Consider the following 72089-nt stretch of genomic DNA (forward strand, 5'->3'; position numbering starts at 1 on the left):
GAGATATTCTAGCCAAGCCTCACATCCCTATCTAACTTTAGCCTTGTAAACTACTAGGTTGTCGGTATATTTTTCTAAAAATATATTTCGTGTTTGTTGATAGATAAAATTAGTATTACATACCCATCAAACACAAAAAGAGTACGACCTACGAAATATATTTTAATTAAAAAGGATTTGAAAAAAAAGTGAGTATTATATCCATTAAATTTATCAGTTTTAAATGATTCACACAGAGAGAATGAAATTATACATAACATACAGAATAGGTAAAGAAAATATAAAAAATGAACAACGCACAAAAATTGATTTTTACTCTCTCTTCTATATCTCTATACATTTATGTTAATATATATATATAACAATAAACACCTTTTTGAATAGATTATGCTCAGCAACTTATCTTTGCTTTTCTCTTGCAATAAATAACAGAATTTCACTTATAATCAAGTTCTATTTTAATAAGAAACAAACACATTTATGACTAATTTATTAGTTGTCCGTTTTCTAGCCAAAAGGCTCTCAGCGTTTGTACATCCTTTATACCAGGGTTAACCATGTTAATTGTAAACTAAAATAAGCTATTAAACTCGATCACAAGTCTAAATTATATATTAGAAGGCAAAAAATATATTAAAAATAAATTAAATAATACATATAAATACATAATGAATTAACTTAGATATACACAATATAGTTGTATGATCGTAATATTTTTAGATAAAAACACATACAATATTTTTATTATGTAAAGTTGTTAGTTAAAAATATTTAGATGCCAATTAATTACATACATCAAATTATCAAATAGTTTTCAATTATCAATTTTGATGAGTTTGAAAACTCTAATTTAAAATTGATGATGAACAAACATTATTGAAATAATTAATTACAAAATTATTAATTTGATTTTTATTTAATATATGTTAAATAATAATTTTGTGATGCAGGTTTACTATTGGGCCAGTCTGAATTATTATTGCAAGCCCAAATGTGAATTTTTGTTTAGCATTGGTTCAAAAATAATCAATGAAAGGTGACTGGATTGTTTTGTTAATTAGGCAAGCAAATTATGATACAAGCCCAAATGGAAAGTCTTGGTACAAGACCAAAACATGCTTGGTCCGAAAAATAAAAGAAAAGAAAGCAAAGGTTGCATTGCTTGCAACGGATACCTACTTTCATCACATGCTAGATTTGAAGATGAATTCAAATTGTATTAATTGTCTTGGAAACATGAAAGAGAAAAAACAAGTGATTTGATGGCATTGATGGAAGTCTACACGTTGTCACACAAAGTATGGATTGCACCTAATTAATTTATTTTTGATAACACTCATAACTTTGCTTTTCTTTTTCTCTTTCTCTACTCTTTCTTCTCTCTCTCGGTCATTTCCATCAGGAAACATGGAAGCATTAGCAAGCTACCAATAAGAAGAAGAAGGAGCTAGTAAAAAGACCATCACAATGATGGCAAGAAAACATAAAAAATGTAGTGGCTAAGATCTGTAACCATGAAAGGAAAGATATTGTCATGAGATCTTGGCTTCTCCATACCAAAAATGGTTGAAGGAGATTCGGCCAGCAGGAAAGAAGATCTTGGAGAAGATGGCTTGTCTTTGCTTTTGGGTTCACTCATCATAGAAGGTAGCTAGGGTGGCTACGTGAGGGAGGAAGCAAAAGTGGAGCAGATGAAGCTATCATCATCATGAAGCATCAAGGGCCAGAAATCCATCTTGGAGAGCAAGCCAAGGATGGAGCGCTCGGATTGATGAAAATTGATGACCAAGGAAGGACTAGGGGTAATTACATATTGGGTTTTGCATGGATTATCTCTTCTCTCTCTGGCCGAACCGGTTTTGTTCTTGGAGAAGAAGAAGTTGGCTTGGTTTTTGGCTTCAAAAGTGGAGGCCTCCCTCTTCTATAAAAAGAGAGAACAGCCACGGTTTGGAGCAAGGAGAAAGTGTGAGTGTGCAAGGCACAGAGTTCTCAGAGCTACCTGAGCTAACAGATTTCTCTTCTCCTTCAATGTATTCTGTTTTGTATTTTTCTGTTTAATTTTGTCATGTCTTGAGTCTCATGGAAAAAGGCAAACAGTGAGGTTTGTATGAAAAAGCCATAGAGCGGAAAAAGGCAGAGAGAGCAAAATTAAAAGAAAAAGCCATAGATGTCCTTAGAGTTCCTTTGTTCATCTATGTTGTGTTTCATGATTCTGTGGGAATCCCCTTGTAAGTTGGGTTAGCACTTTACAGTCTGTAATCAGGAAGATTATAGTAAAATTTCATCATGTTTGTGATGGAGACTGGATGTAGGCTGCACTGCACTTAGCAGCTGAACCAGGATATATCTGGGTGTAATTTTCTTTCTTCTCTACTCCATTTCTGTTTCTACTGCACAGGAGCAAAAACCAAAAATATCTCGTGTCAAGTTATGAGACAAAAAGAAAAGTCTCGTGGCTAGGGACGAGACAAAAGAAAAAGTCTCGTGGCTAGTGACGAGATAAAAAGACAAGAAGTTTTCAAAATTGGTTTCAAAGGTCAGGAAGTACTATCAAGCAAAAAGGGGGCTAAGATTCAACCCCCCTTCTCTTAGCCACTGATAACCATCAATTGGTATCAGAGCTTGGTCTCAAAGAGATCAAGCTTTGCAGCTTGGAGTAATGATCCTCATGGCAGAAAACAGTGGCTCAAATTTGGTGTCCTACAATCTGACCGAAGGACAATCAAGCAACAGACCTCCTCTTTTCAATGGGAAAAACTATACCTATTGGAAGGAGAGAATGAAGATATTTGTACAAGCAGTGGATTACAGACTTTGGAAGATCATCCTGGAAGGGCCTCAATATCAAACTATTACAAGTGCCGAAGGAGTTGTTTCTCTTAAACCAGAAGTAAGTTGGACGGATGAAGATAGAAAAAAGGTGGAGCTCAATGCCAAAGCTATCAATCTGCTGAACTGTGCTATCAGCTTTGAGGAGTACCGACGGGTATCACGTTGCACAACAGCAAAGGAAATCTGGGACAAACTCCTAGTTACTCATGAAGGAACAACCATTGTGAAAAAGACCAGGATAGATATGTTAAACAGAGAGTACGAAATATTTGCAATGAAGGAAGGAGAATCCATTGATGAGATGTTTGAACGCTTCAACACCATGTTGGCTTGGATGCTATGGGAATCAAGTATCCTGAATTTGTGCTAGTGAGAAGAGTGTTGAGATGTCTTACAAAAGAGTGGGAAACAAAAACTTTAATTATCTCTGAGAGTAGTGGTCTTGACTCTATGACTTATGATGATTTGAGAGGAAATTTACTTGCTTTTGAAAACACCTACTTGAAAAAAGATTCAAAAAAGAAAGGAATAACTTTTTCATCTGTCACTAACCCTCTGGATGATGAATCCAGTGATAACTCATCTGAAAATGAATTTGTGTTGTTTGCAAAAAAATTCAGTAAAATGGTAAAGCTCAAAGGCAAAGGCAGCAGCTCAAGGAAAATGAAGAAAGACCTTAGCAAAGTAACTTGTTACAACTGCAAGGAAATGGGGCATTTCAAATCTGATTGTCCCAAGTTAAAGAAGGAAGAGAAGCCAAAAAGAGGAAAGAAGAAAGGACTGATGGCTTCATGGGAAGATTTGGAAAATGACTTAGATGATGATGATGAGGAATCCGAGACCAAGTCGCAACCGTGCCTCATGGCAGATCACATAGATCAGGTAGTCTTTCATAACCCTAATACTGAAGATCTTCATCTTATGATAGACCACCTTTCTGAAAAAATAAGATGCTTCCTGCTGAAAAATCAAGAACTTAAACAATAAATCACCATTCTTAAAGCTGAAAACAGTTTTCTTAAAGAAAAAGTAAGGGAGGCTGAAACTGCTTGTGATCTTGTTGAAGAAAATAAGCAGTTAAAAGCCCAAATTAAGAGCTGTGAAAGTGATCATTCCGTTCTTGCATATGTAGACTGTTTTAAAAGAAATGAAGAGTTGCTTAAAGAGGTTAAAAGGCTTAAAGAAGACTTAGCCAAGTTTACACAAAGTTCTGAAAATCTGAATCAAATTTTGGCTAGCCAAAAACCTCTTTATGATAAAGCTGGCTTGGGGTTTCATAAATCTGTTGAAAAATCTAATTTTGAAAATATTGCCTCATCTTCCAATGATACAAGATTTCAAAACCTAAGAAGCTTTAACAAAACAACAACTCCAATATTTTGTAGACTATGCAACCGAAATGGACACTTTCCCATACAATGTTTTTTTTTTGGTGAAAGGATGATAGGTGAAAAAGTTTACAAGGTTGTTTTTGATTATAATGGCTTAGGACATAAAGATGGTTTAACGTGAAAGGATTCAAGAAAATATGGATACCTAAGGTCACTTAAGCTTGTTTTGTAGGTGTGCCTAGCATCCAAACGGAAAGAAAATATGTGGTATATGGATAGCGGATGCTCTAGGCATATGACCGGAAAGACAACCTTCTTCATAAAGCTTGATGAATATGATGGAGGACTTGTCACTTTCGGTGATGATGCAAAAGGAAAAATAGTGGCTGTTGGGAAAGTTGGTAAAAATTTTTCATCTTGTATAAATGATGTTCTTCTTGTACATGGTTTGAAACATAATTTACTTAGTGTTAACCAATTGTGTGATTTAGGCTTTAAGGTTATTTTTAGGAAGTTTGTTTGTTTAGTTATTTGTGAGAAAACTGGGGATATTTTATTTGAGGCTAAAAGATGCAATAACGTGTATGGATTGACTCTTGAGGACCTAAAAGAACAAAATGTGACATGTTTCACATCTCTTGAATCTGAAAAATGGCTATGACATAGAAAGTTGGGTCATGCAAGCATGTACAAATTTCTAAGCTAGTTAAGAAAAATCTGGTTAGAGGAATTCCAAAAATCAAATTTGATAAGGATCTTACTTGTGATGCTTGCCAATTGGGCAAACAAGTAAAATCCTCCTTTAAACCTAAAGATGGAATCTCAACCAAAAGGTCATTAGAGATGTTACATATTGATCTTTTTGGACCAACAAGAACTCAAAGTTTAGGAGGTAAACTCTATGGTCTTGTGGTGATAGATGATTACTCTAGATTTAGTTGTGTACTTTTTCTTGCTCAAAAAATGATGCTTTTCATGCCTTTTCCACTCTTTGCAAGAAAATTCAAAATGAAAAGGATTTAAAAATTGCCCATTTGAGAAGTGATCACGGAAGAGAATTTGAAAACCAAGACTTTGAAAAATTCTGTGATGACTTTGGAATTTCTCATAACTTTTCATGCCCTAGAACCTCTCAACAAAATAGAGTGGTTGAAAGAAGGAATAGAAGCCTTCAAGAAATGACTAGGGCTATGCTTTGTGAGAACGAGATTCCTAAATTTTTATGGGCTGAAGCTGTGAATACAGCTTGTTACATTTTGAATAGGACAATCATTAGAAAAGGGTTGAAGAAAACTCCTTATGAGCTATGAAAAGGAACCCCTCCAAATCTTAAGTACTTTCACGTTTTTTGATGCAAATGCTTTGTACTCAATAATAAAGAAAATCTGGGAAAATTTGATCTAAAATCCTATGAAGGAATGTTTGTTGGATATTCCACCACAAGCAAGGCCTATAGAATTTATCTCAAAGAGCATAGAACCATAGAGAAATCTATACATGTTACTTTTTGTGATTCTAACTTAATTCCCAGTGTTGTGATAGATAATGATTCAGATGATGAAGAGGCTGGAACAAGTAAAGAAAATCCCAAATCTGCTCAAAATGAAGAATCTGCCAGTCCAGTTTTATCTCGTCAGATTGGAGGAGACATTTCCATTTTATCTCCTGAGCAGACACAAGAAACTGAAACAGTAAGACCACCAGAAACTCATCAAAGCTCAACACCACTTTGGAAGCCTAGAGAATGGAAGTCTATGAGGGGTTATCCTCATGACTTCATAATTGGTGATCCCTCTCAAGGAGTAACAACAAGATCTTCCACCAAAAGGCAATCCGAACCAAGCAATTTTGCTCTCTTGTCATAAATGGAGCCCAACAATGTCAAACAAGCTCTTGAAGATCCATCTTGGGTCAAAGTAATGCAAGAAGAGCTTGCTCAATTTGACAAGAATGAGGTTTAGACACTAGTACCATCCAGATGGTAAGAAAGTTACGGGTACTAAGTGGGTGTTTAAAAATAAATTTGGTGATGATGGACAAGTTGTTCGTAACAAGGCTAGATTAGTGGCCCAAGGTTACGATCAAGAAGAGGGTATAGATTTTGATGAGTCTTTTGCTCCGGTAGCTAGAATGGAAGCCATTAGGTTGCTTCTTGCCTATGCTGCCCATAAAGGTTTCAAAATGTTTTAAATGGATGTTAAATGTGCTTTCCTTAATGGCTTTATTGATAGAGAAGTGTATGTGGCTCAACCCCCCGGTTTTGAACATAAAGATTTCCCAAATCATGTCTTCAAACTATCTAAGGCTCTTTATGGTCTTAGACAAGCTCCAAGAGCTTGGTATGAAAGGCTTAGTGCTTTCTTGTTGGAAAATCAACTTCAAAGGGGTACCACCGACACTACTTTATTTATTAAAGCATCTAATGATGATATACTCCTTGTTCAAGTTTATGTTGATGACATTGTATTTGGATCGGCCAATGTATCCTTGTGTGAAGAGTTTGGAAAACTTATGACTAGTGAGTTTGAAATGAGTTTAATGGGAGAACTAACTTTCTTTCTTGGCCTCCAAATCAAACAAACTCCTAGTGGTACTTTTATTCACCAAGGAAACTATGCAAAAGAACTTATCAAAAAGTTTGGCCTAGAAAATTACAAACCAATGGGTACACCAATGCATCCTAACACAAAACTTGAAAAGGATGAAGATGGCCAAGATGTGGATGAAACAAGGTATAGAGGAATGATAGGTTCACTTATGTACCTTACCTCCTCTAGACCGGATATTGTCAAAGTGTGGGTGTATGCTCAAGGTTTCAATCTCACCCAAAAGAATCTCATCTTACAGCTGTTAAATGCATCATTAGATACATTAAGGGGACTTATAATTTTGATTATGGTATCCTAAATCTGATGACTTTTGTGCAGTAGGGTTTTGTGATACAGATTATGCGGGAGATAGAGTGGATAGACGGAGCACATCTGGCATGTGTTGCTTCCTTGGAAGCTCACTCAACATGTGGTCAAGCAAGAAGCAAGCCACAGTGGCTTTATCCACGGCTGAAGCAGAATACATTTCCGCATCTGCATGTTGCTCTCAATTAATTTGGTTAAAAACACAATTGGAATATTACAAATTAAAAATCAATAGTATACCCTTATTTTGTGATAATATGAGTGCTATAAACATTTCAAAAAATCCTATTCTGCACTCAAGAACCAAGCACATTGAGATAAAATATCATTTTATTAGAGAGCATGTGCAAAAGGGTACTATTGATATTCAATTTGTAAAATCTGAAGACCAAATTGCTGATATTTTTACAAAACCCCTCTGTGAAGACAGATTCTGCACCTTGAGAAAAAGTTTGGGAATGTTTGATTTAAGTTCTATTGATAACTTGTGAATATTTGACTCTGTTCAGTTTTGTCTCGTAGGTTTGGACGAGATAAAAATGAGGGCATGATGGAAGAAGCTATAATCAAGGGGGAGGCAATGCAGAATTCAATTTTCATGGGCCCTACCAAATATCTTTGACCCCACCATGACAGTTTTGTTAGTTCCTCATTTTTTTTGAAAAATAAAATCACAAAATCTCTTGGTTGTCTTATCAAATCTTGTTGGAAGAAGCATGTTGTCAAATCAAATCTTTCCTTCTAACTAATCCCTTGATTCAAGGAAACTCCTTTTTCAGTTTTTAGAAACCTCCTTGGTTAATAATCGCGCCCTTGATGGTCATTAACTCCCTCCACTATCTCTTTCCAATCAGCATTTAATGTCCCTCTAACCTCTCTCCACTTACCTCACACGGCCTTCTCTTCGACCTCCATCTCCATCCATCTTCTTCCTCACTTCCAACCAAACAGACCGAAACCATGCACACTAAGGTGTTTGCTCAGAAAAATTCAAGAAAAAGTGGAAGAACAAAGAGCCAAGCATTGAAGTAGAAGAAGAATCACTCTCTTCCACTATTCCATCACCGTTGCACTTGCCCCCAAAAAGAACACACCCGGAAGCAGTGCTCAGAAGTCTAAAGGGTTTGCCTTGAATAACACCAAGGAGCCAGCGAACTTGGAGACATGGGATTTCAAGAAAAAGTTCCAAAAATCACATTCTCACTATGATCCGTCTAGGTTCGACTCTTGTGCATCTTATGAATTCCACAATAAAGTTCTGGAAAAGTGCCATCTCTGCGCCACTTACCTCGTCAATCTTGACTCATTCACCAACAAAGGAATTCATATCTCTTCTCTGTTTGATAATCTTCAATGGACACCACTGCTTAACCTCCAAAAACCGGTTTACCCCGGTTTGGTCCGCGAGTTCTCTACCAACATGCGACTAATGGATGGCATCATTCACTCCTATGTGAAGGGAGTTCACATAATCCTTGATACTGCAACCCTTGGGATGGCTCTAGGCTACAAAGAAAAAGGACCAAGGGCATACATGTCCAAGAAATGGGATTTACAGGTTAGAATCACTTACCAGATGGCTTTAAATCAAACCTGCGAAAGTCTCTCTAGAATGAATGGCACGAATCCAACTCTTAAGGAACTCGGTCCAGATAAGATTATTCTCCTTTACAAACTCATATCTCATGTTCTCATACCACAAGCCACCAGGTAACAGTTTCTGACTTTCTCGTCCTTTTTGCTCTTGTTACTTCTTCTCAAATTTCCTTTGCATACCTTATGATAAGGCATATGTGAGAATCTGTAAAGGATACCAAAAAGGCTAGTCTTCCATATGGCATGTTTCTCACCAGCATTTTTGAGTATTTTGAAGTTGATTTAATAAATGAAGCTATTGAGAATAAGGTTCCAGTCATTAAGGGCTTGGATGAGATGCAAGGATATAGTAAGTTTGATGCTGGAAAACGTTGAAGAAGAGCTGGGAGTTGGTAGTGACGAAGGCGCTGAAGAATCTGATCTTAATCTCTCTGATGATTAATTACTGTCTTCTTTATTTGATATTGGCATTCTTAGGCTCAATTTGATACTTTATTTTGTTGGGTCGGATACTGCTAGTACTATAACTCTGTAATACTTTGTGGACATATTTGGGTTATATTTTGGGTTATATTTTGCATACTCTGTTTTCCATGTTAAACCTTTTTGCAGGTGCCCCTTTGATGACAAAAGGGGGAAAAAGTGCTGAAAATTGAAATCTGGAAAAACAGAGGTGGAAAATAGGGGATGAAATTTTCTGTTGAAAATTCATGATCACCCTTGTTAAAAGGATATATTTGATGCTTGATAAAGTATGTTGATAATATTGATAATGCATTTGCTTCACTGTAATTGATGTTATTAATTTATGATGTTTGACAATGCATTTGTGATGATGCCTGGTTGTTGATTTATCTTGATGAATATGCATGCTTCTATTGAAATAGGAATATTCTGATTCATCTCGGTAAACATGCTGGCTTGATAATTTTTTTTGACAGTTCCTTTAAACTTTGATATGTAAAATCTAAAAGCTACCATGTGATCATATGTGTTCCAAAAATATTTTCCTTGCCATAATAATATTGCTTTGATATCTTGACTGAAAAATATTTGAAAATCTTTTAAACATTATTTTTCTTTGTACTCAATTGATGTGTGTAAAGTTTGAGCAGAAAATCAATTTATGATAACAAATAAGTTTTGATTATCAATCCAACTCTGCTCATAAATCAAGCATTCAACATTTCAAAATTAATATGTTGAATAACATTGTTACTTTAAACTTGATTAAAATTGTTACATGTTAGTGCTTTCCTTGGTAAAAATGGCATATATTAAGGGGGAGCCATGTGACAATTTGAAAGGGGAGAAATTCAAATTTTCAAAGGGAGTACCTTATACTCTAATCTCTAAATTTCTTTCCATTTCAATTTTAATAATGTTTGTCATCAAGGGGGAGATTGATAAGTTTGGAAAACTCTAATTTAAAATTGATGATGAACAAACATTATTGAAATAATTAATTACAAAATTATTAATTTGATTTTTATTTAATATATGTTAAATAATAATTTTGTGATGCAGGTTTACTATTGGGCCAGTCTGAATTATTATTGCAAGCCCAAGTATGAATTTTTGTTTAGCATTGGTTCAAAAATAATCAATGAAAGGTGGCTGGATTGTTTTTGTTAATTGGGCAAGCAAATTATGATACAAGCCCAAATGGAAAGTCTTGGTACAAGACCAAAACATGCTTGGTCCGAAAAATAAAAGAAAAGAAAGCAAAGGTTGCATTGCTTGCAACGGATACCTACTTTCATCACATGTTGGATTTGAAGATTTATTTAAATTGTATTAATTGTCTTGAAAACATGAAAGAGAAAAAATAAGTGATTTGATGGCATTGATGGAAGTCTACACGTTGCCACACAAAGCATGGAGAGTTGCACCTAATTAATTTATTTTTTATAACACTCATAGCTTTGCTTTTCTTTTTCTCTTTCTCTACTCTTTCTTCTCTCTCTCGGTCATTTCCATCAGGAAACATGGAAGCATTAGCAAGCTACCAACAAGAAGAAGAAGGAGCTAGTAAAAAGACCATCACAATGATGACAAGAAAACATAAAAAATGTAGTGGCTAAGATCTGCAACCATGAAAGGAAAGATATGGTGATGAGATCTTGGCTTCTCCATACCAAAAATGGTTGAAGGAGATTCGGCCAGCAGGAAAGAAGATCTTGGAGAAGATGGCTTGTCTCTGCTTTTGGGTTCACTCATCACAGAAGGTAGCTAGGGTGGCTACGTGAGGGAGGAAGCAAAAGTGGAGCAGATAAAGCTATCATCATCATGAAGCATCAAGGGCCAGAAATCCATCTTGGAGAGCAAGCCAAGGATGGAGCGCTCGGATTGATGAAGAGTGATGACCAAGGAAGGACTAGAGGTAATTGCATGTTGGGTTTTGCATGGATTATCTCTTCTCTCTCTGGCCAAACCGGTTTTGTTCTTGGAGAAGAAGAAGTTGGCTTGGTTTTTGGCTTCAAAAGTGGAGGCTTCCCTCTTCTATAAAAAGAGAGAACAGTCACAATTTGGAGCAAGGAGAAAGTGTGAGAGTGCAAGGCACAGAGTTCTCAGAGCTACCTGAGCTAACAGATTTCTCTTCTCCTTCAATGTATTCTGTTTTGTATTTTTCTGTTTAATTTTGTCATGTCTTGAGTCTCATGGAAAAAGGCAAACAGTGAGGTTTGTATGAAAAAGCCATAGAGCGGAAAAAGGCAGAGAGAGCAAAATTAAAAGAAAAAGCCATAGATGTCCTTAGAGTTCTTTTGTTCATCTATGTTGTGTTTCATGATTCTGTGGAAATCCCCTTGTAAGTTGGGTTAGCACTTTACAGTCTGTAATCAGGAAGATTATAGTGAAATTCCATCATGTTTGTGATGGAGACTGGATGTAGGCTGCACTGCACTTAGCAGCTGAACCAGGATATATCTGGGTGTAATTTTCTTTCTTCTCTACTCCATTTCTGTTTCTACTGCACAGGAGCAAAAACCAAAAATATCTCGTGTCAAGTGACGAGACAAAAAGAAAAGTCTCGTGGCTAGGGATGGGACAAAAGAAAAAGTCTCGTGGCTAGTGACGAGATAAAAAGACAAGAAGTTTTCAAAATTGGTTTCAAAGGTCAGGAAGTACTATCAAGCAAAAAGGGAGCTAAGATTCAACCCCCCTTCTCTTAGCCACTGATAACCATCAAACTTTATATAAAAATAACTGCACACAAATTTTCACATTTTCTTTTACTATTAATCATATATAGCTTTTCAATCTTGCTAAATATATTTTGATAGAGGAAAAAACAATATAATTGCACAAGACATAGAGTAGAGACGGAGCCACGTTAAAAGGAAGGCGGCAATAACTCCCTCTCCCAATTAATAATTTGTATGTATAAGTCTTTAATTTTTTAATTTGCCCTCTTTTAATTTTTAATTTTTTTTCTCTTTTTAACTTATATTTTTTATGTTGGCCACTCCCAAAAAAATTTTTAACTCTGCCCCTAGCATAGAGTATCTAAAAATTGAAATAAAGATTCAATTTGGTTTCTTAAATTAAATGACTCATCCTTCATTTTTTATTTCAAATTTTAATTGAAATCCAGCAAAAAAAAAATTGTTATTTACAGTATTTTTTAATTCAATAGGTTAATAACTAATTTATTATAAATTTAAATTTTATTTAAGAATCTATTTTTGACTAGTGAATTGCTATATGTACAAAACAGAATCAAATTTTTAACATTTACTTAAATAAATGAATAAACTTACTACTCGACTCATCTAAATTGATTAAATTGATTCAATTTAGTCTTTCCAAATATAATGTTTGTAGTTCAATTTCGTTTTTTAATCACTATTCAGTATTGATATTAAGATGGCGTAGTGTGAATAGATTCAATTCAAGTCGTTGTTTCTTTTATGTTCATCTAACTATTGCCTGCAAACCCTAAACAATTTTCATCTTTTTCTTCGATGAAACATTTTGTTGTCTCTAGATTTTTTATATGTATTTTAAAACAAATATTACAAAAATTTTACTTCCAAAAAATAGAAGGCTCTCTAGATTTTTCCTATGCATTGCCTGTTAAGTAGCCTATTTTGTCATATAAACACACGAGAAAAAATTATATAAAGCGAGTAGGATTGTAAAATAATAAAATAAAAAAATTAATTATTATTAAATTTATATTTTATTATACGTAAAATTTTACTATCTTAATTTAAGAATTATATATATATATATATATATATATATATATAATATACTATTTTCCTTCTCAACACAACCACAATATAATTAGGCCAGACTTGCACATGATTCAGTCCGGTTCAAAAATTTGTCTGAACCCGAATATTTTAAAGTTAATTTAATGTGATTTTATTGGGTCTAAAATTAGGTAAGAATCTCAAAAATAGACTCAATCATTATTTAGGACCGAATTCAAGTCAAGACGAATACTGCTTCACCGGTTCATGTACACCTTAGGCGACTAAATTAAAAAAAGGTATATGTTTTAAATTAATTCCAATATTATGTTATATTAACTATAAGTTTATTGTTTTATTTTTAATCACATTCGTTGAATTAGGAAATAGATCAAAGAAGAATGAAATTATAATTTATGGACAAATTCAAATTCAAGTATGGTGGTTATCAATTTCTCTGTAACAAGTATTTTTTTTCTTCTTTATAAATAAATGCATCATAATTTTTTGACATAAAACTTATCAAGACCCGGACATCACCCGGTCGAGACCCAATTTTAGTATGATCCGAAAGTAATATGATTTCACCGAGTCTAGGATTGGGTCAAGGTCTCAAAAATAGACCCAATCATTATTTAGAGTCGAATCCAAGTCAAGGCAAATCTGGTTTCACCTGAGCCCATGTGCACCCCTAACCACAACATAACTGCTGTTGTTTTTTTTTCCCAACAGTCCAAAACCAAGGTACATACAAAACCGCAATCATCAATCACATTTGATATCTATTATCTATTATTTATTACTAATTTTACAATCAAAATGTACCACATTACTCTCTCATTACAATTGAAATCAAATTTTTTCCTTCAAAATTAAAGAGTTCTCCCTTACTTTCTCTCCATTTCCCTGTTTCTCTCATTCCTTCACTCACTATTTCTCTTATATTTCATTATCAATGACTAGTTACAAATTTAACAATAAAAATATACAATACGACATTCTCTAATTACATTAAAATAAAATTAAAATTAAAATTAAAATTAAAATATTAAAATTAAAATATAACTATATTATATTTATATATTACTAACTAATTTAATAATCAAAATGTGTCACATGACACTCTCTTATTAAAATTTAGAAAAAATATTTTCCTCCAGAATTAATAAACCTTCTTCGTACATTCTCTTATCTACCTCTCTCTATTTTTCTATTTCTCTCTATTCTTCCTACTCTATAAATAATTTATATTTTATATTTTATATTACTTGATGAGTTTAGAAAACTCTAAATTAATTTTTATGATGACTAAATATTATTAACATAATTATTTATAAAATTATTAATTTGATCTTAATTCATACTTATTTAATTAATAATTTTATGATGCAGATTTTATATTGGGCCGAAAATAAAAGAAAAAATGTTGCAAGCCCAAGTGTGAATTTTTATCTAGCATTGGTTCAAAAATAGTCAATGAAGTATGGCTGAATTATTATTCTTGTTATTGGGCCAGAATTGATCTTAATTAGCCCAAATCAACCTTGATGGAAAGACCCATTAACTTGGTCCAAAATTGATAAAAAGAGAGAAGGAGATCCATGCATGCTTCCACGAAAATCAAACTAATCTTTGGATGGATTTCAAATTTTGTTCTATTTCACTTAATGCAGACATTGGAAAATGGAAAGAGAAAGTGAAGAAATGATGTGATAGCCTTAAGTGCTCTACACGCTTCTAGGCTTGGGTCTCGAAACAAATCAATTCATTTCACTCTCTTTCCTAACTTTACTAAAAGCAAATCATTTTTTAATTAATTTGTCAAGATCACTTAAGTGCATCTCTTTTCTTCTCTCTCATTTTTCTTTCTTCTCTTTCGATCATTACACAGCAAACCATGGAAGCTAAAGCTAGACATCGAAGAAAAGGAGATGCACGCTACAAGACCATCAAAATGATGGTAAGAAAAAGCAAACTAAAAGTATGCTGTGGCTAAGATTCTCATTCACTTGTGAAAAGATTTGGTGAAGAGATCTTGGCTTCTCCATACCAAAAATGGTTGAAGAAGATCTCGGTCAGAGAAGAAGATCCTTGAATGGATGGCTTGTCTCTGATTCTGCTCAACCACCACAGGAGGTAGCTACAGTGGCTACGTGATGGAAGAGGCAGAGATTGGAGCAGATGAAGCTATCATCATCATGATCAAGGGCCAGGAGTTCATCTTGGAGAGCATGACAAGGATGGAGGGCTCGGATTGATGAAGATTGGTGACCAAGGAAGAAATAGAGGTAATTGCATGTTGGGTTTTGCATGAGTTATCTCTTCTCTCTCTCTGGCCGAACCGGTTCTGGTTGAAGAAGAAGAAGATTGGCTTGATTTGTTTGGTTTCAACCTTGGAGGCTTCTCCCTATAAGTAAGGGTGAACAGTCAGGGTTTGATTCAAGGAGTGAGAGTGCAAAGCACAGGGTTCTCAGAGCTACCTAAGCTAATAGAATTTCTTCTCCTTCAATATTTTCATTTTGTAATTTTTCTGTTTAATTTTGTCTGTCTTGAGTCTCATGGAAAAAGGCAAACAGTGAGGTTTGTAATGAAAAAGCCATAGAGCGAAAAAAGGCAGAGAGTACAAAATTAAAAGAAAAAAGCCATAGATGTCCTTAGAGTTCCTTTGTACATCTGTGTTGTGTTTCATGATTCTGTGGGAATTCCCTTGCAAGTTAGGTTAGCACTGTGTAGTGAAAACTTGGAAGTAACCAAGTCAAGTTCAGGATTGGGTTTAGATTATGGACTTGTCCCGGATAGGAAGGGTAGTTCCTAGGGAGAATTGGTGTTTGTAATCAAAGATGATTATAGTGAAATTCCATCATTGTTGTGATGGAGACTGGATGTAGGCTGCACTGCACTTAGCAGCTGAACCAGGATATATCTGGGTGTAATTTTCTCTCTCTTCTATTCCATTTCTGTTTCTGCTACACAGGAGATAAAACTGAAAAATATCTCATGCTGATCGACGAGACAAAAAGAAAAGTCTCGTGGTTGGGAACGAGACAAGAAAAAGTCTCGTGGCTAGTTATGAGACAAAAAGACAAAAAGTTTCCAGAAGTTGTTTCAAAAACCAGCAAGTGTTTTCAAGTGAAAAAGGGGCTAAGATTCAACCCCCCCTTCTCTTAACCACTAAAAACCATCAATTGGTATCAGAGCTTGGTCTCAAAGAGATCAAGCTTTGCAGCTTAGAGAAAAGATCTAGATGGCAAAAAATAGTGGCTCAAATCTGGTGTCCTACAACCTGACCGAAGGACAGTCAAGCAACAGACCTCCTCTTTTCAATGGGAAAAACTACACCTATTGGAAGGAGAGAATGAAGATCTTTGTGCAAGCAGTGGATTACAGACTTTGAAAGATTATCCTGGAAGGTCCTCAGTATCCAACCGTCACAAGTGCCGAAGGAGTTGTCTCTCCTAAACCAGAAGCAAGCTGGACCGAAGAAGACAGAAAGAAGGTTGAGCTCAACGCCAAGGCCATCAACTTACTCAACTGTGCAATCAGCTTCGAGGAATACCGACGGGTATCATGATGCACAATGGCAAAGGAAATCTGGGACAAACTTCTAGTGACTCATGAAGGAACCACCATTGTAAAGAAGACCAGGATAGATATGTTAAACAGAGAGTATAAAATGTTTGCAATGAAGGAAGGATAATCCATTGATGAACTGTTTGAGCACTTCAACACCATCATTGTCGGCTTGGATGCTATGGGAATCAAGTATCCTGAATTTGTGCTAGTGAGAAGAGTGTTGAGATGTCTCACAAAAGAGTGAGAAACAAAAGCATTAATAATTTCTGAGAGTAGTGGTCTTGATTCTATGATATAGGATGACTTGAAAGGAAATTTACTTGCTTTTGAAAACACCTATGTGAAAAAAGATTCAAAAAAGAAAGGAATAGCTTTCTCATCTGTTACTAGCCCTCTGGATGATGAATCCAGTGATAACTCATCTGAAAATGAATTTGTATTGTTTGCCAAAAAATTCAGAAAAATGGTGAAGCTCAAGGAGAGAGGCAAAGGAGGTAGTTCAAGAAAACATAAGAGAGATCTCAGCAAAGTGACATGCTACAACTGTAAGGAAATAGGGAATTTCAAATTTGATTGCCCTAAGTTGAAGAAGGAAGAAAAGCCGAAGAAAGGAAAGAAAAAGGGACTGATGGCATCATGGGAGGATCTGGAAAATGACTCTGAAGACGATGAAGAATCTGAAACAAAGTCTCAACCATGCCTTATGGCTAATCACGTTGAACAGGTAATCATCCCAAACCCTGACACTGAATATCTTCATCTTATGATAGATCATCTTTCTGAAAAAATAAGATGTTTTTTGTTGGATAATCAAGATCTTGAACAACAAATCACCGTCCTTAAAGCAGAAAATAGTTTTCTCAAAGAAAAAGTAAGGGAGGCCGAAACTGCTTGTGATCTTGTTAAAGAAAATAAGCAGTTAAAGGCCCAACTTAGGAGCTGTGAAAGTGACCATTCAGTTTTTTCATATGTAAACTGTTTTAAAGAAAATGAAGATTTGCTTAATGGTGCACGAATTGTGAATCACACTTTTCACAACGCGTACCACTAACCAGCAAGTGCACTGGGTCGTCCAAGTAATACCTTACGTGAGTAAGGGTCGAATCCCACGGAGATTGTTAGTTTGAAGCAATCTATGGTTATCTTGTAAATCTTAGTCAGGAAGTCAATTATGTTTATCAATTAAATTGTGAGTGACCAGTAGAGCATAAATTAAAAGTTACCTGTTGTGCAGTAATGGAGAGTATGTTGGAGTTTTGGAGATGCTTTGTCTTCTGAATCTCTGCTTTCCTCTGTCTTCTTGTTCATGCACGCACGTCCCCCTATGGCAAGCTGTGTGTTGGTGGATCACCGTTGTCAATGGCTACCTTCCATCCTTCCAGTGAAAACTACGCTCACGTGCTCTGTCACAGCACGGCTAATCACCGGTTGGTTCTCGATCCGGTTCGAATAGGATTTACTATCCTTTTGCGTCTGTCACTAACGCCCAGCCTTCAGGAGTTTGAAGCTCATCACAGTCATTCAATCCTTGAATCCTACTCGGAATACCACAGACAAGGTTTAGACTTTCCAGATTCTCATGAATGCTGCCATCAGTTCTAGCTTATACCACGAAGATTCTGATTAAGGAATCTAAGAGATACTCATTCAATCGTATATAGAACGGAGGTGGTTGTCAGGCACGCGTTCATGGTTTGAGGAAGGTGATGAATGTCACGGATCATCACCTCCATCACAGTTAAGCGCGAATGAACATCTTAGATAGGAACAAGCGTGTTTGAATGGAAAATAGAAATACTTGCATTAATTCATCGAGACACAGCAGAGCTCCTCACCCCCAACAATGGGGTTTAGAGACTCATGCCGTCAGAGAATACAAAGTTTAGATCTGAAATGTCATGAGATACAAAATAAGTCTCTAAAAGTTGTTTAAATACTAAACCAGTAGCCTAGGGTTACAAAATATGAGTGGACTATGATGGATGATGCAGAGATCCACTTCTGGGGCCCACTTGGTGTGCTGGGGCCCACTTGGTGTGTGCTGGGGCCCACTTGGTGTGTGCTGGGGCTGAGACTTTAAGCAATTCACGTGCAGAGGCCATTTGTGGAGTTGAACGCCAGTTTTTGTGCCAGTTTGGGCGTTCAACTCCAGTTTTTGATCCTTTTCTGGCGCTGGACGCCAGATTTGGGCAGAAGGCTGGCGTTGAACGCCAGTTTATATCGTCAATTCTTGTGCAAAGTATGGACTATTATATATTGCTGGAAAGCCCTGGATGTCTACTTTCCAACGCAATTGGAAGCACGCCATTTCGAGTTCTGTAGCAGTCCTTTTTCAGCCTGAATCAGATTTTTGCTCAGCTCCTTCAATTTCAGCCAGAAAAATACCTGAAATTACAGAAAAACACACAACTCATAGTAAAGTCCAGAAACATGAATTTTTCCTAAAAACTACTGGAAATAAACTAAAAACTAACTAAAACATACTCAAAACTATATGAAATTATCCCCAAAAAGCGTATAAAATATCCGCTCATCACAACACCAAACTTAAACTGTTGCTTGTCCTCAAGCAACTAGACAAATAAAATAGAAGACTAATAGGTTGAGAAGCAATAATATCTCAGAGTTTTTGATTGAAGCTCAGATCCTAATTAGATGAGCGGGACTAGTAGCTTTTTGCTTCTGAACAGTTTTGGCATCTCACTTTATCCATTGAAGCTCATAGTGATTGGCATCTATAGGAACTCAGAATTCAGATAGTGTTATTGATTCTGTTAGTTCAGTGTGATGATTCTTGAACACAGCTTCTTTATGAGTCTTGGCCGTGGCCCTAAGCACTTTGTTTTCCAGTATTACCACCGGATACATAAATGTCACAGACACATAACTGGGTGAACCTTTTCAGATTGTGACTCAGCTTTGCTAAAGTCCCCAATTAGAGGTGTCCAGAGTTCTTAAGCACACTCTTCTTTTTGCTTTGGGCCTTGACTTTAACCGCTCAGTCTCAAGTTTTCACTTGACACCTTCACGCCACAAGCACATGGTTAGGGACAGCTTGATTTAGCCGCTTAGGCCAGGATTTTATTCCTTTTTGGCCCTCCTATCCACTGATGCTCAAAGCCTTGGGATCCTTTTTATTACCCTTGCCTTTTGGTTTTAAGGGCTTTGGCTTTTTCTGCTTGCTTTCTCTTTTTTCTTTCTCTCTTTTTTTTTTCTGCAAGCTTTGTTCTTTGCTGCTTTTTCTTGCTTCAAGAATCATTTTTATGATTTTTCAGATTCTCAATAACATGTCTCATGTTTATCATTCTTTCAAGAGCCAACATATTTAACAGTCTTAAACAACAAATTCAAAAGATATATGCACTGTTCAAGCATTCATTCAGAAGACAGAAAGCATTGCCACCACATTTAACTAATTAGAATTTCTCTTATTAAAACTCGAAATTTTTTTGCTTCTTATTTAAAAGATCTACTATTTTATTCATGTTTGCTGATGATGAGAAAAATAAACTATAGCTTAATTGGAGATAAAATCAAAATAGACTAATTACTACTATATGACTCCTAAGGTAAAATTAAAATAAGAACAGTTATCACAGAGTTAAGGCTAAGATTAGAACTCAACAACCTTGAGGTTTGGGAAGTGGATGTTCCTCTAGTCTGTGAGGTGCTTGGTCCTTCAAGAGAGAATTTCTGGCGCTTCAGTTCCTTTAAATCACGCCCTTGCTCCTCTTGGAGTGGATTGTTTTCCTTTAGGGGCCATGATCTTAGTGATCACGGATAAGCACACCAAACTTAGAGCTTTGCTTGTCCTCAAGCAAAAGAAAAAGAAGGAGATGGGTAGAAGGAGAGCTCCTCCCCACCATCCTGGCGTTTGAACGCCCAAACACTGCCTGTTTTGGGCGTTCAATGCCCAAATGCTGCTATCTTGGGCGTTCAACGCCCAGTTGTTGCCCTTTTCTGGCGTTGAACGCCAGATAGCTATCCTTACTGGCGTTCAGCGCCCACTGGATGCCCATTTTGGGCGCTGAACGCCCAAAATGGCCTTCACTGGCGTTTTCTTGCCAGTAAGCTCCCTATCTCTGTTTTGTGTGTAGATTCCTTCTGTAACCCTGTAAACTTATGCAAATGATTCTTTACCTTAGTGTCAGTGAACTTTATATAAACAAATACAAATAAAAATAGGGCAAAATGCTTAGAGGATTGTTGCCCCATGGCTGGGTTGCCTCCCAGCAAGCGCTTCTTTATTGTCTTTAGCTGGACCTTGCTGAGCTTTTAATCTAGCTTCAGCCTTGAGCATTCTTGCTCAATGTTGCCCTCAAGATAATGCTTGATTCTCTGTCCATTGACAATGAACTTCTTATCAGAATCAATATCTTGAAGCTCCACATAACCATATGGTGATACACTTGTAATCACGTATGGTCCCCTCCACCGGGATTTCAGTTTCCCGGGGAATAGCCTGAGTCTAGAGTTAAACAATAGAACCTTCTGTCCTGGTTCAAAGATTCTAGATGACAGCTTTCTGTCATGCCACTTTTTTTATTTTTCTTTATAAAGCTTGGCATTTTCGAAAGCTGTGAATCTGAATTCCTCTAGCTCATTTAGCTGGAGCAATCGTTTTTCTCCTGCTAATTTGGCATCTAAGTTTAGGAATCTGGTTGCCCAGTAGGCCTTATGTTCCAGTTCCACGGGCAAGTGGCATGCCTTACCATACACGAGTTGGTATAGAGAGGTCCCTATAGGGGTCTTGAATGCTGTTCTGTAAGCCCACAGAGCATCATCCAAGCTCCTTGCCCAATCCTTTCTACGGGTACTTACTGTCCGTTCCAGGATTCTCTTTAATTCTCTATTAGAGACTTCAGCTTGCCCATTGGTTTGTGGATGATATGGTGTGGCCACTTTGTGGCGAATTCCATACCGAACCATGGCAGAGTAAAGCTGTTTATTGCAGAAGTGAGTGCCCCCATCACTGATTAACACTCTAGGGACACCAAACCTGCTAAAGATATGTTTCTGGAGGAACTTCAGCACTGTTTTAGTATCATTGGTGGGTGTGGCAATAGCCTCAACCCATTTTGATACATAGTCAACTGCCACCAGAATATAAGTGTTTGAGTATGATGGTGGGAAAGGTCCCATGAAGTCAATTCCCCATACATCAAACAACTCTATTTCCAAGATTCCTTGTTGAGGCATGGCGTAACCATGAGGCAGATTACCAGCTCTTTGGCAACTGTCACAATTACGTACAAACTCTCGGGAATCTTTATAGAGTGTGGGCCAATAGAAGCCACATTGGAGGACCTTGGTGGCTGTTCGCTCACCTCCGAAATGGGCTCCATATTGAGATCCGTGGCAATGCCATAGGATTCTCTGTGCTTCCTCTCTGGGGACACACCTACGGATAATTCCGTCTGCACATCTCTTAAAGAGATAAGGTTCATCCCACAAGTAGTACTTTGCATCAGTAACTAATTTCTTCTTTTGTATTCTATTGTACTCCTTGGGTATGAACCTTGCAGCTTTATAGTTTGCAATATCGGCAAACCATGGTGCTTCCCGAATGGCAAATAGATGCTCATCAGGGAATGTCTCAGAGATCTCAAGAAAGGGGAGGGACGTCCCTTTCACTGGCTCTATCCGGGATAGATGATCAGCCACTTGGTTCTCTGTCCCTTTTCTGTCTCTTATTTCTATATCAAACTCTTGCAGAAGCAATACCCATCTGATGAGCCTGGGTTTTGAATCCTGCTTTGTGAGTAGATATTTAAGAGCAGCATGGTCAGTATACACAATCACTTTTGATCCTACTAAGTATGATCTGAACTTGTCAATGGTGTAAACCACTGCAAGTAGTTCTTTTTCTGTGGTTGTGTAATTTTTCTGGGCATCATTTGAAACGCGACTGGCATAATAAATGACATGCAGAAGCTTGTCATGCCTCTGTCCCAATACTGCACCAATGGCATGATCACTGGCATCACACATTAACTCAAATGGCAATGTCCAGTCTGGTGCAGAAATGACTGGTGCTGTGACCAGCTTAGCTTTCAGCGTTTCAAACGCCTGCAGGCATGCTGTGTCAAACACAAATGGTGTGTCAGCAGCTAGCAGATTGCTTAGAGGTTTTGCGATTTTTGAAAAATCCTTTATAAACCTCCTATAGAATCCTGCATGCCCCAGAAAGCTTCTGATTGCCTTAACATTGGCAGGTGGTGGTAATTTTTCAATTACCTCTATTTTTGCTTGATCCACCTCTATTCCCTTGTTTGAGATTTTATGCCCAAGAACAATTCCTTCAGTCACCATGAAGTGACACTTTTCCCAGTTTAAAACTAGGTTGGTTTCTTGGCATCTTTTCAGAACAAGTTTCAGGTGATCAAGACAGGAGCTGAATGAGTCTCCATATACTGAGAAGTCATCCATGAAGACTTCCAGAAATTTTTCCACCATATCAGAGAAAATAGAGAGCATGCATCTCTGGAAGGTTGCAGGTGCATTGCATAGCCCAAAGGGCATCCTTCTATAAGCAAACACTCCGGATGGACATGTGAATGCTGTTTTCTCTTGATCCTGGGGATCTACTGCAATCTGGTTATAGCCTGAGTAGCCATCCAAAAAGCAGTAATAATTATGACCTGCTAGTCTCTCTAGCATCTGGTCTATGAATGGTAAAGGAAAATGATCCTTTCTGGTGGCTGTATTGAGCCTTCTGTAGTCAATACACATGCGCCACCCTGTAACTGTTCTTATAGGAACCAGTTCATTTTTTTCATTATGAATCACTGTCATGCCTCCCTTTTTTGGGACGACTTGAACAGGGCTCACCCAGGGGCTATCAGAAATGGGATAAATAATCCCAGCCTCTAGTAATTTGGTGACCTCTTTCTGCACCACTTCCTTCATGGCTGGATTTAGCCGCCTCTGTGGTTGAACCACTGGTTTGGCATTATTCTCCAGTAGGATTTTGTGCATGCATCTAGCTGGGCTTATGCCCTTAAGGTCACCTATGGACCACCCAAGAGCTGTCTTGTGTGTCCTTAGCACTTGAATAAGTGCTTCCTCTTCCTGTGAATTTAAAGCAGAGCTTATGATCACTGGAAAGGTGTCACCTTCTCCTAGAAATGCATATTTCAAGGATGGTGGCAGTGGCTTGAGCTCTGGTTTAGGAGGTTTTTCCTCTTTCAGAAGAAAGTTCAGAGGCTCTTTCATGTCCCCTGAATCCTCCAAATCAGGCTGAACATCTTTAAAGATGTCTTCCAACTCTGATTCGAGACTCTCAGCCATGTTGATCTCTTCTACCAAAGAGTCAATAAGGTCAACTTTCATGCAGTCTGTTGATGTGTCTGGATGCTGCATGGCTTTGACAGCGTTCAACTTGAACTCGTCATTGTTGACTCTCAGGGTTATTTCTCCCTGTTGGACGTCAATGAGGGATCGTCTAGTTGCTAGGAAGGGTCTTCCTAGAATGAGAGTGGCACTCTTGTGCTCCTCCATTTCCAGCACAACAAAGTCAGTGGGAAAGGCGAATGGCCCAACTCTGACAATCATGTCCTCAATCACGCCTGATGGGTATTTAGTGGAACCATCAGCAAGTTGGAGACATATCCGGGTTGGTTTAACTTCTTCAGTTAAGCCAAGCTTCCTGATAGTGGATGCAGGTATTAGGTTGATGCTTGCCCCAAGATCGCATAAAGCTGTCTTGGTGCAATCACCTTCTAATATGCATGGTATCAGAAAACTCCCAGGGTCTTTAAGCTTTTCAGGAAAGCTTTTCAGAATGACTGCACTGCATTCTTCAGTGAGGAGAACTCTTTCTGTTTCTCTCCACTCCTTTTTATGACTCAAGATCTCTTTCATGAACTTGGCATAAGAAGGTATTTGCTCAAGTGCCTCTGCAAATGGAATCTTTATTTCAAGAGTCCTTAGATAATCTGCAAAGCGAGCAAATTGCTTATCCTGCTCCTCTTTCCGGAGTTTTTGAGGATAAGGTATCTTGGCTTTATATTCCTCAAGCTTAGTGGTAAAAGAAGCCTTTTTAGAGGGGTTGTTGTCAGCAGTTGTGTGTGTCTGATCCCTCACTGGCAATTGAATGCCAGAGTCAGAAGCTGGAGTGACGTTAGACGCCAGCTCACTGTCTGTTCCTGGCGCCTGAACGCCAGAAATGTGCCCCTGTTGGGCGTTCAACGCCAGATTCTTGCCTGTTTCTGGCGTTGAATGCCAATCCTGCCTTGTTTCTGGCGCTGAACGCCAGTTTTGGGCATGGTCTGGGCGTTCAGCGCCAGCCTTCCACCCATTTTCTGGCGTTTTAGTGCCAGAATTATTTTTCTCTGGGCTCTTACTGTCCTCAGGGGAATCTTTGGTGGGTCGCTCATTTCTTGAATTTTTGATGCCTTGAGGTGGGGTATTTAATGTTTTCCCACTTCTTAATTGAACTGCTTGGCATTCTTCTGCTATTTGCTTTGATAGCTGCTGCTTTGTTTGCTTAAACTGTTCGTCCATATGTATATTAGCTATCCTTGTTTCCTGTAACCTGTCTTTGAATTCAGCTAGCTGTTTTGTTAGAAAATCTAATTGCTGATTGAATTCAGCAGCTTGTTTTACAGTACTGAATTCAGCAGTTACTGTTTTAACCTCTTCATTCATGGAAGGGTTGCTGCTTAGATACAGATGCTGATTCCTGGCAACTGTATCAATGAGCTCTTGAGCTTCTTCAATTGTCTTTCTCATATGGATAGATCCACCAGCTGAGTAATCTAAAGACATCTGAGCTCCTTCTGCAAGCCCATAGTAGAAGATGTCTAACTGAACCCACTCTGAAAACATTTCAGAGGGGCATTTTCGTAGCATCTCTCTGTATCTCTCCCAGGCATCATAAAGAGATTCATTATCTCCTTGTTTAAAGCCTTGGATTGTCCAGCCTTAGCTGTGTCATCCTTTTTTGAGGGAAATATTGATTCAGGAATTTTTCTGTCAGCTGTTTTCATGTTCTTATGCTGGCCTTTGGTTGGTTATTTAACCACCTCTTGGCTTGATCTTTTACAGCAAATGGAAACAGTAATAGTCTGTAGACATCCTGATCTATTTCCTTATCATGTACTGTGTCAGAAATTTGTAAAAATTGTGCCAGAAACTCTGTAGGTTCTTCCTGTGGAAGACCGGAATACTGACAACTTTGCTGCACCATGATAATGAGCTGAGGATTCAACTCAAAACTACTAACTCCAATGGAGGGTATGCAGATGCTACTCCCATATGAAGCAGTAGAGGGGTTAGAATATGACCCCAAAGTCCTCCTGGACTGTCCATCTCCACTTATGTCCATGATGGATATATGGATATAACTTGGACTGATTTACCTTTTTATTTATTTTATTTTATAAGAAGTAAATACTTAAATAAAATAAAATAACTAAAAAGGATTTGAATTTTGAAATAATAATAATATATATATATATATATTTTTTTTTTTCGTAAAAAAAAATTAAAAATAGTTAGTTAAGAAAAAAAAAAGGAAATTTTTGAAAAAGAGGGGAGATATTTTTGAAAATTAGAGAGAGAGAGTTAGTTAGGTAGTTTTGAAAAAGTTAAGAAACAAACAAAAAGTTAGTTAGTTGGTTGGAACAAATTTTGAAAAGATAAGAAGTTAGGAAGTTAGAAGAGATATTTTGAAAAGATATTTTTGAATTTAGTGAGGAGAGAGAAAAACAATAAGATAGTACAAGATTTAAAATTTTTAGATCTAATGCTCCTTGTTTTCGAAAATTTTGGAGGGAAAACACCAAGGAACACCAAACTTAAAAATTTTAAGATCAAGACACAAGGAAACTCAAGAACACTTTGAAGACTCACAAGAACACAAGAACATGAAGGAAGAACACCAAACTTAAAATTTTTTAGAAAACCAAGTCAAAATTTTCGAAAATCAATGGGGAATCAACAAGAAAACACCAAACTTAAAATTTGGCACAAGATTTAATAGAAAAAAATATTTTTGAAAAAGAAGGTTTTGAAAAGAGTATAAAAGATTCTAACCCAATCAAATTAATGCTCTAGCCAAATGAGTTATGGGACCTTCAAAAATTTTAAGAAAGATTATTTTTGAAAACACTAAACTTAAAGTTTGGCACAGGTTTTAATAGAAAAATTATTTTTGAAAAAGGTTTTTTAAAAAAAAATATGATAGCCAATTATCATGAACATAAACACCACGTTCTAATTAACTGAACTATAAATTTGAAGTGTTTTAACAAGGGATAAATAATAAAAGACTCTAAACCAAAAAAAGAGAATTTTTTTTTTCTAATCTAAGCAACAAAATAATCCGTCAGTTGTCCAAACACGAACAATCCCCGGCAACGGCGCCAAAAACTTGGTGCACGAATTGTGAATCACACTTTTCACAATGCGTACCACTAACCAGCAAGTGCACTGGGTCGTCCAAGTAATACCTTACGTGAGTAAGGGTCGAATCCCACGGAGATTGTTGGTTTGAAGCAATCTATGGTTATCTTGTAAATCTTAGTCAGGAAGTCAATTATGTTTATCAATTGAATTGTGAGTGACCAGTAGAGCATAAATTAAAAGTTACTTGTTGTGCAGTAATGGAGAGTATGTTGGAGTTTTGGAGATGCTTTGTCTTCTGAATCTCTGCTTTCCTCTGTCTTCTTGTTCACGCACGCACGTCCCCCTATGGCAAGCTATGTGTTGGTGGATCACCGTTGTCAATGGCTACCTTCCATCCTTCCAGTGAAAACTACGCTCACGTGCTCTGTCACAGCACGGCTAATCACCGGTTGGTTCTCGATCCGGTTCGAATAGGATTTACTATCCTTTTGCGTCTGTCACTAACGCCCAGCCTTCAGGAGTTTGAAGCTCATCACAGTCATTCAATCCTTGAATCCTACTCGGAATACCACAGACAAGGTTTAGACTTTCCAGATTCTCATGAATGCTGCCATCAGTTCTAGCTTATACCACGAAGATTCTGATTAAGGAATCTAAGAGATACTCATTCAATCGTATATAGAACGGAGGTGGTTGTCAGGCACGCGTTCATGGTTTGAGGAAGGTGATGAATGTCACGGATCATCACTTCCATCACAGTTAAGCGCGAATGAACATCTTAGATAGGAACAAGCGTGTTTGAATGGAAAACAGAAATACTTACATTAATTCATCGAGACACAGCAGAGCTCCTCACCCCCAACAATGGGGTTTAGAGACTCATGCCGTCAGAGAATACAAAGTTTAGATCTGAAATGTCATGAGATACAAAATAAGTCTCTAAAAGTTGTTTAAATACTAAACCAGTAGCCTAGGGTTACAAAATATGAGTGGACTATGATGGATGATGCAGAGATCCACTTCTGGGGCCCACTTGGTGTGCTGGGGCCCACTTGGTGTGTGCTGGGGCCCACTTGGTGTGTGCTGGGGCTGAGACTTTAAGCAATTCATGTGCAGAGGCCATTTGTGGAGTTGAACGCCAGTTTGGGCGTTCAACTCCAGTTTTTGATCCTTTTCTGGCGCTGGACGTCAGATTTGGGCAGAAGGCTGGCGTTGAACGCCAGTTTACGTCATCAATTCTTGTGCAAAGTATAAACTATTATATATTGCTGGAAAGCCCTGGATGTCTACTTTCCAACGCAATTGGAAGCATGCCATTTCGAGTTCTATAGCTCCAGAAAATCCACTTTGAGTGCAGGGAGGTCAGAATCCAACAGCATCAGCAGTCCTTTTTCAGCCTGAATCAGATTTTTGCTCAGCTCCTTCAATTTCAGCCAGAAAAATACCTGAAATTACAGAAAAATACACAACTCATAATAAAGTCCAGAAACATGAATTTTTCCTAAAAACTACTGGAAATAAACTAAAAACTAACTAAAACATACTCAAAACTATATGAAATTATCCCCAAAAAGCGTATAAAATATCCGCTCATCACTTAAAGAGGTCAAAAGACTTAAAGATGACTTAGCCAAGTTCACTCAAAGTTCTAAAAATCTAAATCAAATCTTGGCTAGTCAAAAACCTCTTTATGATAAAGCTAGCTTGGGGTTCTATAAATCTATTGAGAAACCTTATTTTGAAAACATTGCTTCATCTTCCAATGATACAAGGTTTCAAAACCCGACAAGCTTTAACAAAACAGCAACTCCAAAATTTTGTAGGCTATGTAACCGAAATGGACACTTCCCCATTCAATGCTTTTTCGGTGAGAGGATGATTGGTGATAAAGTTTACAAAGTTATTTTTTATTATAATGGCTTATGATATAAGAGATGGTTTAACGTGAAAGGATCCAAGAAAATTTGGATACCTAAGGTCACTTAAGCTTGTTTTGTATGTGTGCCTAGCATCCAAACGGAAGGAGAATATGTGGTATATGGACAGCGGATGTTCTAGGCATATGACCGGAAAGACAACCTTCTTTATAAAGCTTGATGAATATGATGGAGGATTTGTCACTTTTGGTGATGATGCTAAAGGAAAGATAGTGGTTGTTGGAAAAGTTGGTAAAAGCTTTTCATCTTGTATAAATGGCTGTTAGAAAGTTTGTGTGTTTGGTTGTTTGTGAAAAATCTGGGGATATTTTATTTGAGGCTAAAAGGTGTAATAATGTGTATGGATTGACTCTTGAGGACTTGAAAGAACAAAATATAACATGTTTTACTTCTATTGAATCTGAAAAATGGCTATGGCATAGAAAGTTGGGTCATGCTAGCATGTACCAAATCTCTAAGCTAGTTAAGAAAAATTTGGTTAGAGGAATTCCAAATATCAAATTTGATCAGGATCTTACTTGTGATGCTTGCCAATTGGGAAAACAAGTAAAATCCTCTTTTAAACCAAAAGATGGAATCTCAACCAAAAGATGATCTTTTTGGTCCAACAAGAACCCAAAGTTTAGGAGGTAAACACTATGGTCTTGTGGTGGTAGATGATTACTCTAGATTTGGTTGGGTACTTTTTCTTGCTCATAAAAATGATGCTTTTCATGCTTTCTCAACTCTTTGCAAGAAAATTCAAAATGAAAAAGATTTAAAAATTGCCCATTTGAGAAGTGATCACGGAAGAGAATTTGAAAACCTAGACTTTGAAAAATTCTGTGATGACTTTGGAATCGCTCATAACTTTTCATGCCCTAGAACCCCTCAACAAAATGGGGTGGTTGAGAGAAGGAATAGAAACCTTCAAGAGATGACTAGGGCCATGCTTTGTGAGAATGAGATTCCTAAATTTCTATGGGCTGAAGCTGTAAATACAGCTTGTTACATTTTGAATATGACAATTATTAAAAAATGGTTTGAAGAAAACTCCCTATGAATTATGGAAAGGAACCCCTCCAAATCTTAAGTATTTTCATGTTTTTGGATGCAAATACTTTGTACTTAACAATAAAGAAAATCTTGGCAAATTTGATCTAAATTCCTATGAAGGGATGTTTGTTGGATACTCCACCACTAGCAAGGCCTATAGGATTTATCTCAAAGAACATAGGACCATAGAGGAATTGATACATGTTACTTTTTGTGATTCTAATTTAATTCCCAGTACTGTGATAGATAATGATTCAGATTATGAAGAAGCTGGAACAAGTAAAGAAAATTCCAAATCTGCTCAAAATGAAGAATCTGCCAGCCCAGTTTTGTCTCGTCAGATTGGAGGAGACATTTCCATTTTGTCTCCTGAGCCAGCACGAGAAACTGAAACAGTGAGACCCCCAGAAGCTCATCAAAGCTCAACACCACTCCGGAAGCCCAGAGAATGGAAGTCTATGAGGGGTTATCCTCATGACTTTATCATTGGTGATCCCTCTCAAGGTGTAACAACAAGATCCTCAACCAAAAGGCAATCCGAACCAAGCAATTTTGCCTTCTTGTCACAAATGGAGCCCAATAATGTAAAACAAGCTCTTGAAGATCCTTCATGGGTCAAAGCAATGCAAGAAGAGCTTGCTCAATTCGACAAGAATGAGGTTTGGACACTAGTACCTCATCCGGATGGTAAGAAAGTGACGGGACTAAGTGGGTCTTTAAAAATAAACTTGGTGAGGATGGACAAGTTGTTCGTAACAAGGCTAGATTAGTGGCCCAAGGTTACGATCAAGAAGAGGGTATAGATTTTGATGAGTCTTTTGCTCCAGTAGCTAGAATGGAAGCAATTAGGTTACTTCTTGCCTATGCTGCCCATAAGGGTTTCAAAATATTTCAAATGGATGTAAAATGTGCTTTCCTTAATGGCTTTATTGATAGATAAGTGTTTGTAACACAACCCCCTGGTTTTGAGGATAAAAAATTTTCAAACCATGTTTTCAAACTCTCCAAGGCTCTTTATGGCCTTAGACAAGCTCCAAGAGCTTGGTATGAAAGGCTTAATGCCTTCTTGTTGAAAAATCAATTTTAAAGGGGTACCACCGACACTACTTTATTTATTAAAGCATCTAATGATGATATTCTCCTAGTTCAAGTTTATGTGGATGACATTGTGTTTGGATCGGCCAATAAGTCCTTGTGTGAAGAGTTTAGAAAACTCATGACTAGTGAGTTTCAGATGAGTTTAACGGGAGAGCTAACTTTTTTTCTTGGCCTCCAAATTAAACAAACTCCTAGTGGTACCTTTATTCACCAAGGAAAGTATGCAAAAGAACTTATCAAAAAATTTGGCCTAGAAAGTTCCAAACTAATGGGTACATCAATGCATCCAAACACAAAACTTGAAAAGGATGATGATGGGAAAGATGTGGATGAAACAAGGTATAGAGGAATGATAGGTTCACTAATGTACCTTACCTCTTCTAGACCGGACATTGTTCAAAGTGTGGGTATATGTTCAAGGTTTCAATCTCACCCAAATGAATTCCATCTTTCATCCGTTAAGCGCATTATTAGATACATTAAGGGAACTAGTAAGTATGGCTTGTGGTATCCTAAATCTGATGATTTTTGTGCAGTAAGGTTTTGTGATGCATATTATGCGGGAGATAGAGTGGATAGACGGAGTACATCCGGCAAGCTCACTCAACATGTGGTCAAGCAAAAAGCAAGCCACAGTAGCTCTATCCACAGCTGAAGCTGAATATATTTCTGCATCTGCATGTTGTTCACAATTAATTTAGTTAAAAACACAGTTGGAAGATTACAAATTAAAGATCAATAGTATACCCTTATTTTGTGATAATATGAGTGCTATTAACATCTCAAAAAATCCTATTTTGCACTCAAGAACCAAGCACATTGAAATTAAATATCATTTCATTAGAGAACATGTGCAAAAGGGTACTATTGATATTCAATTTGTAAAATCTGAAGACCAACTTGCTGACATTTTTACCCCTCTATGAAGACAGATTCTGCACCTTGAGAAAAAGTTTGGGGATGATTGATTTAAGTTCTATTGATAACTTGTGAAATTTTGATTCTGCTCAGTTTTGCCTCGTAGAAAAGGAGGAGATAAAAATCAGAATGTGTTGGAAGGGCTGTGATCAAGGAGGAGACTGTGCCAAAATTAATTCTTATGGGCCCCACCAAATTTCCTTGACCCACTCTGACCGTTTTGTTAGTTTCTCTTTGTGTAAATCACAATCTCCTTTTGTTGTCTCATCAAATCTTGTTGGAAGAGGATGTTGTCAAATCAAATCTTTTTCTTCATCTAATCCCTTGATTCTAGGAAACCACTTTTTAGTTTATTTCAAATAAAAGAGAAACTTCCTTGGGTATTAACCGCTCCTTAATGGTCATTAAACTCCCTCCAATTCTCTCTCCACTCCACATTTAATGCGTCCCTAACCTCCCTCCTCCCTCACTCAATTCGGTTTCTATTCAAATCCCCCATCTTCCACTTCTCCATTCTCATTACCATGAAAAAGAAAACTGCCCCTAGAAAAAGTAAAAGGATTCTATTCTCTCAAAAACCGTCCACACCACAAACTCACACTCACATCCATATCCATTCTACATCCTCATCTTCTCCCTCACCACCCTCAAAACAAACCGACACCATGAGACGGAAAGTCATAGCCACGAAAACCTCTCCAAGAAAGAAGAAAGAGAATGTTCCTGTGGAGGAAGAGGAAGAATCACACACCTCACCTATTCCATCACCACCACCATCTCCACCGAAGAAAGCCACACCCGGAAGGAGTGCTCAGAAAATAAAAGGGTTTGCGCTGCACAACACCAAGGAACCAACAAACCTGGAGTTCTTAGATTTTAAGAACAAATTCAGTAAACCACACTCTCACTATGATCTTGCCAGGTTCAACTCCTGTGCTTCATATGAATTCCACAAAGAGGTTCTGGAAAAACGTCATCTCTGTGCCACCTATCTCGTCAATCTTGACTCTCTCACCAACAAAGGGATAAATGTTTCTTCTCTTTTTGAACTTCTTCAATGGACTACATTGCTCCACATCCAGAAATCGGTTTACCTCGGTTTGGTTCGTGAATTCTATGCCAACATGCGACTGATTGATGGCACCATCCATTCTTATGTGAAGAGGATTCACATAGCTCTTGACTCTGGAACTATTGGGACAGCTCTAGGCTACAAAGAGGAGGGGCCGAGAGCATATATGGCCGAGAAATGGGACTCTCAGGTCGAAGTCACCTATAAAATTGTCCTCTAACATATCTGTGAAAACCTATCTGGCTTGGATGGCACAACTCCTACCCACAAAGCCCTCGGTCCTACCGAACTCTCTGCTTCACAGGATCATCACCCACATCCTGACCCCTCAAAGCGGCTCCCATAATAGAGTAACATTCTCTGACTCTCTCATCATTTTTGCTCTTGTTGCATCTACTCCTATATCATTTGGTTACCTTATGATCAGACACATGTGGGAATCAGTTAAAAGCACCAAAAAGGTGAATCTGCCCTATGGGATATTTTTAACAAGTATTTTTGAATATTTTAAAATTGATATCCTAAATGAGGCTGTAGAAAACAAGGTATCTATGATTAAAGGAGGAGGAGCTGTTAAAGGAACCAAAGGAAAGAAATATGTGGCTTCGGATAGTGAATATGAAAGCCGGCCTGAGCCCTCCAAGGCAACCGAATCTATCAAAGAAATTCTCACATAATTTTCAAACATGTCGGAGCTCATGGTACAATCCCATAAGGTGGCACGCAAGCTAGCCTATGAAAATGAAAAGGCTTGGATAAGATGCAAGGACATGGTAAGTCTGATGCTGGAGAGCCTTGAGGAGGAGTTGGGAGTTGCAAGTGTAGAAGGGGCTGAGGAATCTGAACTTCATTTATCTGATGATTAATCTGTTTAGTATTTGATATTGGCATGTTTAGGCTCAATTTGATACTCTATTTTGTCTTTTTGGATACTGTTGGACCTATGACTTGATGTCACACTTTTAATATTTTGGGTATATTGGATATTTTGTTCTCTATGTCATTTTTTTGCAGGTGTCCCTTGATGCCAAAAGGGAGAGAGAAATGGTGCTAGAAAATTGAAATTAACAAAACAGGGATGAAATCTATTTGAGGATTCATGATATCCCTTGTTTCTTGTTAAAATATCTTGTTGTGATGATATGATTGATGTTAATAATGCATTTGTTCTATCTTGGTAAATATGATTGCTGCTGATTGATGTTTGTGATTAGTTGGTTTACCTTGGAAAAATATTTACTGTGTCTATGATGCAGTTACTGTGTTTGTGATGCATTTGATCTATTTATGTTTTCTTGGTAAAATGTTGCTGTTTTGGATTTATTTTTGGCAGTTTCTTTAAGCTGTAAACATGAAGTTTGATAGTTGCTATAGTTTGAGATGATCATGCTTGATTATAAATATTTTCCTTGCCATGATCGATCTGCTCTGATTTGTTAATTGGAAAATAGTTTTAAAATAGCTTGAAAAGCAGCTTCAGGGAACATCAATCTTGTACCAAATATGTTGCATGTGATTGAGCAGAAAATCAAATTATTGATAACAAATGAGTTTTGATTATCATTCAATTCTGCTCATAAATCAAACCATTCAACATCACATAATGAATATGTTGAATAACATTGTTGCCTTAGGCTTGATAAAAATTGTTATAGGTATAAAGATTCCCGTGGTAAAATAGCATATATTAAGGGGGAGCCTTGTGGCAATTAGAAAGGGGGAGAAATTCAAATATTCAAAGGGAGTATTCTATACTTTAATCTTTAATTTCTTTCCATTTCAATTTTAATAATGTTTGTCATCAAGAGGGAGATTGATGAGTTTGAAAAACTCTAAATTAATTTTTATGATGACTAAACATTATTAATATAATTATTTACAAAATTATTAATTTGATCTTAATTCATACTTATTTAATTAATAATGTTGTGATGCAGATTTTATATTGGGCCGAAAATAAAAGAAAAAATGTTGCAAGTCCAAGTGTGAATTTTTATCTAGCATTGGTTAAAAAATAGTCAATGAAGTATGGCTGAATTATTATTCTTGTTATTGGGCCAGAATTGATCTTAATTAGCCCAAATCAACCTTGATGGAAAGACCCATTAACTTGGTCCAAAATTGATAAAAAGAGAGAAGGAGATCCATGCATGCTTCCACGAAAATCAAACTAATCTTTGGATGGATTTCAAATTTTGTTCTATTTCACTTAATGCAGACATTGGAAAATGGAAAGAGAAAGTGAAGAAATGATGTGATAGCCTTAAGTGCTCTACACGCTTCTAGGCTTGGGTCTCGAAACAAATCAATTCATTTCACTCTCTTTCCTAACTTTACTAAAAGCAAATTATTTTTTAATTAATTTGTCAAGATCACTTAAGTGCTTCTCTTTTCTTCTCTCTCATTTTTCTTTCTTCTCTTTTGGTCATTACACAGCAAACCATGGAAGCTAAAGCTAGACACCGAAGAGAAGGAGATGCACGCTATAAGACCATCAAAATGATGGCAAGAAAAAATAAACTAAAAGTATGCTGTGGCTAAGATTCTCATTCACTTGTGAAAAGATTTGGTGAAGAGATCTTGGCTTTTCCATACCAAAAATGGTTGAAGAAGATCTCAGTCAGAGAAGAAGATCCTTGAAGGGATGGCTTGTCTCTGATTCTGCTCAACCACCACAGGAGGTAGCTACAGTGGCTACGTGATGGAAGAGGCAGAGATTGGAGCAGATAAAGCTATCATCATCATGAAGCATCAAGGGCCAGGAGTTCATCTTGGAGAGCAAGGTAAGGATGGAGGACTCGAATTGATGAAGATTGGTGACCAAGGAAGAACTAGAGGTAATTGCATGTTGGGTTTTGCATGAGTTATCTTTTCTCTCTTTCTGGCCAAACCGGTTCTGGTTGAAGAAGAAGAAGATTGGCTTGGTCTGTTTGGTTTCAAATTTGGAGGCTTCTCCCTATAAGTAAGGGTGAACAGTCAGGGTTTGATTCAAGGAGTGAGAGTGCAAAGCACAGGGTTCTCAGAGCTACCTAAGCTAACATAATTTCTTCTCCTTCAATGTTTTCATTTTGTAATTTTTCTGTTTAATTTTGTCTGTCTTGAGTCTCATGGAAAAAGGCAAACAGTGAGGTTTGTAATGAAAAAGCCATAGAGCGAAAAAAGGCAGAGAGTGCAAAATTAAAAGAAAAAGCCATAGATATCCTTAGAGTTCCTTTGTACATCTGTGTTGTGTTTCATGATTCTGTGGGAATCCCCTTGCAAGTTGGGTTAGCACTGTGCAGTGGAAACTTGGCAGTAACCAAGTCAAGTTCAGGATTGGGTTTAGATTCTGGACTTGTCCCGAATAGGAAGGGTAGTTCCTAGGGAGAATTGGTGTTTGTAATCAAAGATGATTATAGTGAAATTCCATCATTGTTGTGATGGAGACTGGATGTAGGCTGCACTGCACTTAGCAGCTGAACCAGAATATATCTGGGTGTAATTTTCTCTCTCTTCTACCCCATTTCTATTTCTGCTGCACAGGAGATAAAACTGAAAAATATCTCGTGCTGATCGACGAGACAAAAAAAAAGTCTCGTGGCTGGGAACGAGACAAAAGAAAAAGTCTCGTGGCTAGTTACGAGACAAAAAGACAAAACGTTTCCAGAAGTTGTTTTAAAAACCAGCAAGTGTTGTCAAGTGAAAAAGGGGCTAAGATTCAACCCCCCATTCTCTTAGCCACTAAAAACCATCATTACTAATTTGACAAAACAAAATGTGTCACCAGATATTTTTATTATAATTAAAATAATTTTTTTAACTTCCAAAATTAACAAACTCCCTCTCTCATTCTTCTTCTTTATCTAACTCTCTCTTTTCTCTCATTATCCTTTTTCTCTATCTTTTTATTCTACAAAAAATAAAATTAACAACAAAATATAATCTAAATAAAAAATATTATTATATGCATATTTTTTATTTAGTTTTAAATTTTTACTACTTATTTTTTTAATTTATATTTTTTTAAATATTTATTACATATAATTTAAAAAAATACTAATGTTAGGATTAAAAATTAGAATCAAGATTCAATTGTTTTAAAAATTAAATTTGATTTAATTTTGTAACTATCAATATAAAGTTATTTTATGCTAATATCTAATTATATTTTATATATATAGAGAAAAAATATTATTTTTAAATAGCAAGCATAAAAATTAATTATTTTTATTTGTGCAACAAACTTATTAACACCTGATCAAATATAAAGTATACACATTAAATTCTTTTAAATTTTAGATAACGAATGTTAAAATTAATTATTAATAAAAAATTAAACTCTTTCGTATGAAAATAATAACTAAAAAACTTATTATTTTATTTTTTATCTACAGATAGAGATCCTGATTTTCTTGGTCAATAGGGACTTTTGTTCCTTACGACCTTTTTATAAAAATAATTTAATGTTATAATTTTTTGTGTCATAATCTATAATGTTAGGACTGACGTAATTTTAAAAAATTTATATTTTCGTAATATTATTACGGGTAAAAATACTAGTTTTACACTTAAAAGAAACCCTCTTCTAGTCTTGAAAACTCAAATTTAAAATATTAAAATTGAAATGTAACTATATTATATATTATTATATTACTAACTAATTTAATAATTAAAATGTTTCATATGACACTCTCTTATTAAAATTTAAAAAAAAAATATTTTTTTCAAAATTAGTAAACTTTCTTCTTACATTTTCTTATCTGCCTCTCTTTTTTCTATTTCTCTCTATTCTTCCCACTTTATATATAATTTATATTTTATATTTTATATTACTAATTTGACAAAACAAAATGTGTCACTTGATATTTTTTCATTATAATTAAAATAAAATTTTTTCTTAATTTTCAAAATTAAGAAACTCCCTCTCTCATTTTTTTATCTTTGTCTCTCACTTTTCTCTCATTCTCTATTTTTTTTATTTTCTGTTTTATAAAAAATAAAATTAACAATAAAATATAATTTAAATAAAAAATATTATTATATACATATCTTTTATTTAGTTTTAAATTTTTATTGCTTATTTTTTTAATTTATATTTTTATTTTTCTCAAATATTTATTACATATAATTTATAGAAAATACTAATATTGGGATTAAAAGTTAGAATCAACATTCAATTATTTAAAAAAAAATTGAGTTAATTTATAACTATCAATATAAATTTATTTTATGATGATATCTAATTATATTTTATATATATAGAAAAAATATTATTTTTAAATAGCAAACATAAAAATTAATTATTTTTATTTGTGTAATAGATTTATTAACACCTAATTAAATATAAAAATGTACACATTAAATTTTTTAAAATTTTAGATAACGAAGATTAAAATTAATTATTAGTAAAAAATCAAACTCTTTCGTATGAAAATAATAACTAAAAAACTTATTATTTATTTTTTTTTATTTACAAAAATTCTGATTTTCTTAATCGATTAAGACTTTTATCTTTATGATCTTTTTATAAAAATAGTTTAATACTATGAATTTTTTGTGCCATAATATATAATATCAAAATCAACATAATTTTAAAAATTTTATATTTTTATAATAATATTATAGATAAAAATACTAGTTTTACACTAAAAAAAACCCTCTTCTAATCTTGGAAACTCAAATTTGAATGTCCAGCAAAGGCCTATTACAAAATTGAAATTTCAGTTCCATACTTTAATTCACAAGTTATAATTTCACATTTTAACGGTTTAACCATTGCACATATTCTGGCCAAATCAACAATATGTCAATGAGGAAGGATCACAGCGACAATTAGCGGCAATGAGGAAAGAAAGGGAAATAGGGTATAGAGTGCTGGGAATGATTTTATCCAAGGAGTGATGCTAGATCAACGTTACAATTAGTCATTAAAATCAACTACAAAAGTTTGTTATTATTCACTAATAAAAAAATATTAAAATTATTTTTAATATAAAAATAAAAATAATATTTTAATCAAATATTAATATTTAAAATATATTACAATATTATAAAAATTATTCAACATATCCCATATCATATGACCAAAATATTACCACGTAAATAACATATTTTTCAGTATTACAAAACCAAATAATTACATCAAATAATTTTATTTTTAACAAAAATATCAATATTTTTTCTATATAAAAATAAAATAGCCTAAAAATACATATATATAGCTCACAATATCTAAAACATAGTCACACCAAAAAAAAAAAAAACAATATCTAAAACCTGAAAAATCAATTCCACTCTCGGTGGTACACGCGCTGACGCGCTAATTCCCACCATCACTCTGAAGCTCACACGCACCCATCTCAACGAACTCCAACTCCACTATAGGTCGGTGTAACCTTTCCTTTTCCATTGCACCCGGTTACTCTTTCGCATACAGCTTATAGGGTGTCCATTCTTCATCTCTCACCACCCCTTCAGTCATGTTTATGATTCATCGACAACCACAGCCTTCCGCAGTTCCACTTCGATCTTTATCTATGTGGTGCAGCTAGTGAGTGCAGCCATTGCTTTAGATCCAGACTTTTCAACGCGGTGGTGGTTGCCATGCTCTTATCATTCATTGGAGCAGATAAGGGTCGATGAAATCAGTAGCAAATATGAAAAACACAAATCATGTTAATTTTATCAATATTTTTTATTTTTGTTAGTGAAATCTTATTAATATGGGTCCATTTGCTAAAAATTAAATAAACATACTCTAAATGTGTTTGATTATAATCGAATTTTGATATATGATTTAGATTGTGTTTGATTATAATATAATTTTTAAATTTTAACTTAGATCCTTGAGTTGATTATAATCAGATTTTAAAGTATGATTTAAAGCATATGTTTGATTATATTATGATTTTTGAATTTTTATTTGGATTTTCAACTAAATTTTGAAGTATAATTTGAATTCTGGAATTTGATTATAAGATAGAATATGTTTGAATATAACTAAGTTTTGAGTATGATGTGGAACATATTTGATTATATGATTTTAAATTTTGATTGGAATTTTTGAGTTTGATTATTAATATTTGATTCGTATTGCGAAAATTCTTATTTAAATACCTTATTTTGAACTATTGAATCTATGACAAAACCATATGCTTGTTGGAGAGAGTCTGCACCTAGCTTTTTCAAGAACTTGACTTGGTGAACAGCCTTATCTAACGTGGAAGTTGTGTCCATTTTAGTTCCATCAAGTTGTGTCCATTTTAGTTCCATCAGAGAATAAGTGAATAACCTATGAAATTCCTTATTCTCTAGCTTAACTAACTTGGATATCGTCTCCCTCGTTACAGCCATCGAGTTCTTGTTATTATTAATGTTACTGCATGTTGTCAAAACAAAGGAGGAGGAAGATGATTGCAAAAAGAAGTAATATAATCATGAGTAAAGTATATTTTTTTTGACAACATCTTGGGTAAGTGTCAAAGTTGTCCCTAACGTTTGAATCGTCTTATTTAAGTCTCTTACGTTTTAAAATTGACTCAACGTTGTCCTGCGTTAAAAATCTGTTAACAAAATTGACGGCAAGACAAAATTGAGACGATTTTGAAACGTTAAGAACTTAAATAGGACGAAAACGTTGGGACAAAAATGATACATAAAAATAAATTTTAATTTTACCCTTCACTAATATCAATCTTTTATAATACATAGTTATTCAATTATTTTTAATCACATTTAAGTAAATTACACTTAATCATATTATTTTGATTTTAAATAATTTTTTTATAATTTTACTCTTAAAGATTTTTACTCATCATGAAATATTTGTAAAATGACTAGAATTATATTATTTTATTGTATATTTATCATTTTTTTCGACAAGTTTATGTACTAGTCATTTTACAAATATTTTATGATGAGTAAAAATTTTTAAGAATAAATTATAAAAAAATAAATTTATTTAGAATAAAATTAACGTGATTAAGTGTAATTTACTTAGATATGATTAAAAAATAATTGAATAACTACGTACCGTAAAAAGCTGATATTATTGAAGGATAAAATTTAAATTTATTTCTATGTACCATTTTTGTCCCCAATGTATTCGTCATATTTAAGTTCATAACGTTTCAAAATCGTCTCAATTTTGTCCCGCCGTCAATTTCGTTAACAGATTTCTAATGGCAGGACAACATTGAGTCAATTTTAAAATGTTAGGGAGTTAAATAGGACGATTCAAACGTTATGGACAATTTTAAAACTTACTCCAAACATTGAGGATAAAAACAATACTTTATTGCTGCTGATGACATTTGGTGGTGCCATGGAATTATTCCCTGATGACATTTGGTGCTGCCATGGAATGTTGTTGGAAGATGAAACTAGGAGGTTTATATAAATCCAGTTTATGGATAAATGGAGGTGGTGTTAAAACGGATGTTCATAATTAAAGAAGAAAGATCTTTTTTATTGGTATCATTATTACTGTCTTGACTGATTTTAGTATGATTGCACATGAATTGGATAATATCCGTATATTTGCAGTAATTATTTGCATCTAATTCGAATTTTGTGAATATTATTCGATTCGCAGAGTCATTAGATCGAATCAGATCTGATATGCACTATGCTAGGATTAGATTGTGGATTTGCTAATGATATCCTCGGATCCGATTCGCAGATCCGCATATCCGCACGTCTCATATAAATAAAATAATTTATGATATCTTGTTTTTAATTTTTTATGTTGTACTTTAACTTAGAATAATTAAACTTAGATATTGTGTTATTATTATTTTTTTTTTGTTATTCAAAAAAACTTTTATTGATAATATTTTAGAAGTAAATAGGTTTAAACAGGTGAAAAATAGAATTTTTGGACATTCTTTTATAAAAACAACTAAACAGGGCCTTAAAATAGTTTTTTTTTTTTTAATTATGCTGTGCGGATTGTGGATAGGATCGGACCTGAAAAACTACGGATATCGTATCCGATCTGATTCGAAAAATGTAGTGCAGATCGAATAGAATTATAGGCTATATCCGATTCGATTCATGTGCATACCTAAATTTTAGTGTATAAATAATATTTTGTATGATGCATATTTTTGTTTGTTGATTTTTTCATTATTATAAAGAAACTTTATATATGTTAATCTTATAATAAGAATGTTAACTAATAAAGAGGAAGAATAAATTAACCAAATCAAAATATTATTTCATAAGAATAAATCAAATCAAATCAAATCGTGACATAGCTGGGTCTTGTGAATGAAAAATGTGTGCATTGAGCACAACACACAAGACAGAATATGATCCGAGATCTCAATTAGTTGTCGTGTTGGTCGTTCAAGGATACCAACATGCCCAACTCTTGAGCAACGCTGACGCATCTAGCGTCAATGTTGCGGGTCATGAATCCAAGGGGATTGATAAAGCGGATTGAGGAGCTGACTCCATTGTTCTTGGTGAGGGCAATTCTGTCAACATCCATCTTCTTCATTGGCTCCTTGCACTTGGCATGGGTGCTCTTCTCTGTCTTCACCTCGCAGAACTCTTCTTGGTGGTCACCCTTCACTGGCAGGCTGTAGAATCCGTTCTTGTCAGTTTGACCCTCAACCAAGTATGTAATGTTCTTCTCGTCACCAATTTTCTTGCACTCCAATGTCACCTTAATGTCTGCGCACAAGTATATTGAAAAAGAATTAAACAATATTTATATACAAATAATTTGATGGTTGATTTTGTTTATGCGCATAGTATTTTTGTATTTTTAATACAGAAAGAAAAATGAATTACGTACTTGACAGAGGGTGGCTAAGTCTGGTCTCGAATTCGAAACGACAAGGATCGCAATACACCTTTCCTTCAACTGTGAAGGTATCATCTTCAGGAACCAAACGAGCCAATGCAGATGATGAGAAGCAAAATGCAACAAGGAGGACAGCCACTGCAAAGCTCTTTGCCATTTTAATTTATTTTGATTTGATTTGATTTGGTTTGGGGTTTGATTTGGTTTAATGCTATGTCTCTCTTATACTTGATTAACCCCTGGGAATGATTTTTTGTGTCTGCCATTAGGCCCTTTATATAAGAAACGGATGTGCTTAATTTGGTCCCTTTCAATCCGTTGGTTATTCACCCTCATAAAACTAAAAGAAATTGTGTGCTTCATAACTAACTAAGTAACCGTTATTCTAGCCAAGCCACACGACTCAATCCAACTTGGAATGAAGTGACCTTGTAAATCGTGAGGCTGGCAATAAAATTTTAGTTGTTTGGTTAATGAAAAAGTCAAAAACTAAGGAGGAAAGGGTTATTGAACATTGTAAAAAGAACGTGGGACTCGCCTGATAATTTTCTCCCTCACCGGTGGACCCGGAAAAGAGAGGGAAAACTTATTTCTTTCACATATGCCTTTCCTTTACACATTATTATTTAAGAATTTACAATATTATCTTTATATAAAGATGTCATCATATAAATATTTTTTATTTTATTATTATCTTTTTTACTGACATATCATATATATTTATGCATATACTCATCTGAAGGGTCTTTGTTAATATAATATATGAGTTTAATTTTAATTTACTAATAGTATAAAATATTTTATATAATAATAAAAAATAATATATAATATCCAATTTTCATATTTATAGTTTGAAATAAAACTAGCTTAATAAAAAATGTTAATATTTTAATTGACTATTAAGGATATCTCCTAATATTTTTTTATTTTTATTTGCCAAGCAAAAGGCTCTAAATAAATGATAATATCCCCTGTAATTAGAGGTATTTACAGTACAATTTGGATCGATTTTGAATAAAAAACTCACCTAATTTGAACATTAATTTTATTTGCGCTGCGGTTTGAATTGGATTGAATTTGCGATTTTGTAAATTAAAAGAAATTAAATATACATAATAGCATAATTGTCTAAATCGGTTCCCAAAAATTTTTAAAAACGGACATTTTAAAAAAAATTTAATACACAAAAATATCTTTAAAATTTTACTCCTACGAATAAATCAGTCTCTAGTCTATCTTTAATAGAGTAATTACCTAAATCAGTCTCCAAAAATTTTAAAAGCAGACATTTTAGTCCAAAAAAAAAATTAATACATAGATCAATTCCTAACATTTTTTCTGTCAGACATAATAATTCTCCATCCATTTTTTGACATAATTAATAATTTGGTGATCAAGTTGAGATTCAAGTGAAAATAGAAGAATAATTTTGATTATACTAAATTCCTAACTATCACACCAATCTAAGTTCTATTAAATACAAAAATATCAAATAGTTTTAACATTGAGTTTCTTGTAGAATAATCTCTAATAACTTTATTGAATATTATTATTATTATTATTATTATTATTGAGTGATATATATATATATATATATATATATATATATATATATATATTTTTTAATACAAAAACTCTTTTTATATTATAAAAATATACATAAAAATCTAATGAATAAATTTATCATTACTTTATCTAAAAACATGCAAAAAGTTATGGTATAATATTATTGAAACGTACAAACCATAATAATATATTTTTAGTTTAAGAGAATATGAAACTTAGTACATACATTTTTTTTTGTTGGATTTGGAATTGTATATGTAGTGAGATGGTTCAATAATATATTTTTTTAAAAAAATACCATATTAAAAATTAAATAGGTTTAACTTAACCTTAAAAGTTAATTTAATTATAATATTTACTAATATTCTTTTCTAATAAATACTTGAAAAATTTAGCTAGTCATGTCGAAAAATAGACGAAGGACTATTATGTCTGACGGAAAAAAATATTGAGGATTTATCTGGGTATTAATTTTTTTTGGACTAAAATGTCCGCTTTTAAAATATTTGGAGAATGATTTTGGTAATTACTCTGCCGAAAAATGAATCGAGGACTAATTTGTCTGTCGGAGTAAAATCTTGAGGATATTTGTGTGTATTAAATTTTTTTAGAGACTAAAATATCCGCTTTAAAATCCTTAGGGACTAATTTGGATAATTACTCTACATAATAAGTCTCAATATCAAATTTTAAATAACCAACAATGACATATAACAAGTCTCAATAATATCTTGAAAAACTAACAATAAAAATAAAATTATAAGTTAGTTAAAATTAATAGATAAATCTTATTTTGAGCATAAAATATTTATTAAATAATAATGATACATGAATAATATAAATATGTATAATAAATTCAACATATTATAAATAAAATTATAAATATATTAATAAAATAATAATATTGTAGTAAATTGTGTGATCTGAATTGGATCGATTTTAAAAAGTAAATTCAAAATCTAATTCAAAATCTAATCCAATTCATGTAGTTTACAAAAAATTGAATCCAATTAAATATGCGGTTTAATTCGGATCAATTTAGGTTTAAATATCGCTGCCTGTAACACTGAGGTGCGTTTGGTCGGTGCAGGAAAAATATCATCCTATGAAAATGAATAGTTTAAAAATAATATCAATTTGTTAATAAGTTCTCAAAAGAGTGAGAGATTAATATATTAGCTTGTTTTTTTCCTGTGCATAAATAATTAAACTCTTTTGCAATTAGTTTATTCTTTTGCATAAATTCAAATTGAAAACCTTAATTAGTTAAGAGAAACAAATGCAGACTATCAATGCATGGTTGGTTCAACTCAACACTTGTATTTCGATAAAGAAGGATCTCACCTAATTTCTTTCTTTTGGATTTAGGAACATTTACTATTGTTCTACCATCCCAAATCTTAATATTATTAAGATTACATTTTTTATTTTTTTCAAAATTCATAAGAAGTTATTTTATTTTTTATTAGAAAATCTATTTATGGTATATATATAACAGGTTCTTATCATAGTCTCACTCCAATAATTTTTTTCTAGACTAAAATATTTAAGATTTAATTATTAATAAGTTATGAATTTCATTGTATATATTTAAATAAAAAATATATCTAATATATTTTGCATAAATAAATAAATAAATAATTCATTAATTATATGACAGTCTATATATCTTTTGTCCTGGCGGATTTGTCATCCTTTTTTCGCCGATTATGCAACAAATCCATAGACCCTAAATAACTTTCTCTCCTTCAGGATCACGTGGTTCATATTCTGTGTCGCATGGAGATGATTTTCCCTCCTTCTTTCTTCACAGTCATGGTTCACTTGACAGTGCATCTGGTCGAAAAGGTGCGTCTTGGTGGTCCAGTACATTATCGGTGCATGTACCAATTGAACGGTAATTATCAAACAAAATTTTTTATTTTGCTTTTAATCAGTACTTATGACACGTATTATATTCCCAAAGGTACCTATGCCGTCTCAAGCAGTACGTGTGTAACAGATCACAACCAGAGGGCTCAATTGCAGAGGGATACTAATCTGAGGAGATTCTCGTATTCTGTTCAAGGTACCTAGATAATGTCGAGAGTAGGATTAATCGACCAATGCGTGTTGACGATCGACCGCGTGAACTTATGCCTGATGAGAGTGCAACCATGTTCCCCGAGGTTGGAAAGGCTGTCGGGGCTGCTTCTTTTTACACCCTCACACCAACTGAAAAATTCCAAACTCACCGTCACGTATTGGTCAATTGCTTGGCCGTGAAAAAATTTATAGAGTAAGTGCATTTGAAAGTATCGACTTCGTATGATCTACTATAGTTGGAGAACCTGACATGAAATTATTGTGACATTTCCAGTGAGTTTAGAGTGATCACAAAGAGAAAGTTACGAAGTAGGACAAGGTCCCAGTCTCATATAGACAATGTTGTGCACAGAGAATTTTTCGATTGGTTCAAGCATCAGGTGAATCTTGGTATCATAAATCCATTTACATATTCAAATGGTGTCATATTTTTCGTATCCCAATATAATGAAACATGTAATTTGTTCACTGCCAGGTTCCATTGGGAAGCATCATGCACCCGAACGAATTGCAGTGGCTTGCATGTGGCCCCAATGTTTATTTTTGCCGCTATACATCTTACAACGTAAATGGATTTAAGTTCAGAACCCTTTCGAGAGAGAGGAAGGGTTGAAAACCCAAAATAACGGGGTGTATGTCACTTCTGACACTAGGAGTTATGCAAGCAAGCGCGACAGTAATGTTGCTGTTGGTAGTGTCTCGTATTACGAAAAACTAGTGGCCATCATTGAGTTACAGCGGTCAATTCACGGTCGTCTTGTTTAGATGTATCTGGGCAAACACTACCTCTGGCAGAGGCATAAAACAAGACTCTTTGGGGCACACAGTGGTTAACTTCTCTCATCCAATTTATACAGGTGATCGAGAAGATGACGAATAGGCTTGCCTTGTATACTATGTGGAGGATGACGCTGATAAAAAATGGAGTGTGATAGTCCATGTGAACCCAAGGGACATGTTTGAAATGGGTGAAGACATAGGACAGTGTCAGTTCAAACTTTCTCCCCAACCGATTCTGACTGGGTTGGCTGAGTTTGACATCGAAGGTTTGTCATTGAGACGGGACGACGATTTAGAGGAACCAACCACTAATGCCATTGATAATTGCGAAGAGGCTGCCTATGTATAGATGTCTTTAGATACTAATTTAGGACATGTGCACTATTATTCTGTGTATAGCACTGTTGAGGGTTATAAACTTGGATAATTATTAATTAGCAACTAGCTATATCAGATTTTTAGAACATGGAAACACTTGATGTATATTGCTCATTATTTACAATTAATCCACATGGAGAATGTGATTTTATTAACATATTTTGTCCTCAAGTTATTTAATTTAGTAACATGTTAGTAGATTGTAATTGATGTTATATATTGACTGGCATGATCGGAGTTATCAGGGAAATTGGAAGAGAGGGATCTCTTTCTTTGTGCCTCTAGCATCTTGTTTTGCAAGGCGATGGTTGAGGCCTCCCCGTTCTCTTCGCTGGAGCACGCAACATCATTCGCAAGAGACCTGTGGTTCAACACGTTGCCAATTCAGTCATGGCTGGATACATTCTCAGCACACAGGCACATAGGTGATGCTATTACTATTGCGCATGGAGATATTAGGACGGTACGTTGTCATATGTCTGCTCGTAAAAAGGCTGTTTGGCTATATTTCAACCTATCGTAGTCAATCCAGATGTTTTATTGTCTGTAATTAAAAGGCACTTTCGAAAGGCCTTACATATTTGAAACCCTGAACATTGCAGGGATTGCTTCAATTCGCAACAAAGTACCGCAAGAAATTCGGCTTTGGGTTCGTCACTAGCACGAACCTATTTCTTTCGCAACAAATACTGGAGGAGGTGCAGGTAAAGTTTGGATTTTTTGTGATTTGTTTAGCCATCTAGTTGGGTACAATTGTTTAACTCAATGGTGATATGGCCGGTTGCTGACCTTTATTTTGTGAAATGAGGTACTGAATGGGAAAGTAAATAAATATATCCATGTTCCTAGAGTAAATGTTGAATAATTGACTCTCAATTCTGAGCAGGCACGAGAGCATGTTATAGTAAATTGTTATTTAGTCCAACAGGATCATAGCAATTTAAGTTAGTATACCTCAAGTCGTTCCCTTTTCCTCTTAGTTTGTTCTTTTTTTTTTTGCTTTTTACTTCCTAAGGAGATTGTTTGGAAGAAGAAAGTTGAAAACCAAGAATTGGATTTTACTTTGCCAGCTGGCACCTGTTATTGCTTCATTTGCATTGCATACTTTTTAACTTAAATGTCCATTTGATATTTTATTTTACACAGTGTCATTTGTGTATCTATTAAAAAGGTGGAGTATGGTATAGAATGCACTTGGCATCAGGCTTTAGAAAGGATACATATTTCATTTTATAATTTACTTGCTGATGTAGAAGATATATTAGTAAATTTTCATATTCTAAAATCAACAAGACAGATTTCTAATTTATTCACACATTTAAGATTAGCTTATTTATACTCTTAAAAAAATCACCCCTTCTTATTATGTACGTATTGAGGTGCAATTCTTTGAATTTCTGATATGGAACGTCAAGGCGATGATTTCTTATTAAACCAGCAATAACATTGAATAATCACTTTCCATGTTTAGATGGTGCAAAATATACAATGTATCTTTTAGTTGAATATATATATATATATATATATATATATATATATATATATATATAGCAACTTAAGAAAGTATATATATATATATATATATATATATATATATATATATATATATATATATATATATATATATAGCAACTTAAGAAAGTGAAGTGTTGGAACACGCTTTCTTACTTGCATAGATGCCTATCTATATGAATAGGTTTCAATCATAGCAGCCACACATTTGACTTGGATGCCTCGGGTTGCTATGTTGTATGCGGCTATTTAGATGCTTCCTTGTATGAAAAGTTTCAAGATAATTTTTTCTGTCTTTTTTTCCTGTTTTAGGAATGATCTGGTGTCTCTAAGATACCCCTTGTAATCTTTCTTCTGTTTAGTACTTTGTGTGCTTGAATGATTTTGATATCTTTCTTGGAATTTATTTTGAAGATTGTTTTATCAATCTGATTTAGGATGGCTTCATACTTTATTCCTCCTTATTGTATCTTGTACTCTTTTTTTTTTCTTCTTTCTTATATTCCCCTTCCAGATTCCAGGTGTTGTCCTTAGCATGTTCATTTGTAGGTAGAATGGAACACCTATACCTGATTTATATTTCTGTTTGATCTGGCTAGTTCTGAAAATGATTGTGTCTGAATGGTACTTTATTAGTTACTTAGATACCATGATGTCCATTTGGCATGTTCTTAAGTTGACGTGAAGCATTAAATGTTGCTGAAGTATCTAGAAAGTGCCTCTGATTAGTGTTGTTGATGACTTCTAGTTACCAATTACTGCACCTTTTCAGCTGGAACCTCTTTAAATTTGTGCAGTGCAGGCATACTATGAAAATAGTCTTAATGTTGAACTTGAAATTGCGTCTCGAGAAGAATTTACTCTTATAGAAAGAGGTCTTATAGAACTTTGGAAACGTAAGCCAAACCAACAGTTTATAACATGGAGCTTAATCATGCTTGGTTATTGTAAAATTTGTAAATTCTAATAACTTGATTGCTTATGGTGTATCCGTCAGGTTTGGCTTGGGAAAGGACTCAAGAAATTTCGGAAGAGACAGGCGAGATAGTTCAAGATTCGATGCTCGAAGAAGACGTTGTGCCAGATAGTTCTGATGAGGTTGTCTCTAACGGACACCAACATTCCATCCTAACATTTGACCTCAGTAAAACTCCAGAGGAGAACGATATCTGTTGACTCAACTTTTTATTATTAGTCTGACCTATCTTATGAAATATTGGGACTGAATTGAACAAAGTGACTGTTTGTGTTTTTTTCTTTGGATGTTGAATTTGATGAAGTAGCAATGAATTTGGAGGAGATTAATCTCAAATTAGTATATATCTCTTGAATTATTTTATATTGTGACTTGTTGGATTAATGGTTCGTACGAATTCAAGACTTTTATATTATCGATTTGTCATATATATACGTTTTTAAAGTAATACAAAAATAAATGTATAAACCCAGGTGGTGAAACTGCTTAATGAACTACATTCTGTAATCATGACTATCATATTGACAAAATGACATGAATTAATTAATAGGCATGAATTGATTAATTAAGATCTATAGTTACACACTTCATTCATAACCTAAAATGTCGAAATAGTTTAATTTATCCAAATAATTTACTAATTTATTTTAAACCAAATTAATGCACTCATATTAATTTATATAGTATTATATTATAACTGTAAAAAATATTAGTATCACCGTTATTATTATTATTATTATTATTATTATTATTATTATTATTATTATTATTATTATTATTATTATTATTATTATTATTATTGTTATTATTATTATAATTATGATTATTAATATTATTATTATAAGTAGTATTATATATATTTTTAAAATAAATCTTAGAGATTGAATTTTGATGCAGTTTTTTGCACCCATGATTATAAAAATAAGATATTGTTATACATAAAAATTGGTCATTTTTTGTTAAGTATATATTTTTTATAATTTTTTTTGTCTTAACAACCAATAATATTCTTAAAAAATCTCAAAATAATATATACTTAACAAAAAATAACCAAATGTTAAGAATAATAATATCACACTTTTCTAATCATACTTACAAAAAATTGCATCAAAATTCAATCTCTGATGTATTTTTTGAGAAAGTCATATTTAATGTTAGTTTTTTTTGCAAGATTATCCAACATTTAATATGTAATTCTCAAATAATACATTAGAGATTGAATTTTGATACAATTTTTTGCAAATATAATTAAAAAATAGATATTATTATCCAGAAAATTTTGGTGATTATTTGTTGAGTATATATTTTTTGTAATTTTTTTATTAATAACTAATAATACTTTTAAAAAAATTACAAAAAAAAAACTTAAATTTCAAATCAGAGAATCCACCGCCACTACCATAATCCTTATTCTTCCCCTAATACTATGGCATTCATATTGTCGAACCACTAGGAATCTTGCTTCGTCCTGGTTCCTCTCCTCCACGTCTGTCTCTGCAGCAAGCCAGTGTCCTTGATCCCCTTCTCTCACTGTCCGATCCCCGGTAGTTCCTCTCTCACCCTCAATCCAGTTATCCCGATGTGGGTAAGCACCACTGGACACCCTCTACTCAATTGCTTTATTTAGTGTTTGAAAAAGAGGCTAATAATTAGTTTAAAGTTGACATGCAAGTTTCTCCTAATGTGGTTAGCTGAGTTAATTTGTTAATAGGGAGTGGGTTTTGTTGATGAGGAGCATGAGTCTATTAATGGTGGATTCTAAGTTGGGGCTTAATTCTCAGTTTGACTGTGTTTTTTATTTTCTCACTGGTATATTTGATTCTTGTTGCTGATAATGGTTGCCTGTGAATGACGCGCATGTATGTCTCAATTCATGTAGAATTAATTTCCTATAAGTTTTTCATTAGTTTCGTTAAATAGAAAACAAACAGAGGACTCAATGAGGTAGGTAGTGGATAGAACTAGTACTGTGTATGAAGTTTAGTAGAAGATATCACACAAACAAGCAAGGACTCAACACTTGGCTATCCTTCTCTAGTCCAAATTAATTCAGTTAAACTAATATCGTATTTCCTCCCTTCAATATTCACAGCATCCAACTTAGTCAATACTAATAACGCTAAACCCATTATCATGATTCTCAAGTCTCCGACTCCCACTTACCATATAGGAGCCTTCCACTTATTTGTCATGCTAAAAAATATCTAATGCTTGGTGATGATGCCACAAACAATTAGACCTTAGAAAAGGGAAAAATTTTCAATCTTTCAGAAATTAGTAACCTTCAAAAACAGGAGAGGTGATTTAAACTAATAAGAATAGGCATGGAGTATTATATACAAGAATTAGGGTTCTATCTATCAAATATTGTTTGTTATGTATCAAAGACTTTGCACATTTGTTATGTATCCATGACTATATATTTTCGGTCAAATGAATTGTCTTAGTTCAAACTGAGAAAAAGTAGTATTAGAATAACGTGTATGATCAATATAAGCCTAATCAAATAACAAAACATGAAATCTCTGAAGGCTGTAGTGATCCTTGGGTTTTTTACTTTTCTAGATTCTTTTATTGACTCAATTTTCAGGTTTCAACTTTGAAGTGACTGGTCCATAAGTGAGCAGTGTTAACAGTGACACTATTTAGGCGATAGGAAGAAATTAATAATCAACTTAAAGTGTGAATTACGGAAATTATTGCTACCCAGGACATAGAAATTTCTTGCAATCAATTTTCATAGTCCAAATTGTTAAACATGATATTTTATTATAACTAAACATGATATTTTTCTAATTGTTAAACATGCTACTCCTAAGTCTTAAGCCTAAAATTAACTTCCAATAGTGCAGAATATTATGATGATTCTAGGCACTATAGAGAAATTATGAATACATCAATGGTTAACCTTTTTATACCTAACTTTGATTTCTTTGTTAATAGAGTCTCTCAACTCATGTACTCATGTACTCTCCTAATCTATATATAAGCTTGGAATGAAGTATTGAATTGTGAATTGCACAAGCTATATATTATACTTATTATAGTTTATATGTATGTGTGTTGTCTGGTGATGACACGCTATGTCCTACCATTAATATAATGATCTATATGATGATATATACAAATGCAATAGGAACGAGTTGGTAGTGTATTTCAGACCACAAATTTGGGCATAATACCTGTATACCAAGTAAGCTTAGTATCACATGATATTGATTTACCATAACTATCATTACTTATTAATACCTTTAATTGTTAGTGTATTTCATAATTCTGATTAAATTGTCTATTATCACCCTTAACTACGGTCTTTGGTCTCATATTATAAATTGTTTAGTATCAATATATCATAAATACCCGAGTTTAATTAATAGTAACTGGGGTATGCCAGTGTCTTTTTTACATATTAATAAATATTATTATCTATATATTAATTGTTATCACTTTGTTTTAATCCAAATGCAGTTAGGAAAGATGCCCAGAGTAGGTCATTTCACGAAGAAAGCCCGTGTAGACACATCATGTCAGCAGCCTCAAGTAGGATTTCATGCGGCTTCAACTTCGCAGAGAGCGCATTGCCCAATTCCGCTGTCCAGTGGCAGTGGTGCCCCCCGCATCCTCGTCTTTACGCCCCTTTCGTCCGCCCCGCAGCGAACCACTGTCTGCTCCACAGGCTTGCACGAATGATGTTTAAAACTTGGAGCCAGACGCCGAAGACTTAGACCCAGAGGTAGATGAGGTAGATTCTTTTGACCAATATGTTGATAACCTATTTGCTGCATCGGATGCTCAGAAGCACAAGGGACACAAGACCACTGAATTTTGGGATGTTAAAACAACTGGTATAAAAGAATTTATTTAATTCTATTTTTCATTTAGCTATTTTCCTATGATGTCGTCACAGCTTGGCTCAAATGGTAACTAACACAGAATAAATATGTTTTACAGAATCCGATGGCACAATCAAACCGGTCAAACTGAGTGTGAAGGAAGCTATGAAGCCAACTAACGGAAGAAAGATCGTACTCAGGTTTAACAGTGCACTGCAACCAGTTGGGGATGAAGCAGGTCTACTGAGCGGCGTTATGGAACTGCTAGGATCTGACTACACCAAATTCCCAATCTGTGAGAAGGATTGGAGAAAGATTCGCACCAAGGACAAGGTCTATAATGAATGTGTAAAGGTAAAATGTTATTTTTTTTCGTACCATTCCAGACTCATAATTTGAACACTACTGACAACTTAATTTTAATGTTACAGGAAATGTTCCATTTTAAAGAAGATAGTAGAGGAATTATCAAGCGTATAATATTCAAAATGCTAGGAAGGGCTTGGAAGGAAACGAGGAACAGATTATACCATCACTGCTATGACTCAAAACTTTCACTTGATGAAAATATTGAAAACTGCCCAAATAGAATTACCGCGGACCATTGGAGATGGTTTCTCGATTATCACAATAGTGAAGAGACACAGGTAATATAGTTTTGTTTCATAGCAGAAAAAGTCTATTTATGTCACATTGAGTTAGTCAGAACTAGTGTTTAGTAACTCTTAATTTGATAGCATGACAGGAGAAGTGTAAGAAAAATGCTGAGAATCGATCAAAGCAGCTTTACACCCACACTGGCAGATCGAAAAGCTTGGTAAGGCTCAGAGAAGAAGAGGTAATCTCTACAAGCAGAGTTGGCAGTAGAGAAATTGAAAAGAAAGGCAATGGAGGATGAAGTAGCAGTCGAGAAGAACAAAAGACAGGCAGTGGAGGATGAAGTAGCAGCCGGGAAGACAAAAAGACAGACAATGGAGGATGAAGTAGCAGCTAGGAAGGTCAGAATGCAGGCAATAGAGAGTGCTTTGATATGTCTACTTCAAGGGCAAGGTGGAAAGCTGCCATCAGACATCGCCGCATGGATGAGTGCATTGGAGGGACAGAATAAAAAGTAGATCTTAGGATTGTGGAACCTTTTTTTCTTTCAGATATACACTTTTTTGGTGTTGATTATGCAACTCTTAGTAAGGAGTACACTTTATTGATATTCGGATAATTATACCAATTAAATTAATGGTTTTGCTATTGTCGTTTACCTTGTAATTTATTTTTTGGGATATAAAATAATTTAACTTACTAATATTAAGAAGGATTAAAAAAAAAAGAAATTGTACATTAAAATAAAAAAGAGCGTTGATTACCAGTGTACAATACAGTATTTTTGCGGCCATTTAACCGGAAAATAGGGGCGGTTGCGAAATAGCCATTAGAAATTTGAAAAATCAGGTTAGGAGATAGCGGCGGTTTTAAACTGCCAAACCGCCGCCAGTTACATTTGAAAAAATAGTGGCCGTTAAACAGCAGCATTTTCAAACCGCCGATCATTACATTTGAACAAAACTGTGGTCATTAAACAGCAGCGGTTTCAAACCGCCGATCATTTCGTGTGGATCACTGTTGGGCAAATCACGGCAGTTTTAAACCGACTCTAAACATTGCGATGCTATTTCTGGGTTTTACGGCGGTTGTGCCAGCGGTTCCTAAAAACCGCCGCAAAATCATATAACCACCCCCTAATAGGCGACACTTAACGAACCGATGGAATCCCGTTTCGAGGCAGCTTAAAACCGCCGCAAATCACTCCAAAAACCGCCTCAATTTCCCGTTTCCTTTGTAGTGTATTTCTAGTATTTCTTTTGTACAATTCGATAATTTTTTCTCCTATATAATAGGATAGTACTCATTTTTCTTGAAGTCATTGCTATTCTTATCTTATACATTTTAGATAAGATTATAGATTGTGTGTATAATTGCATAATGATTATTGTACATTGTGAAGTGCTGACAAATGTTTAATTTTTAATAAATAATTGATTTATACATTTAATTGTACATTAAAAATATGAATTATTTATATATAACTAATTTTAAGATGGTTCAAAATATGGCTAAAAAAGAGTAAAGTATTTCTTAGAAGTGTGTTGGGTCAAAAGGGTGAAATCTAAAAAGAACATTCTGAAGAGTTGAATTTTTCTTTTAGTGAGAATTAAATTGGTGAAAGTGGATTGGTTGGATTTGAAGTGTAGAGAGTGACATCTAATTAGAAATAAACCAAACTAAATGTCTCATCATTAATTTCACATATCATGAGCATCCTTTTATCCGGACACCTCCTTGTCACGAACACTCGGAAAACTTTAACTTAACTTGTGAAAATCAACTTCCTCCTTACACCCATTTTTAGTTAAAAAGACTTGAAATGATGGAACATGTAAAAACACTTTCTGCTAACTACCCTATTTAGTAACAAACCTTGAGATAAAAGGGAGTAAACTGAATATCACATTGTAACCATTGGACAATGTACTCCTCCTTCAAAATGGCTTGGGCTTATAAAAGGACCTTAATCCACTTCTCTTGAGAGACTTTTTTCTCTGAAACTTGAGAGATCACATATCAATCCTTTAATCTAATTCTTCCTATTATTCTTCACTTTACTCATAGATTTCAAAAAATCAGCATTCGGTGGAACACCCGACAGCAAATCATTGTCCACTTTAAAAGAGCTCATTCACTCTCTTATGACATTAGTGAAGGTCTCTACACTTGTTTTTCACTTTCATTTCTCATCTTTAGTTCTTGTGTTGCTTATTTGCTATTAATAGAAGCTTTTCCCTCACAAATTTATTTACCGTTAATCTCTTATCTTAAACTTTCTTTACTTAATTTCTTCATACAAAACTCACCCGAATCATTTGGTGACTCCACTGGGGAGGAATACTTTGATGCAATGGCTGAATCTAGCAACACTCAATCTGGGCAGAATCGACCACCCAGGTGACGTTCAATAACCCTTCGAACTTTAATCTTAGCTTGGGAACACCTCAACATGAGGACAAGTGCAACCAAAAAGAGGAAACATGGAGCAGTAGAATTTGGGTTCAGGAGGAGGAGAAGCTCCTACCTTTGAAAATTTTTTCACACCCCATACTGGAGGTATGCTGGTCTGCACACTCACATTGCTATTCCTGCTCCCGTGTACAACTAGATGATAGACAACCAGGAAAAGATATAGGCTTTAATCACTAAAATGATGGCTAGAGACCAAATAAGATATAGAACCCCTTTACTACCTCCAATCATGAATCAGGAGCATATGGAGAAAGACAAGAACACCCTTGTCACTCGTAGGGAGTTGGTGCGTATTCTAAAGGACAAAGGAATGGAAAATGAACCCATTTGGGAGATAAATCCACCATTTGAACATTATAATTTGGCAAAATTGTACCCTTAGAGGTATTAACCACCTACCTTTTGCAAGTTTGATGGTGCTGGAAGTGCCAAAGAACACGTCCTGTCATTCTTGGATGACTTTGGGGTGTTCAGAAACCACCATGAGTTCAAGATCAGAAAGTTTTCCAAGTCATTGACAGGAAAGACGTTCACTTGGTATGCTAAGTTAAAAGCCAATAGCATCAACATCTGAGCGCAATTGGTGACAGAATTCTGCAATAAGTTCCTAGAAGAGGAACCATCCAGGCACATCATGGACTTAAGAAGTGTAAAATAGAGACAAAGAGAAGGATTGGTGACATTTATCAAGCGATATATAGAGATCAAGCTTTACTTTACAAGGACATCCTCCCAGAATCACAATTGTTGTATGGGTGGTGTGCAAAATCGTGATCATTCCATTCCTTGGTAACAACGCTAAAAACGCAATACGCACGTTCATGATCTTATATCTGTTTCACAACTTCGTACAACCAACCAGCAAGTGCATTGGGTCGTCTAAGTAATAAACCTTACGTGAGTAAAGGTCGATCCCACGGAGATTGTCGGCTTGAAGCAAGCTATGGTCACTTTGTAAATCTCAGTCAGGCGGATTAAATTGTATTAAGAAATTATAGTGGATGAAAATAAATAAAATATAAAATAGGATAGTGGTACTTATGTAATTCATTGGTGAGAATTTCAGATAAGCGTATAGAGATGCTTTCGTCCCTCTGAACCTCTGCTTTCCTGCTGTCTTCATCCAATCCTTCCTACTCCTTTCCATGGCAAGCTGTATGTTGGGCATCACCGTTGTCAAAGGCTACTTCCCGTCCTCTCAGTGAAAATGGTCCAAGATGCTCTATCACGGCACGTCTATTCATCTGTCGGTTCTCGATCATACTGGAATAGGATCCATTGATCCTTTTGCGTCTGTCACTACGCCCAGCACTCGCGAGTTTGAAGCTCGTCACAGCCATCCCTTCCCAGATCCTACTCGGAATACCACAGACAAGGTTTAGACTTTCCGGATCTCAAGAATGGCCATCCATGGGTTCTAACTTATACCACGAAGACACTAATAACTCGGACTCGGTCTCCTGTATTAGATATCCAAGAGATATCCATTCAATCTAAGGTAGAACGGAAGTGGTTGTCAGGCACGTGTTCATAAGTTGAGAATGATGATGACTATCACGATCATCACATCCATCATATTGAAGTGCGAATGAATATCTTAGAAGCGGAATAAGTAGAATTGAATAGAAAAACAGTAGTACTTTGCATTAATCTTTGAGGAACAGCAGAGCTCCACACCTTAATCTATGGTATGTAGAAACTCTACCATTGAAAATACATAAGTGATGAAGGTCCAGGCATGGCCGAGAGGCCAGCCCCCAAACGTGATCTAAAGATCAAACTAAAGATGTAAATACAATAGTAAAAAGTCATATTTATACTAAACTAGTTACTAGGGTTTACAGAAATAAGTAATTGATGTAGAAATCCACTTCCGGGGCCCACTTGGTGTGTGCTTGGGCTGAGCTTGAAGTTTACACGTGGAGAGGTCATTCTTGGAGTTGAACGCCAGTTTGTAACGTGTTTCTGGCGTTGAACTCCACTTTGCAACTTGTTTCTGGCGCTGAACGCCAGACTGCAGCATGGAACTGGCGTTGAACGCCAGTTTACATCATCAATCCTTATTCAAATTATGGACTATTATATATTTCTGAAAATCCCTGGATGTCTACTTTCCAACGCAATTAGAAGCGCGCCATTTGAAGTTCTGTAGCTCTAGAAAATCCACTTTGAATCCAACACCAACAGCATCTGCAGTCCTTCTTCAACCTCTGATTCTGATTTTTGCTCAGGTCCCTCAATTTCAGCCAGAAAATACCTGAAATCACAGAAAAACACACAAACTCATAGTAAAGTCCAAAATGTGAATTTTAATTAAAAAATAATAAAAATATAATGAAAACTAATTAAATCATACTAAAAACATACTAAAAACAATGCCAAAAGTGTATAAATTATCCGCTCATCACAACACCAAACTTAAATTGTTGCTTGTCCCCAAGTAATTGAAAATCAAATAGGATAAAAAGAAGAGAATATACTATAAATTCCAAAATATCAATGAAACTTAGCTCCAATCAGATGAGCGGGACTTGTAGCTTTTTGCCTCTTGAATAGTTTTGGCATCTCGCTTTATCCATTGAAGTTCAGAATGATTGGCATCTATAGGAACTCAGAGTTCAGATAGTGTTATTGATTCTCCTAGTTCAGTATGTTGATTCTTGAACACAGCTACTTTATGAGTCTTGGCCGTGGCCCTAAGCACTTTGTTTTCCAGTATTACCACCGGATACATAAATGCCACAGACACATAACTGGGTGAACCTTTTCAGATTGTGACTCAGCTTTGCTAAAGTCCCCAATTAGAGGTGTCCAGGGTTCTTAAGCACACTCTTCTTTTGCTTTGGACCTTGACTTTAACCGCTCAGTCTCAAGTTTTCACTTGACACCTTCATGCCACAAGCACATGGTTAGAGACAGCTTGGTTTAGCCGCTTAGGCCAGGATTTTATTCCTTTAGGCCCTCCTATCCACTGATGCTCAAAGCCTTGGATCCTTTTTAGTGCCCTTGCCTTTTGGTTTTAAGGGTTACTGGCTTTTTGCTCTTGCCTTTTGGTTTAAAGAGCTTTTGGCTTTTTCTGCTTGCTTTTTCTTTTCTCTCTCTATTATTTTTTTGCCATTTTTCTCTCTTTTTTTTCGCAAGCTTTCTGTATTCACTACTTTTTCTTGCTTCAAGAATCAATTTTATGATTTTTCAGATTATCAAATAACATTTCTCCTGCTCATCATTCTTTCAAGAGCCAACATATTTAACATTCTTAAACAACAACTTCAAAAGACATATGCACTATTCAAGCATTCATTCAGAAAACAAAAAGTATTGTCACCACATCAAAATAATTAAACTAGATTCAAGGATGAATTCGAAACCATGTACTTCTTGTTCTTTTGTAATTAAAATATTTTTCATTCAAGAGAGGTGATAGATTCATAGGACATTCATACTTTAAGGCATAGACACTTAAATACTAGTGATCATGAAGACAAAAACATAAACAAACATAAAGCATAAAAATCGAAAAACAGGAAAATAAATAAACAAGGAGATTAAGGAATGAGTCCACGTTAGTGAGGGTGGCGTCTTCCTCTTCTTGAAGAACCAATGGTGCTTTTGAGCTCCTCTATGTCTCTTCCTTGTCTTTCTTGCTCCTCCCTCATAGCTCTTTGATCTTCTCTAATTTCATGGAGGATGATGGAGTTCTCTTGATGTTCCACCCTTAATTGTCCCATGTTGTGTGGAGGAAAATGTATCCCCTGAGGTATCTCAGGGATCTCTTGATTTGCAGTCAAATGTTCTACCACTGAGCTATAGACCCTTGAGATGAATTTCTCCATCTCCTATGACTCGGAGTTGGAAACTTTTGTCTTCCCTTTCCTCTTTCTAGAGGTTTCTTTGGCCTTAGGTGCCATCAATGGTTATCAAAAAACAAAAAAAGATATGCTTTTACCACACCAAACTTAGAATGTTGCTCGCCCTCGAGCAAAAGAAGAAAGAATAGTAGAAGAAGAAGAAGAAGATATGGAGGAGATGGAGGGATGTGTGTATTTAGCTATATGGGTGGGCTTGGGTGGAAAAGAGATTTTGAATTTTGAAGGTAGGTGGGGTGTATGATGTGAGTGGTGAATGGAAAACAGAAGGGATGACTGTGAATGGAGAGAGAGAGAGAGAGGGTGATATAGGATTATGAGGAGGGAAGGTGAGTGGAGGTATGTGAGAATCCTGTGGGGTCCACAGATCCTGAGGTGTTTGAGGATTTCTCATCCCTTCACCTTTGAGGCGTGTAAAACGCCCTATATATGCAATCCTGGCATTTAAACGCCGAAGTGATGCTTGTTCTGGGCGTTCAACACCCATATGCAGCATATTTCTGGCGTTGAACGCCAGCTCCATGCTTGTTTCTGGCGTTCAGCGCCAGCTCCATGCTCTGTTCTGGCGTTGAACGCCAGCCAGATGCTCCTTACTGGCGTTTGAACACCAGTGAGTCCTTCCTCCAGGGTGTGATTTTTCTTCTGCTGTTTTTTGATTCTGTTTTTAATTTTTTGATATATTTTGTGGCTCCACATGATCATGAACCTAATAAAACATAAAATAACAAAGAGAAAATTGATGCACGGAAAACTTGTCTCTCAACAAATCTCCCTTCGGCAAGTATACCGAATTGTCGTCAAGTAAAACTCACAATAGAGTGAGGTCGAATCCCACAGAGATTAACGGATTAAGCAATCAATGGTTAATTGATTATCCTAGTTAGACGAATCATAATGGAGTGATAAGTAACAAGGAAATGGAAATTGACAGAAAAGTAAAGAAAGCAATAAAGTGCAGAAAAATAAAATGACAAGAAAAGTAAATGTAAGAACTAAAAATAAAATGAACATTGGGATCAAGAGATATTGCAATCCTCCGGATCAAGTTCATTCCCATCTCTTCCTCAATCAATGCACTCATTGATCTCCTTGGCAATCTTAAGTGATTGAATTACAATTTCTTGTAATTCAATCTCTCAAATCTTGATCAATAGCCAATTCCTTGGTCAATTGCTCATGAGAAGAGATGAAGTATGGTCACTGATTATACCACATGCATTTCCCAAATCAAGTGTTGAGAGGATTATAATCACATATCCATCCAAACCCAATTTGGTCCAGCATGAGAAAGCATTTCTAGCTTGATCTCTTCATTCCTCTTCCAAGGTTCAGAAGAGATCCAAGTATGAATAGTTTCTTTTCCAAGATAACTATCCAATTGGATGAAGATCGAAAACTTTCAAGTAAAATCAAGAGAAAAGAAAGAATAAGAAGAATAAGAACTACAATTGATCCATTGAATCACAATAGAGCTCTCTAACCCAATGTAAAGAGTTAGTTGATCATTGCTCTACAAAAATAGAAAAGAAAGAAAGTGCAGAAAAGTAAAGATGAAGATTGAAACTGAAATTGAAACTTCAAAATTCATAAATGAAAATTACAACTAAAATGAAACTACTCCTAAGGAAGAAAAGAAGAGAAAAGGAAGAAGAGTGGTTGAGGGGAGGGGTCCGAAGACCCACTCCCCTTGGAGTGTGCCAATTCACAGAAGTTCAAATTGGTCTTCACTCTCTCCCCCTTCCTTTAATTCTCAGAATTCCAGAATGACTTGAATGTAAAAACTAAGGCCTTTATATAGGCTCTCCTAAATCACAAAATGAAATTTAAAGCAAATTACAATTAAATGAAAATTCCTATTCTAGATGCTTCTTGTGGCCTTGATTGGTTGACAATTGTGGGCCTGCTTGCTTGAGCTTGGAAGTGGACTTGAGAGAGAAGTGAGTTAAGTTGAGGTCCAGGTGCTAAAGTTAGTGCTAAAGTTAGCCACACTAACGCTACAAGTGTGGCGTTAGTGCTAAAGTTATTGTGGCTAACGTTGCACTTGCTGCCCAGTTGGTGTTTTTGGGACTTAAACGATGCCTCTTGTTTGTACTCAAATTTCATGCCCACTATGGAGTATTATATATCGTTGGAAAGCTCTGAATGTCATCTTTCTAACGCAACTAGAATCACTTCAATTGGACCTCTGTAGCTCAAGTTATGCTCCTTTGAAGTGGACATGGTCGCTGGCATATATGCCAACGTTACTGGAAATGTTGATTGCCAATAACGCTAGCGATTTCCCGTTTCTGAAGCTCAAACTTATTGTCCACCCCATACTATTATATATTGTTGGAAAACCCTGGATGTTTACTTTCCAATGCCTTTGGAAGCGCATCATTTGAAGCTCTACAACTCGAGTTATACTTCTTGGAAGGTGAAGAGGTCAGTTGACCTAAATACAGGCTGATACCATGTTCATCATTGCACTTTCGGGGCAGGTTTTCTCCCTCAAATTTAGTGTCAACCATGTAGTACCATATATTCTTGGAAAGCTCTGAAATCCTACTTTCCAATGCCACTGGAATCACCTCATTTGGAGCTTTGTGGCTCAAGTTATGCGTGTTTGAAGAAGGCATGGTCAGGCTGCCAGGTGGGACCTTTGCCCACGTTAACTACCACGTTAACTAAGTTAACGTGGGAGTTAACGTGGCTTATTGGGGGCTTGTGAGTTCACTCCAACGTTAGTGAGAATGTTTGGTGTCACCAACGTTGTCGATCACCACCTTTCTCCATGTTAACTTCCACGTTAACTAAGTTAACGTGGGAGTTAACGTGGCTTTGTTGTAACTTGGGCCAATGTTAGTGACAATGTTGAATGTCACTAACGTTGAATTTCCCCCTTTCTTATTAACGTTAGAGGTCACGTTAACTAAGTTAACGTGGCAACTAACGTGGCCACTTATGAGCATTTGCCAACGTTAGTGACAATGTTAAGTGTCACTAACGTTAGCTCCATTTCCTTTCTTCAAAGTTAATGCCACTATCTTTTCTCACTAACCTTGGGGCTTTCCTTCCTTCCACGTTAGTGCCCACGTTAGTGTAACTAACGTAGCTACTAACGTGGCTTCTTCTCTTCTTCTTTTGGCCTGAAATCAATCAAACAAAGTGCATCAAAGTCTTGCTCTTAATCATGGGATCATGTATCATCCAATTTATCATATAATTCATGCAAAATTCTCATGAAATCATTCAAAGTTCACAATGTTTGCTTGAATCAAGATGTAAGTGAATATCTACCTAAAACTAGCTTATTTCCTAAGAAAATGCATGAAACTACCTTAAAAACAGTAAAGAAAAGGTCAGTGAAACTGGCCAAAATGCCCTGGCATCACAACACCAAACTTAAAGCTTGCTTGTCCCTAAGCAAGTACTGGAACAAGAGAATGATGAATGGAATGCCAAGAGAAATGAGTCATTCTTGTGGAAGTCATGCATAGCAACTTAGGTTCATTCCTGGCTTTCAGACCTTTATCATGTCCTAGAATACTTACTGTGATTGCATCCCATGAGACTTTTATTCATTGATCCTTTTGTTGTTATTTCAGGGCTTATTTGTGTTCTTTAAGCTAAGTGCTCTGTAAGGGGGCAACTCTTTAAAATAAGCTTTCAGCCAACACTCCCGAACCAGTTGGTTCAAGGTGCTAGGTGTTGAAGCACCCCTAAGGACTTACTTGCTCAAGTCTCTCCCCCATACATACACACCACAGGCATATGGTTTATTTATTTTCTTTCTTGAGACCTTGGTGTCCAGCACCTCTTTGGGTTACTAAATGCTCTGTAGTGAGGGTTACTCTTGATAGTGGACTTTCAGCTGATAATCCCAGGTTAGTTAACCCAAGTTACCAAGTGATAAAGCACCCCAAAGAGCTTATTCATCCAAGTAGATCCCTCACACAGGAGCACCACAGACACATGCTTCAAGATTAAAACCATTGGTGCCTAGCCTTATTGCTTACTTTTTTTTCTTTTATTCTTCCACTTTCATTGTTCTTTCCCTCTTTCTTATTAGGATCTTCTTATTTAGCTAGTCTCATGGGGTGTGTCTCAAGCATAGTATTCATGACAGATAGTTGTCTTCCCACCTTATGGTTGAACTAACTTAGCTAACTTATGACCACACCATAAACTCATGAACTTACTCCATAGTATGAACTCTACTCTGGTCTTTTATAAAACACTTATTCTCTTTTCATTTGATTCAACAGGGACAAGCATACTAGTAAGCAAAGTAAGGATGCAGTAATGACATTCAGACTAGAAAACACAGCCTTAATCAATAAAAAGAATTGACATGCTTATTCACAAGGAGGAAGCACACATACATACAAAGAACATAGAAGACAATCATGCAAATTAAAATGCTAGAAATCAGTAAGAGGAGAAATGAACTTTACCACCTTGTATTTTGTCTTCCTTGTTGTTGCCCTTTTCCTCCTATTCTTCCCCTTCCCACACCAGACATAGAATGATTGCTTATACTCAAGCACAATTAAAATAGTGGTGACGGGGTTTATGATGGATCATGAATGTCTTAAAATAAAGTGTGAGTATGCATGTGTTTTAGCAAGCAAGATTATGGATCACAACAAAAGCACAAGAAGTAAAACAGAGACAATGTGATTGCATTAATGAGTGGTGTTGGCATGGTACTTTGCATGAAAGTTAAGTGGCAACACCAAACTTAGTGTGCCACTGTCAATTCAGAATGTTGCAAGTACCCAGTGAAGATTGAAAATCAAATTATTGCATGGAAACACCAAACTTAGAGTGCAATCATATGCCAAATTGTTGAAATTAAACTAAGCAAAGCAAGAAAATGTTACCTACGGTTGGGTTGCCTCCCAACAAGCGCTCTTTTAATGTCATTAGCTTGACATGTTGTTCATGACTTTCTTCCTCTTCTTCCAGTTTGTTAAGAGAAATGACTTCAAGAGGAAAGAGGAGCCAGTTAATGCCCCTTGTTTTGAGTGCCTCTCCCCAGCAAGCTTTCTTCTGTTGTTAGCTTGAGTAAACTTGCTTGTTGGGGTGGGGGTGGGATGGCTTTTGTTTGACCTTTTCTTCTTCATGAATATTGTCCTTCTTTTCTTGGTCACCATCCTTTTGTTAGTGTTCATGTTGATTGCCTTTACCACCTTGATTTCAGGACTTGGGTATTGTATGATGGTCGGAGCATCCTCTTCATCAAGAGCTTCTTGAATTGGTGGTTCAATGAACTCACCCTTTATGCAACTCTCTGTTTCCTTGGAGTGTGGACTCCCTTGATTGACTTCCTCCTTTTTTCTTGACCTTTGAATGAACTCCTCTGTTTCTGGAGAGAGTGAAGTGGTCTCTCTTTGTGATCTCAGCTCTTCAATGAATTGTTCTTCAGAATAGAGTTGTGCATTCTGTCTCAATTTTTCTTTATGGTCTCTTTCTGCTATTTTCTCCTCTTCAATTGTTTTTATTCTTTCTTCAAGGAGGAGTTCTATCCTAGTGAGTCTCTCCTCTATTCTACTTTTTCTGCATTCTTCAATGATGAGTTCCATCCTAGCAAGTTTATCTAAAGGAGGTTGGGTAGGTTGTAATGGTTGGTCAGGATTGGCTTGTGAATGGAATTGGTTGTTTTGTGGTTGTGTGTTCTGAAAATGGTATGACTCTTGTGGGTAGTGGATTGAGTTTTGTGGGTGGTGAAATGAATTGTATGGATTTTGGATAGACTTTTGTACTGAGGCATACTCAAATGATGAAGGATTTAGGCATGTAAAACTTGGAGGTGAGGTAGTATAATTGAGAGGTGATGGCTCTTGATGAATGGGGTATGAATGAGTGAAATCTCTTTGATTATGATCTTCCCAGCCACAACTTGAGTAGTGATCAATTTCACCAAAATATGGACCATTTTGTGGCTCTGGAAAGTACCCCATTTTATGTTCTTGATACTCCCACCCACCATGAGCATAGTAAAGTGAATCATTATGTGGTGGTGGAGAGTTTCCCATGAAATATGATTGACTAAAACATGATGGATGCTCCTTTCTTTCCTGCAGAAAGCTCTGTTTCAAACAATAATCACCAAAAGAAATTGGAATCTCCATTGTCACAGATGAGAAAATTCCCAGTGAGGCAATATCACAAACAGTTAGTGAGCAAAAGAAAATAAAGAAACAAAAGAAAACAAAGACAAAAGAAAAGTGTCTAATCTAGTAAATCAATCAACCGGTAGTTTGTTAATCACAATTAATCCCCGACAACGGCGCCATAAACTTGATGCGCGAAAAACTTGCCTCTCAACAAATCTCCCTTCGGCAAGTATACCGAATTGTCGTCAAGTAAAACTCACAATAGAGTGAGGTCGAATCCCACAGAGATTAACGGATTAAGCAATCAATGGTTAATTGATTATCCTAGTTAGACGAATCATAATGGAGTGATAAGTAACAAGGAAATGGAAATTGACAGAAAAGTAAAGAAAGCAATAAAGTGCAGAAAAATAAAATGACAAGAAAAGTAAATGTAAGAACTAAAAATAAAATGAACATTGGGATCAAGAGATATTGCAATCCTCCGGATCAAGTTCATTCCCATCTCTTCCTCAATCAATGCACTCATGGATCTCCTTGGCAATCTTAAGTGATTGAATTACAATTTCTTGTAATTCAATCTCTCAAATCTTGATCAATAGCCAATTCCTTGGTCAATTGCTCATGAGAAGAGATGAAGTATGGTCACTGATTATACCACATGCATTTTCCAAATCAAGTGTTGAGAGGATTATAGTCACATATCCATCCAAACCCAATTTGGTCCAGCATGAGAAAGCATTTCTAGCTTGATCTCTTCATTCCTCTTCCAAGGTTCAGAAGAGATCCAAGTATGAATAGTTTCTTTTCCAAGATAACTATCCAATTGGATGAAGATCGAAAACTTTCAAGTAAAATCAAGAGAAAAGAAAGAAGAAGAAGAATAAGAACTACAATTGATCCATTGAATCACAATAGAGCTCTCTAACCCAATGTAAAGAGTTAGTTGATCATTGCTCTACAAAAATAGAAAAGAAAGAAAGTGCAGAAAAGTAAAGATGAAGATTGAAACTGAAATTGAAACTTCAAAATTCATAAATGAAAATTACAACTAAAATGAAACTACTCCTAAGGAAGAAAAGAAGAGAAAAGGAAGAAGAGTGGTTGAGGGGAGGGGCCCGAAGACCCACTCCCCTTGGAGTGTGCCAATTCACAAAAGTTCGAATTGGTCTTCACTCTCTCCCCCTTCCTTCAATTCTCAGAATTCTAGAATGGCTTGAATGTAAAAACTAAGGCCTTTATATAGGCTCTCCTAAATTACAAAATGAAATTAAAAGCAAATTACAATTAAATGAAAATTCCTATTCTAGATGCTTCTTGTGGCCTTGATTGGTTGACAATTGTGGGCCTGCTTGCTTGAGCTTGGAAGTGGACTTGAGAGAGAAGTGAGTTAAGTTGAGGTCCAGGTGCTAAAGTTAGTGCTAAAGTTAGCCACACTAATGCTACAAGTGTGGCGTTAGTGCTAAAGTTATTGTGGCTAACGTTGCACTTGCTGCCCAGTTGGTGTTTTTGGGACTTAAAAGATGCTTCTTGTTTGTGCTCAAATTTCATGCCCACTATAGAGTATTATATATCGTTAGAAAGCTCTGAATGTCAGCTTTCTAACGCAACTGGAATCACCTCAATTGGACCTCTGTAGCTCAAGTTATGCTCCTTTGAAGTGGACATGGTCGCTGGCATATATGCCAACGTTACTGGAAATGTTGATTGCCAATAACGCTAGCGATTTCCCGTTTCTGAAGATTAAACTTAGTGTCCACCCCATACTATTATATATCGTTGGAAAGCCCTGGATGTTTACTTTCCAATGCCTTTGGAAGCGCATCATTTGGAGCTCTACAACTCGAGTTATACTTCTTGGAAGGTGAAGAGGTCAGTTGGCCTAAATACAGGCTGATACCATGTTCATCATTACACTTTCGGGGCAGGTTTTCTCCCTCAAATTTAGTGTCAACCATGTAGTGCCATATATGCTTGGAAATCTCTGGAATCCTACTTTGCAATGCCACTGGAATCACCTCATTTGAAGCTTTGTGGCTCAAGTTATGCGTGTTTGAAGAAGGCATGGTCAGGCTGCCAGGTGGGACCTTTGCCCACGTTAACTACCACGTTAACTAAGTTAACGTGGGAGTTAACGTGGCTTATTGGGGGCTTGTGAGTTCACTCCAACGTTAGTGAGAATGTTTGGTGTCACTAACTTTGTCGATCACCACCTTTCTCCACGTTAACTTCTACGTTAACTAAGTTAACGTGGGAGTTAACGTGGCTTTGTTGTAACTTGGGCCAACGTTAGTGACAATGTTGAATGTCACTAACGTTGGCTTTCCCCCTTTCTTATTAACGTTAGAGGTCACGTTAACTAAGTTAACGTGGCAACTAACGTGGCCACTTATGAGCATTTGCCAACGTTAGTGACAATGTTAAGTGTCACTAACGTTGGCTCCATTTCCTTTCTTCAAAGTTAATGCCACTATCTTTTCTCACTAACGTTGGGGCTTTCCTTCCTTCCACGTTAGTGCCCACGTTAGTGTAACTAACGTAGCTACTAACGTGGCTTCTTCTCTTCTTCTTTTGGCCTGAAATCAATCAAACAAAGTGCATCAAAGTCTTGCTCTTAATCATGGGATCATGCATCATCCAATTTATCATATAATTCATGCAAAATTCTCATGAAATCATTCAAAGTTCACCATGTTTGCTTGAATCAAGATGTAAGTGAATATCTACCCAAATCTAGCTTATTTCCTAAGAAAATGCATGAAACTACCTTAAAAACAGTAAAGAAAAGGTCAGTGAAACTGGCCAAAATGCCCTGGCATCAAAAATAAAATAAAAATGATTAAATAACATTGGGTTGCCTCCCAACAAGTGCTTCTTTAATATCAATAGCTTGACAGTGGGCTCTCATGGAGCCACACAAGTGATCAGGTCAATTTTATAGACTCCCAACACCAAACCTAGAGTTTGGATATGGGAGTTCAACACCAAACTTAGAGTTTGATTGTGGGTGCTTCATTTGACTCTGTACTAAGAGAAGCTTTTCATGCTTCCTCTCCATGGTTACAGAAGGAGATCCTTGAGTTTTAAACACAAGGGAGTCCTCATTCAGTTGAAGGATCAATTCTCCTCTGTCCACATCAATCACAACTCTTGCTATGGCTAGGAAGAGTCTTCCAAGGATGATGGATTCATCCTCATCCTTCCCAGTATCTAGGATTATGAAATCAGCAGGGATGTAAAGGCCTTCAACCTTTACTAACACGTCCTCTACTTGACCATAAGCCTGTTTTCTTGAATTGTCTGCCATCTCTAATGAGATTCTGGAAGCTTGCACCTCAAAGATTCCCAATTTCTCTATTACGGAGAGGGGCATGAGGTTTATCCCTGACCCAAGGTCACACAGAGCCTTCTCAAAGGTCATGGTGCCTATAGTGCAAGGTATTAAGAACTTTCCAGGATCCTGTTTCTTCTGAGGCAATCTCAGTTGATCCAGATCACTCAGTTCATTGGTGAGCAAGGGAGGTTCATCTTCCCAAGTCTCATTACCAAATAATTTGGCATTCAGCTTCATGATTGCACCAAGGTACTTGGCAACTTGCTCTTCAGTAACATCTTCATTCTCTTCAGAAGAAGAATACTCATCAGAGCTCATGAATGGCATAAGGAGGTTCAATGAAATCTCTATGGTCTCTAGATGAGCCTCAGATTCCTTTGGTTCCTCAGAGGGAAACTCCTTATTGATCTCTGGACATCCCAGGAGGTCTTCCTCATTGGGATTCACGTCCTCCTCCTCTTTTGTGGTTTCGGCCATGATGGTCATTTCAATGGCCTTGCACTCTCCTTTTGGATTTTCTTCTGTATTGCTTGGGAGAGTACTAGGAGGGGTTTCAGTGATCCTTTTACTCAGCTGGCCCACTTGTGCTTCCAAATTTTTAATGGAGGACCTTGTTTCATTCATGAAACTTAAAGTGGCCTTAGATAGGTCAGAGACTAAATTTGCTATGCTAGATGGATTCTGCTCAGAATTCTCTGTCTGTTGCTGAGTGGATGATGGAAAAGGTTTACTATTGTTAAACCTGTTTCTTCCACCATTATTAAAGCCTTGTTGAGGCTTTTGTTGATCCTTCCATGAGAGATTTGGGTGATATCTCCATGAGGGATTATAGGTGTTTCCATATGGTTCACCCATGTAATTCACCTTTGCTATTGCAGGGTTCTCAGGATCATAAGCTTCTTCTTCAGAAGATGCCTCTTGAGTACTGTTGGATGCAGCTTGCATTCCATTCAGACTCTGAGAAATCATATTGACTTGCTGAGTCAATATTTTTTTCTGAGCCAATATGGCATTCAGAGTATCAATTTCAAGAACTCCCTTCTTCTGAGGCGTCCCATTACTCACAGGATTCCTCTCAGAAGTGTACGTGAACTGGTTATTAGCAACCATGTCAATGAGTTCTTGAGCTTCTGCAGGCGTTTTCTTTAGGTGAATGGATCCACCTGCAGAAGTATCCAATGACATCTTAGCTAATTCAGACAGACCATCATAGAATGTATCCAGGATGGTCCATTCTGAAAGCATGTCAGAAGGACACTTTTTGGTCAGTTGCTTATATCTCTCCCAAGCTTCATAGAGGGATTCACCTTCTTTCTGTCTGAAGGTTTTGAACATCCACTCTAAGCTTACTCAGCTTTTGAGGAGGAAAGAACTTGGCTAAGAAAGCTGTGACCAGCTTATCCTAAGAGTTCAGGCTATCTTTGGGTTGAGAGTCCAACCACACTCTAGCTCTGTCTCTTACAGCAAACGGGAAAAGCATAAGCCTGTAGACCTCGGGATCAACCCCATTGGTCTTAACAGTATCACAGATCTACAAGAATTCAGTTAAGAATTGGTAGGGATCTTCTGATGGAAGTCCATGAAATTTGTAGTTCTATTGCATTAGAGCAACTAATTGAGGTTTCAGCTCAAAATTATTTGCTCCAATGGCAGGAATGGAGATGCTTCTTCCATGTAAATTAGAATTAGGTGCAGTAAAGTCACCAAGCATCCTCCTTGCATTATTATTACTTTCGGCTGCCATCTCTTCTTCCTGTTCGAAAATTCCTGTAAGGTTGTCTCTGGATTGTTGTATTTTAGCTTCTCTTAGTTTTCTTTTCAGAGTTTTTTCAGGTTCAGGATCTGCTTCAACAAGAATGTTCTTGTCCTTGCTCCTGCTCATATGAAAAAGAAGAAAACAGAAAATAATATGGATCCTCTTTGCCTCAGTAGAGAGAGGT

The 72089-nt window shown here is 35.7% G+C and overlaps 3 protein-coding genes across 3 annotated transcripts; 2 read left to right on the forward strand and 1 right to left on the reverse strand.

Annotated features, from left to right (window-relative positions):
* Window positions 1–42031: 42031 nt before the first annotated feature.
* Window positions 42032–42879, reverse strand: LOC107612450 (olee1-like protein). Its single transcript, XM_016314146.3, has 2 exons — window positions 42638–42879; window positions 42032–42513 (listed from the first exon to the last, which is right to left on the reverse strand). The coding sequence occupies exons 1-2, from the start codon at window positions 42801–42803 to the stop codon at window positions 42164–42166; spliced, it is 516 nt and encodes a 171-aa protein (XP_016169632.1). The 5' UTR covers window positions 42804–42879; the 3' UTR covers window positions 42032–42163.
* Window positions 42880–47708: 4829 nt separating this feature from the next.
* On the forward strand, window positions 47709–50143 carry LOC148547568 (uric acid degradation bifunctional protein TTL-like). Its single transcript, XM_088495214.1, has 4 exons — window positions 47709–47918; window positions 48058–48159; window positions 49770–49863; window positions 49965–50143. Exons 1-4 carry the CDS (start codon window positions 47760–47762, stop codon window positions 50141–50143), a joined length of 534 nt encoding a protein of 177 aa, XP_088351340.1. The 5' UTR covers window positions 47709–47759.
* Window positions 50144–51522: 1379 nt separating this feature from the next.
* LOC110265442 (uncharacterized) lies at window positions 51523–54674 on the forward strand. Its single transcript, XM_088495500.1, has 7 exons — window positions 51523–51528; window positions 53080–53136; window positions 53412–53550; window positions 53654–53788; window positions 53895–54130; window positions 54208–54423; window positions 54522–54674. The coding sequence occupies exons 1-7, from the start codon at window positions 51523–51525 to the stop codon at window positions 54672–54674; spliced, it is 942 nt and encodes a 313-aa protein (XP_088351626.1).
* Window positions 54675–72089: the final 17415 nt, after the last annotated feature.

This window comes from Arachis ipaensis, chromosome B8 (assembly GCF_059453495.1).
Source record: "Arachis ipaensis isolate K30076 ecotype BB chromosome B8, ASM5945349v1, whole genome shotgun sequence".
In the NCBI taxonomy this organism is placed as follows: Eukaryota; Viridiplantae; Streptophyta; class Magnoliopsida; order Fabales; family Fabaceae; genus Arachis; species Arachis ipaensis.

Coding starts and splice junctions, on each gene's coding strand:
- LOC107612450 (XM_016314146.3), bottom strand. CDS start 42,803: ATGGCAAAGAGCTTTGCAGTGGCTGTCCTCCTTGTTGCATTTTGCTTC. Junction 42,514..42,637: donor ACTTAGCCACCCTCTGTCAA/GTACGTAATTCA, acceptor ACTTGTGCGCAG/ACATTAAGGTGACATTGGAG.
- LOC148547568 (XM_088495214.1), top strand. CDS start 47,760: ATGGTTGAGGCCTCCCCGTTCTCTTCGCTGGAGCACGCAACATCATTC. Junction 47,919..48,057: donor CGCATGGAGATATTAGGACG/GTACGTTGTCAT, acceptor TGAACATTGCAG/GGATTGCTTCAATTCGCAAC. Junction 49,864..49,964: donor TCTTATAGAACTTTGGAAAC/GTAAGCCAAACC, acceptor TGTATCCGTCAG/GTTTGGCTTGGGAAAGGACT.
- LOC110265442 (XM_088495500.1), top strand. Junction 53,137..53,411: donor GCATAATACCTGTATACCAA/GTAAGCTTAGTA, acceptor ATCCAAATGCAG/TTAGGAAAGATGCCCAGAGT. Junction 53,551..53,653: donor TCCGCTGTCCAGTGGCAGTG/GTGCCCCCCGCA, acceptor ACTTGGAGCCAG/ACGCCGAAGACTTAGACCCA.